The sequence below is a fragment of the Phaseolus vulgaris genome, chromosome 5 (assembly GCF_000499845.2).
Source record: "Phaseolus vulgaris cultivar G19833 chromosome 5, P. vulgaris v2.0, whole genome shotgun sequence".
Taxonomy (NCBI): domain Eukaryota; kingdom Viridiplantae; phylum Streptophyta; class Magnoliopsida; order Fabales; family Fabaceae; genus Phaseolus; species Phaseolus vulgaris.
This window is the reverse complement of record NC_023755.2, coordinates 22,824,638-22,896,726: the sequence shown is the minus strand read 5'-3', so window position 1 is coordinate 22,896,726 and position 72,089 is coordinate 22,824,638. Positions and strand designations below refer to the sequence as shown.

Sequence of the window (72,089 nt, the reverse complement as noted above, 5' to 3'; positions counted from 1 at the left end):
ACAATGAGTAAAGACGTGGGTGTCTGTGTTTTCTGTGTGTACCTTTCACGACGCGGAGTGCACCTTTATCTTGGTCGCGCCCCTCTCAGATGGTGACACGTGGAGGCATGCAACTCACATCTAACCGTACACGTGCCACTACCTGAAGGGCTCTAGCGCATCTCTTTGTGCGCCTAAGTTATTCCCTTGCGGGGTAACTTAGCGCGTTTCTTCCATCTGGGTGAATCGCACACTCCCAGGAGAACGCCAGGTGTGGCTGGACTGGGCACACTCACCAAACATTGCTCTCTGCATAAACGATTTCCCCTTCACGATGTCATGCACGTAATGGGTTAAGAGAGTCACCAATCACTGACTGGTTTACTAACTCCCTCAGGCCACTCTCGTGCACGATTCTACCGACGAGCAGCTCCTCTTTCTCTGAGATATGATCTTGCAAAGTCCATGCGTAACACTCTCGTTGGGAATCTCAGTCCCAGTTTAACTACGTGTAACACGAAACCCCGATGACCATGCACCCGATCACTGATCGGTGCTCTATTGCTTCTCGCGTTCTCCCCCGGGTGTTTATCTTGGAACTGATCTGTCGGTGGCCACTCGGTTACTGACCACCGATCACCGTATTGGGTGATCTCCTCCCTGATTTCTCTGCACGTGATCCACGTGCCACCCTGCGAGTGGTCCACGTGGTTATCTACTGCTGACGTCATCGACTACCGATGACCGATCGGATCACAATCACATGAAGATCAAGACATTCAAGACAATAAAATCAATCAAAGAACTCAAATTAGTTTGCCATGATTACTGCAGAATTATGCAGAAAAAAGTGCCTAATATAAGAAAAATCCAATTTATTTATGCAAATATTTTGTAGGTAACAGTCAAAATCCGTAGGTAAATTAGCATTACCTACGGATTTTGTTCCATAGGTAATATGGGCGTAAGTAAGTTACCTACAGACAATATGTCCGTAAGTAACAAAAACAGTAGTTATCCACCAACTTCATTCCGTAAGTAATACCCATCAACTCCATTCCGTAGGTAATGTGTCCACAGGTAATTCAATATACCTTATTTTAAAAATTTAATTATTATTTGAATTTATTTTGTTATTCTCAATTAATATTTACAAATATTATTTTATGCCAATTTTTATAATTATTATTGACAATTATTATATATGTAACGACAATTATAATTAAAGTTAGAACTAAACTACAATTGGTGGGACTCAAAGCCAAGTCCCTTGAGAAATATCCAAAGAAACTTTAATCATTAAATATTATTAATTATTAAATATTATTAGTATTATTAAATATTTTTAGTATTTTTAAATATTTTATTAAATATTATTATTATTATTAAATATTATTAATATTATTAAATATTATTAATATTATTAAATATTATTAATATTATTAAATATTATTAATATTATTAAATATTATTAAATATTATTAATATTATTAAATATTATTAATATTATTAAATATTATTAATATTATTAAATATTATTAATATTATTAAATATTATTAATATTATTAAATATTATTAATATTATTAAATATTATAAATATTATTAAATATTATTAATTTTATTAAATATTATTCATATTATTAAATATTCTTAATATTATTATTTATTATTAAATATTCTTAAATATTATTAATATTATTAAATATTCTTAAATATTCTTAAATATTCTTAATATTATTAAATATTATAAATAGTGTTAATATTATTAATATTATAAATAATATTAATTTTATGAATATTTTTATTAATAGTATTTATATTATTAATGTTATTATTACTAATATTATTAATTTTTTTATATTATTAATATCATTAATATTACTAATACTATTATTATTATTATTATTAATATTTTTCATATTATTCATATAATACTAATTATATTATTTATATTATTATATTAATATTATTAATTTTATAATATTAATAATATGTATACTTATTAATTATGATTATTATTATTTATGAATATTAATTAGGATTTTATAATTATTCATATTATAATAGTATTTTTAATATTATGTATATAATTATTATGATAATAGTTGGTAAGTAATAGAGATCCGTGGATGATAGTTCGTAAATAATAGAGATTTGTGAGTAATAATTAGTAGATAATAGAGATTCGTGAATAAAAGTTGATAGGTAATAAGATCCGTGGATAATAGTTGGTAAGTAATGCTGAATTTATCCTACGGCTTCAGATTCGTAGATAAATATCCATAAATAATATTAATTTTTTTTAATAGTGTAAAAAATGCCAAAATACTGCTCCCGAGGGTTCCATGTTTGAACTCTAGTGCTGCCACACAGGAACATGAGTCCTTCATCATCCCAACATGACTCCTTATATATTGAATTAGTATCTTTGCTAATAAAAAAACTAAATCAAAAGTAACTCATTTTAAAAAAAATAATTATAATATATAAATAATAAATTATTCTTAACATCAATAAAAAAAATCTTAAATCATTTCAAAGAAAAATAGTTCTCTCAACAATGATCGAGAAAATCCTAATTATTGAGAAATAATATAAACCTATTTATTAAAAAAATAACTATAAGTGATATTAGTTTGAATATAACACCAACTTACATCAATAAAAAATAATCTAAGTCAACATTAATCAGAAAAAAAAATGTTTGAACAAATCAATTTCTTACAATTCAAGTGAATTTTAATATTCTCTAATTTTAAGTAATTTAATTTCTTTTAAATTTTAGAATTTTAATTTTTAAAATTTCTTATCTAAATATATATTTTATCATGAAATATTTCAATTTTCTTAAGTGATTTAAAAATTTACTAGGGTTGAAAAGGTTTGGCTATCCATTAATTACTTAAAAAATTATGATATAAAATTCATGATCAAGGAGTACCCACAGTCTCACATTAGTGATTATACCTTATTTTATAATCAATTCTTAATTCTCAGCAAGAGAGAAATAAGTGTGAAAGATTATTGATTTACAAAGGATAACTATAAGGAGTTATAATGAAAGATAATTTTGGTATATTAACAAGAAACAATTAAATTTTGTTGGCATTTTCATAATGTGACGGATTTCTGACAGAATTTATATTTTTCGTCAATTATAACCCAAATTTAGCAATGGAATAATCACTAGCTAGTCAATGTTATTTAGAGAGAATATTTCCTTATAAATTTGTATTTTTCTTATAGTGAAAGTTTGACTAGTCTCAGCTAATTCAATCATAAGATTGAAATATCAAATTTGTTAGCAAAAGTTGACGTTTATGGGAATGTAAGTAAGAGAGTTTCTAGTACTGTTTCTTTTAATTGAATTTGACTAACAAATGATAACACCCTTAAAGAAAATGAATCTTTTTAGCATTTAGAATCATACTAATTTAAGAGGAAGAAGATTAAAGAAAGTGGGGGCACAATTTTGATTAATCACGTAGTTCGTGGAGTCAATACTAATGAAAGAAAGTTAAATGGGAAGCAAGAGATAAAGCTTAACAAAAGTTAATATGGAGAATCCTACAAATAGAAAATCAAATAGGAAGTGAAAAATAATTCCATTAATTAGACATGATGAAAAGATAAATGTTATAAGTAGTTCTTAACATTAGAGTGTAATTTGATATCTCCACTTACACTACTAATGATATAAATTTATTCTAATATCATACTCTTTATCTCAAAACATTTTACTTTATGTAAAATGGTTTAAAAGTTACCGACTATAGTTATTTTCTCTTCAGTGCTTTATATTAATTACTAATTACTTAACTATGCTCGGGTCCGCTTGGCTTGACATCGGTCCGGGCATGCTTGGCTCTACATTGTCCAGGTCCCAATCGACTCGACATAGATTCAGGCCCGCTCCACTCAACATCGATTCGAGCCCGTTCGACTCGACATTGACTTGAGCCCGGGAGACTCGACATTGGCTCGGGCTGGCTCCACTCAGTATCAGCTCGGGCCCAATCGACTCAACATCGGCCTGAGCCCGGGAGACTCGACATCGGTTCGGGCCTGTTCGGCTCGACATTCGCCAGGGCCCAATTGACATGATATCGACTCGGGTCCGCTCCACTCGACATCGACCTAGGCCCGTTTGGCTTGACATCGACCCGAGCCCGGAAGACTCGACAATGGCTCAGGCTCGGTCGACTCGACATTAACTCGGGCCCAATCGACTCAACATCGACTCGGGCCCGGGAGACTCGACATTGACCCGGGCCCGTTCGGCTCAACATCGGCCCGGGCCCGGGAGACTCGACAATGGCTTGGGCCCGCTCGGCTCGACATTGGCCCAGGTCCAATAGACTGGACATCGACCAGTGCCCGCTCCACTCGACATTGGCCATGGCCAAGAGACTCGACTTTGGCCCTGGCCTAGGAGACTCGACATTGGCCCAGGCTTGTTCAGCTCGACATCGGCCCGGGCCCGTTCGGCTTGACATCGGCCCGGGCTTGCTCAGCTCGACATTGGTCTGGCTCGTTCGGCTCGACATCGACGTGGACCCGACGACTCGACATTAGCCCAGGCTTGCCTGACTCGATATCGGCCTAGGCCAGCTCGCTTGACATCGACCCGGTCCAGCTCGACTCAACATCGACTCGGGCCAGCTTGGCTCAACATCGACTCGGGAATGCTCGACTCGACAATGGCTCGGGCGCGCTCGGCTCAAATTGACTCGGGTCCGCTCTACTCAATATGGGCCCAAGACTGCTCGGTTAGACATCGACCCCGGCCCGCTCGGCTCGACATCGGCTGGATTGTCTTGGCTTAACTTGGATCGGGCCAAGTCAAAATCTATCCCATAATGTAATTTGGATAATCCAAAAAGTATCCAATCTATATCTAATCCATATCCAATTAAATGAATTGGATTTAAAATAAAAAAATATGGATTTAAATTTAAAATAAATCCATTTAAAATAGAAATAGATAATTATGGATTGAATTTTGTAATCTGGAATTTTTTTTGTCCACCCTTACGTTCCCATATATCTGCTTGTCCTCAAGTTTCAAGTTTAGGAGTTTATGTACGGTCATATCTTTCTCGCATTAGTATTGGAATGATATCGCTTTATATCTATGTGTTTGATATTCGTCTACAACCGCTATTAAAGTTGTTTATTCAAGGATTCATAATCACAAGGTGCAGAATGTAGTCACTTAGTGCACCACAAATATAAGGACGTGGAACGACACCAAGAAAGACAGGGTTTTGGCTTCTTTACCTCCGTTGCTCTCCAAGGCATGATCCTAGAAAATGAGAAGGGAAGTTAATCTTTGAAACTTGAGGTGAACTACATGCACTCATATAAAATTATTAAATATAAAATAATTTTAAGATACAAATTAACTAGACATTATATTGATTAGGTTAGATACTATTTTACAAACTAAAAAATTATTAATATTTAAAGAAGTTTCTATTATTAATAAAAAATTATAAAGTAGTTTCTATAATATTAATTATTAAGATTTTAGTTACTTACTACTTTAGATTCTAAATTAGTGTTTGATTAAACTAGTGACTAATTTTATCATTTTAGAGATTAATAAATCAGTTTCTTTAACCTTTGGCTGATAAAGTCAAATTGAAGCTAGCATCTTGGTGTGGAAATTTTATTTTGACTGCTGATATTTTGAAGAAAGGCATAACTACAATTAATTGGGCTAAGATTTGTTCTCCTTTTGAGAATGGAGGTTTGAAGATTATTAACCTTCATCATGAAAATAACGTGTATTTGTTGAATCAAGTGTGTTCAAGCTTTGAAGAATCCAAACCCTTTGAAGTTTGATGGAAGACTGGTTGTGCTTGCAGTTGCAGAGGTGTTTTAGAATAGGATCTGGGATAGATTTTCTGTGTAAATCCACTCTTGATTGAATCCAAAGCTTAAGCATTCTTAAACCTTTTAATTGAAAGTGTTTTTCAAACTAAGTGAAAAACAACTTGTTGTTTTGTCGAAACAACCGATTGTTTTATACTTAGGTGTTTTTAGAAAGGTTGAAAACTGTTTTTGATGGTTGACTTTGATGGAGATCAAGCTCAACTGGACATGGAGGCCAATCATCAAGAGCAAGAAGAGGTTGAGGCTCAAATGGAGGACGCTCATGGAGTTCAAAGCCCACCTCAAAGGCTTACAAGGAGCATGTTCAAGGCTTTAGGAGCTAATGGACGTTTGTTTTCTCTTTTTGTAATTTCTTTGTTTGAAGGTGCTTAGAGGGAAACATAAGAAACCTCTTTTGTCAAAGCATCTTTAGGTCTTTAGTTTAGGAGTCTTAGGGGGGTGTGCGTTTAGTAGAGAGGTGTAGGAGTAATAGGGAGGTGCCAAAGTGAGAGAGGAAGTCACACCTTCCTCATGCTTGGCGCCACTTTCATGAATTTGGGGAGAATTTTGAATTTAATTAGCTTTGCATTTCAGCACCTCTAGGCTATAAATAAAGGTGCTTAGCTTGTATAATTCAAATTGGAAATTTGTATTAATGAAACTCTACTCAATTTTAGAGAGAATTGGAGAGCTTTGTGCCTTCCTCACTTAGTCTTATCTTGAGAGTTCTTTGGTTACCTCAAGTGGCGGCTTTGCAAACTCATCTTGGAGTCTCCATCCTCTAAGTGGCGTGATCATCCAACCATTCCTCCATCTTCATTAGCTTTCTCTTCTCCTTCCTTCCTTCTCTTTTTATGTTCATGTCTTAGCTTGCTTCCTTGCTTTTTCAGTTCGGTTTTCTAGCTCCTATTGCTTTTTGCTTCGGTCCTTTAATTTCTGCCGATTCATCTTTGTTTCTTCTTCTTTTCTAAGCTTAATTGTTCGGTGCAATTCTGTTTTTATGCATTTTGTTCGGTGCTTTTGCCTTTTCACTCATTTTGTTCGGTTCAATTTGACAATACATGGAACTTCCACGAGTTTGGGTTTTGGTACTAGTCTTGGTGAGTTCTTGATCATAGAACCCTGATCCAATTCTATCATAAAGTGCCTATCTCATATCCAACTCAAGATGATTCCTAAGAATGTCAAGAATCATTCATATTGTGCTATTGGAATCACATCAGACTTGCTGTCAAAACAAAACAACCGATTAATTCGAGTATTCAACCGATTGTTTGTTTTGGGACCATAACATAAAACTGTTTTGTGCTTTGACTGAGCATTAAATGATTTTATAACTAATTACGCTCCAGTTTTAAATGCTTTGACCAGTATTTGAAAGCAATAAATAGTTTGTTATGTTTATGTAACAAACAAGAACTAAGTTTTAATAACAGAAAAACAGATTTGAGTTTTTCACTGCAATTTCATTATAGTAACAAACAGCACGCCGATTGGCACAAGGCACCTCCCGAGGAGTTGAAGTCGATCTATAGCCCTTGGCCGTTTCATACTTGGGGAATCGACATCCTGGGACCATTCCCGCTGGCGATCAGGCAGATGAAGTACTTGGTGGTGGCGATTGAGTATTTCACCAAGTGGATCGAAGTAGAACCAGTGGCCCAGATCACCGCACACAAGATCGAAGGCTTTGTATGGAAGAACATCGTGTGCCGGTTTGGAGTGCCTAAGCGCCTGGTGTCGGATAATGGGACTCAGTTTGCAAGCCACCTGCTGAAGAAGCTTTGTGAAGGGGTTGGAATTCAGCAAGTGTTTGCATCCGTCGAGCACCCTCAGACGAATGGCCAGGTGGAGTCAGCTAATCGGGTGTTGTTGAGAGGTTTGAAGAGAAGGCTTGAGAAAGCCAAGGGAAGTTGGGCTGAGGAGGTGCCCCGTATAGTCTGGGCGTACCACACCACCGAGCAGTCAGGAACCCATGAGACCCCGTTTAGCTTGGTCTATGGGTGCGACGCCATGATTCCGGTGGAGATCCAAGAGAGCTCGTCGAGATTCCAGAACTTTGTAGAGGAAGACTCGAATGAAGAGAGAAGGCTGAACCTGGATCTGCTGGATGAAGTCAGGGAAGAGGCGAGGCTCAAGGCTGAGGCGGTGAAGAGGAGGATCGAGCGAAGGTACAACTCTAAGGTGATGCCAAGGCAGCTTAGAGAAGGCGATCTGGTGATGAGGAAGGCCCATCAGTATGAGATGGAGAATAAACTATCACCCAAGTGGACTGGACCGTTTAGAATAACCGAGGCGCTCGGGAACGGGGCCTACCGCTTAGAGACGCTGGAAGGAGGAGCGATCCCTCGTACCTGGAACGCCACACACCTGAAGTTGTACTATAGTTAAGAGCTTTGTAAGTAAAGACAAACACAAATGTTATATTACAATGTCTCTGTTAAAACAGTTTCAAGGGGGCACTCTTTTTTCCCTAAGGAGGGTTTTTAATGAGGCCACCCAATAAAAGAAGAGTTTTCGGAGTATAAGGTGTTTTCAGATTGCATGTGTGCTATTTTCGAAAGTTTTGAAGGAAGACCTTGTCATTTGTACATGATTTAAGGCAAGAAAAGATATATCGCGTGCTTTCTAAAAAGTTTTAAGTCCTCATCGTTTTTCGGCGATTGGAGGCACCAGTTAAGTTTTAAAGTCCTCATCGTCTTTCGGCGATCGGAGGCATCAGACGAAAGACCTCAACGCCCTCGCGCGTTTTGAGGCAAGTTAAAGACCTCCTCGCCGTCGAGCGAGTGCAGGCGAGAAAGAGGAAAAGTCCTCCGTGTTTCTGGGAGCGAGAAGATGTAACTCCTGGGGCAATGTCGAGGCAAGTTAAAAGACCTCCTCGCCGTTGAGCGAGTGCAAACGAGAAAGAGAAAGGTCCTCAGTGCATCCAGGGGGGAGGAGATGTACGCCCTGGGCAAGTTGAGGCACCATATAAAGTCCTTATCGCCGTTGTGCGAACTAAGGCCCATTAAAGACCTCCTCGCCGTCGAGCGAGTGCAGGCGAGAGAAAGAAAAGGTCCTCAGTGCATCCAGGGGGGAGGAGATGTACACCCTGGGCAAGTTGAGGCACCAGACAAAGTCCTTCTCGCCGTCGAGCGAGTTAAGGCCATTTAAAGTCCTTCTCGCCGATGAGCGAGTTCAGGCGAGTAAAAGTCCTTCTCGCCGATGAGCGAGTTCAGGCGAGTTAAAAGACCTTCTCGCTTACGTGCGAGCATAGGCAAGATAAAATCCTTCTCGTCGCGAACGAGTTCAGGTATGGCGGAGAGGGTGGAAAAAGCTTGAAAGGTGGCTAAGGTAGGTTCGAAGAGAACGCCTAGCCAGCCGGTCTTTTGCTTTGAAGTTCAGGAGGGCAAAGGAAGATTCCAAAGGGCGCTTCTACCCCAGATAAAGAAACGATTGCCAAAGCATGAGGCTAGCAAAAGCTGATGTCACCAAGGGGTCTTGGCGATCGGGAAAGGTTCAAACGACGGCAAGAAGGTTGAAAGACTTGTTTAATAAAGCAGGTCGAGTGGGACGTTGTTCGAGCCAATGATTAAGTTACAGTTCGTTGCTTGAAGGGTATTCCTGTAATGAGGTTAGTTGCCTTAAGAGTACAAGTTGTTTAAAGTGATTTGTGCTTAAGTTTGAATTGGCTCGAGGCAGTTACGTCAAAAGTCGCGTTGGCAAAATCACTAAGTTAAATCCGACAAAGTTAAACATACAAAGAAGGCTAAAGCGCTCAAAAGGAGTCAGGGGAGAAAATATCAAAGTTTTTGCGATTGAAATAAGTAACTGTTCAAAACACATATGCACGAATTTTTGTTACAAGGTATATACAAGCAAAGTTATAAAGTAGCAGATGGGGTGGAGTTGGTTGAGCCTTCGGCGGGAACGACCTTTCCATCTACTACTTCGTTGTTTAACGACACCATGCTGAGGTCGAGATCAGGGAATAGGCATGCGAATTGCTCCCGAGCGACTTCGAATCCAGCAACCAGAACCTGAGCGGAGTTTAGTTTAAGTTCTTCAAATTGCCCTTGAAGTTCTTCAACCTGTTTCTTAAGCTCCTTGTTCTGCTGCTCCTGCTCTTCAACCTGTTTTCGGAGTTGTTCGTTGGTCTCTTGAGCATGGAGAAGGTCGTCAGTAACCTTCTTGGATTCAGTTTGAGCTTGGGCCAACTCAGCAGCCATCTTCTCTTTCTCCTTGTTTGCCTCGGCGAGATCAGCCATGGCGTCGTCCCTCGCTTTTTCTACTTGCCCAAGTAGCTTCTCGCGGTCAATCGACCTCTGCTCCAGTTTTTGCACCCTGGCGGCGTCAGCTTGAATGTGAGCCTCCAGGTCGCTCGCCTTGGTGCGCAGAGGCACGATTTTGCTTTCTAGCTCAACTTTCTCTTGGGCAAGTTCATGGACTTTGCGGCGAAGGTCAGCAGCTTCCTTGCGCGCCAGCCTAAGCTCGGTACTCAGGGCATCCTCTACACGGGAGTGTTCCATTTCCGCGAGCGTCAGGCTGAATGACACCTTCTCCACCTCAACCTTCATAGTGCTATTTTCGGTCTTGAGGTTGTAGAGATCGTCTTGAAGCCGCCTGGTGGAGCTCTCCACAGCCCTCGTTATGATTGATGGGATATCCTCTGCTATGGTTTTGAGTTTGGCAGTCAGAGGTTCCCACATCCTTGTGACTTCAAGGGAAAGGTTTGATGCTTGGAGAGGCGCCAGGGGGGCTTGTTGAGGGTTCTCGCCGCCACCTTCCTTAGCAGGATTTTCAGCGTTTGCTTCCTGGCGTGGCGACGCAACCGGGGACTCGGTGATTAGAATTGGAGAGGTGTGAGCAACCTCATCCCCGGTTGGAACGTTCTCTGCAGCTGAAGCGTTTGAAGGGGGGCCCCCTCCAGCTGAGATATGAGGCGTAGAGGCACTTGGGGGGTCCTCCAGAAAATTTGGCTCTTGAGCCTCAGCTGCTGGTGGCGCGGTGGCCAGTGGAATCGCCTGGACTGGTGATGAAGGGGCTTGTGGTGTTGGCGATGAGGGAGGAGGAGCAGGTGTCGATGGTGGTGTTGAAGCTGGAAGAGGGGGTGGGGCAGGTGGTGAAGGTGGTGCCACCCTTTTCCTCTTTGTAACGAGGCCATCCTCAGTGACCTCGTCGTCCTCTTCCTCTTCCTCTTGGACGACTTGGGGGGCTTTTCGTTTAGGCCTCTTGAGGACCAGTTTCTTGCGCTGAGTGGGTTCCTTGGGCGGTGATCGCCCATGAACGATAGCCTTCTCGACCGCCGAGTTGGGAACCGTCTGGGAACCGGTCGCCAACCCGTGGTTTCGAGCGAGCGCCTTTAAGTCGGCGAGCATGTTTTTACCCAACATATTGTCTGCATGAAACGAAAATGCATGAGTTAGCTCAGAGAAGAAAACGACAAGTGTATAAGGTAATAAAACAGCAAAACAGGTAGTATATGCGGAAAAGGTAAAACCAAAGTCTTGTGCGTATCACACAAGACGCCCAGAAGCAATATCAGAAGTAGTATCAAAGCAACAGTTTGGATGTCCTAACCTATTTGGAATTCTAGCTGGTCCTCAAAGAATTCGAAGGAGATTAGGGTGGGGGTCAGGAATGTTATGTTAGCATCTGCCACCCTCTTCCAGAATAGGCAGAGGTCTCGGTCCAAAGCTCCCATGCTATCAGGACTTCTGGGCCTCCTGAAGCAGCTCTTGGACTCCTTTTTCCCCTTGTCCACCCAGTACAAGGGGAAACCGTCGAGAAGGGAAGTGTCTTTATCGTTTGCGCGCACTTGGATGAACTTCCCCTTCCAGTCCTTGTATGATTGCTGGAAGATGGTAAAAATGGATCTCCCAACAATTGCATTCAGGCTGACCCACAGGCGGTCTCCTGGGTGCTTGGCCTAAAAAAGAAACAAAAACACGTCCACCGACGCGGGCAGCCCCAGGTGGTCGCACGTTATTTGGAAGGCTCGAACGAACGCCCAGCTGTTGGGGTGGAGCTGGGCGGCAGCAATATTGAGCTCGGTTAAAAGTTCTTGAAGAATGTTGTGTAAACAAAGCAAAAGGGCCCGTCGGCGCTTACTTTGTCATCAGCGCATACTGGCAGAGCGGCGGGGCAAGGCAGCACAATCATCCTCTCATCGTGCTCCTTGTGAAACGATTGGTAGGCCTCGTCCCCCTTTGTCAACCGCAAAACTGCTCCCGCAGTGTTCACCGACGAGGTCTCCTTCAGAAGGGTTGGGGTGGCCCAAGGATATAGTGTTTTGAAGTCTGGCAGAGGCACGGGGGCTCCTCCAGCGTTAGGTGGAGTCGCCTGGGCCAGAGCAGTTTGGGAAGATGCAGGCCTCTCAGCCTGCGAAGAGGAAGCGCCACGAACTTGGGTTGGGTCGTGCGCTTGTGAAGAAGGGTTTCGTGCTGATGGAGGGGGGTTCGGGGTGATCTTTGTGCGAGTCATGATAGCAACTGCAAAGGAAGAAGAAAGAAAAAACGATCAGGGGATTACAGAGGCTGACTCGGTCATGGAAGGAGGGTGAAACGACGAACGAATGTGAGTTCGTTGCGACGATCGACAAAGCCCTAAGTTACGCAGAAGAGAAATGGAGAAACGACCCACAGCGTATGCACCAGGCAGTTACAGGATGATGCAAATCGGTGAAAATGCAAGGAAACCCAGCAGATGAAGGAAAGTAATTACCTTTCAATGATCAGGAAGACGAGGGAGGAAGATGGAAATCTGGAACGTTGAAGAGCGTCGAGAGTTTCGCAGAGGGAAGTTAGAGCGTTTTGCAAGCACGAAGAAAGTGATGGAACAGTGGAACGTAATGGGTTTAAGGGTTTTCGAAATGGTTTTGGGAAGCGCTAACGGCAGATGAAGATAGCCGTTGATGAAAGCCACGTGTCGAACGATGAGCGAAGGGTTTGGTGGAGCGTCAGAGCAGCAGAAAGTACTATCGCTTGGAATTCTGCGCCAGTGCCACGTAGACCGGTGTTAACGAAGGCTTTTTCAGTCTTTTCGCTACACAAGTCTTCGCTTAAGACTGGGGGGGCTTGTGTACCGCCCTGGTGGTCGGGTATGATGACGTGGCACCCTGCTACAGTGTAGGCGTGTTGACAAGGCGCCAGGTTGGCAGTTAGGAAGGAAGTCGGGGGGCACGCGTAGTCGCCAGTTGCTAAGCTGGCGTGTTCCGACTTCCAGTTTACCAGAATAGGCGATCGCCAGGTTAAAGATCAAGTCGCCAGAAGAAGACCCAGGCGACCAAGCAGTCGGAGATCGCCAGAACAAGCACATCGCCGAAGATGAAGGAGAAGCAGATTATGAAGGCGGCCGGCGAGACCACAGGGAAGGTGTATGAAGGCCCTAACTCGCCAGTTCCAGTAGAGATCGCACTCCTAAGTTAGCTATGCACTGGGCAGTACCATGCATAGGTAACTTAGCCAAAATGAGAGTAGAAGCAGCGCCAAGTCAGGGAGCCTCCAGATGATGGCACGTGTACAGTTGGATGCGAGCCACGTGTCCAAATCTGTAACTGCCAGGAGAGAGAAAACCACCAGGTATATAAGAGTTCTTAACAGATTTTCTGAGGTACGCACGTTCAGTTCATACACTTTACGCTTGCGAGTGACAGAGCTGTTTGTGAGAGAGAGTTTGCACGGTTCTAGTTCTTAGTATTTGGTGATACCGTCACTGACTTGAGCGTCGGAGTGCGATCGGCCGCAGCGGCGCCGTGTCGTTTCTTTGCAGGTTCTTGAAGTAGATCTAGGGAGGAACGAGGGTGATAAGCGGTGCGCACGTCGATCCTTTGACGAGGCATTCTCCAGCGCTCCGGTCAACAGGCAGGATCAGTCGTGAACAATTCTTCCAAGTCTGCAACGTGCTTGTTTTTTTCTGGCGAGGTCACGACCATGTCATCGACGTACGCTTGCACGTTCCTTCCCAGCATTGGTGCAAGTACTCGATCCATCAACATCTGGTACGTGGCTCCCGCATTCTTCAACCCAAACAACATCACCTTATAACAATAGCACGATCTCTCCGTCATGAAGGCTGTCTTCTCTTCATCCATGGGATGCATCTTGATCTGATTATACCCCGAGAAGGCATCCAGGAAGCTCAACAACTTACACCCTGCAGCACTATCTACCAGGGCGTCTATGCTTGGTAAAGGGTATGAATCCTTTGGGCAAGCCTTGTTCAGGTCAGTGAAATCGACGCACATGCGCCATTTCCCATTACTCTTCTTCACCAGCACGACATTTGCCAGCCATTCAGGGTACTGGACCTCCCTGATGTGGCCTGCAGCGAGGAGTTTCTGTGTTTCGTCCCTGATCGCCTGCCTCCTCTCCTCGTTGAACTTTCTTCTTCTTTGTCGTACTGGTCTCACCAAGTTGTCCATCGCCAGATGATGGCACAAGAAGTCGGGATCGATCCCGGGCATGTCCGAAGCGGACCATGCAAACGCGTCCAGATGCCGCTCAATCACCTTGGCGATCTGGTCCTGGAGCTCAACCTCCAGGGATCTTCCCAGCTTGAAGATCTTTCCCCCGATCTCTCTCTCGAGCCACATCTGTAAATGTTGTCCTTAATTCTATGTACCCCCTGACCTCCACCTGGTCACCAGCGAAACCATACAAACACCCTCCATAGGGCCTCAGTTGGTCAAGGGGCAGCTCCAACTGCGTGAAAGTCGGCCAGAACATCACGTCTGCCGAGCTTCCTTGGTCCACCAGCACCCTGTGGACCTTTCTTGCTGCTGTTATCAACGAAATTACTATGGGATCGTTGTCATGAGGCACAACATCCCGGAGATCTTGCTTGGTGAATGTAATATCCACTTCCGGCGAGTGGTCTTCAAACATGTCCACCGTCATCACAGACCTCGCGTACCTCTTCCTCTGTGATGCGGTGCATCCACCTCCTGAGAAACCCCCTACAATGGTGTGGATTTCTCCGTGCGTAGGCATCTCGTGCTGCTGAGCCTCAGCACCTGCTGGTTGGGAGCTCGACGCGCCCCCCGTCCTTCTGTCCAACAAATAGTCATTTAGGAACCCGCTCTTAACCAGATCGTCGAGCTGGTATCCTAATGCTAAGCACGAGTCGACTGTATGGCCAAAGCCCTGGTGAAACTCACACCAGGCGTCTGGCTTTGGTCCCAGCACCTTGGCGCCCACCTTTTCTGGCGCCTTCAACCTAGCGGATATATTGGGAATGGCGATCAGATCCGCCAATCCCATGACAAACTTGTGCTTAGGCGGGCGATTGTATTCCCGGCGTGCTGGTTGCTGGCGTCCTTGGCCCCTGCCCTTGTTCTTCCTTGGGTCATAAGGATGGCGAGTCCTCTGATCCCTTCTGGCCGCCGCTGTCTCCAGCACCCTCTGTGGCTGGATCCTGGTCTGGGCGCGTGGCCTAGTGGGGGCCACGCTTCCTCTCTTCTCGGCGACTTCGCTCTCGTCGGCGATGTGGGCCACCGCAAGTCGCCTAACCTCAGCAAACGTGGCGGGGTGTGCCCTGATCAACGCCTCGCAGAATGGTCCCGGCAGCACGCCTTTCTTAAATGCATAGACCAGCATTTCTTCGTCTTGGGCCGGCGATCTGACCATCTGCACCCCAAAGCGATTTAGGTAGTCCCTGAGGGACTCTCCCTGGTACTGCCTTATATCAAACAGGTCGTAAGACACCTTGGGCGGTGCCTTATTCACGATGTACTGCTCGACGAAAATCTTCGAGAACTGTTGGAAACTGGTTATGTGACCGTTAGGCAGGCTCACAAACCATTCCAGCGCCGTTCCCTGGAGCGTGCTCACAAACATCTTGCAATACACGGCGTCTGATCCCCCTGACAGCATCATCTGCGTATGGAACGTGGTGAGATGAGCTTCAGGATCCTCCACGCCGGTGAAAACAGCCTTAACCGGAACCACGCTCGCAGGAATAGGCGTGTCAGTAATCGCCTGATCGAAAGGCATAGGAAAAACACGAGGTGGCGACGACGGCGCGACCTCTTCAGCAATAGAACGCCCTTGCTGCTCCTAAAGAGCTTGACGCAGCTCCTCAGTCACCTTGTTGAGCTCATCATTCTGGCCCGAGAGGCGGCCAGGTCCTCGTGCATTCTCGCCTGTTCTATGCGCGAGGCTTCCACAGTTGCCTGCAACGAGCGCATAATCTCTACCATCTGCGCCATGGTCATGGCGACGGCGCCTTCAGCAGCGACGGGCAAGTGAAACATTAGTAAGATGGAGCTTACTAATGTATGGCTTGAATGTGATTCTGCCTTGTTTTGTGTTGCATTTACTGCTAGGACTAATGTTTCATGCATGTTTCATAATTGATCGAATACTTGTCTTAATTACTGTGGCAAAATCAGGTTTAGGGTTACTCATATTTTTCGTGAAGAGGATGTGTGTGCTGATAAGTTGGTTAATTTAGGATTTATTCCTAGAGAATCATTTCATTGATATAATAGACTTCTATCTAGTCTGTTCTTAGAATTCTTTATGAATATGTATAAACTACCTATGTATCGTTTTTGTTAACATATGAGTTTTGGTCTAATTCCCCATATTTTTTTTTGTATTTGTTTAATAATATTTTTTCATGTGATGGCAGTTGATTGTTGTTACTTGAGGTGTCAGCCTAGTTGAGATGTCAAGCTACATAGTAATGCCTAACATGAAAGTTTTTACTAAAAAAAAATTTGTTTCTAATATCAATTTTTTATATATAGAAAATTCGCTGAAAACTTATTACTAGAACCATTTTATTTTATATTTACTATATATGTTTGATGACATTTTATAAAATGTTTTTTTAACACGATGAGCCATATAATTAGTTTGAATACCTGTTTGATAATTTTTAAATATCTTTCATGAGTAAATCTTAACATCTTGACATTTCTAAATATATCAATTGTCGCCTTTATTCTAAAGTCATTAAGTCCTGAAATGGTTATGGAATATCCCTAATTCCTTAGGTCTTCTTTCTTGTATTCATCATATCAAATGTATGGTTATTTCTAATAAAGAGGGTGAATCAAAATGGATGATGGATGATTTTGGCATGTTTAAGATAAAAGTTGTTTCTGATTTATAGTTCAAGTTCTCTTTCATAGGAGAAAAAATTGGTCTATTGTCATTTCACTTGCCAAATCCTTAGTTCTTTGGAAGTTGTTGCATAACCATTTATTGTTTGACATAAATTTTCAAGGAAGAGGTATTAGATTATGTTCCTAATGTAGTCTTTGCTATACTCAATAAGGAAAATTTGATAATTTTTTTTAGTTGTATTTGCTGAGAAATTTTGGTCATGGTTAGTTTTTCCTAACTGCGAAAATAGGAAATAGCGTAAGAAAGGATATTCGAAGTGTGTTTTAATTACTTTTTATACTTTTTCGCAAATATGGTCATGATGAAATCTCAAACAATGGTTTTATGTTTACAAATGATCAGTTAGTAACTTTTGTGTCTAATGCTTTGTTTGCTTCTATTGATACCCTATAGGTGTGGATTGATGAGAGGGGACCTTCATTGTTTGGATCAAGTAATTTGAAAGGAGAGAGCACAGACGAATAACCGAATAGATATAATTTTTTTGTCTTCTCTTATATGCAATGATTAGAGTGTGTGATAACGTAGAATAAAGACAATTTACTGCAATATCCTTAATTTTTAAACTATGCATATATGTGATATGATGAGCCTTTGAGAGACTGCATCCAAGAGGAAAATCGATTTTACAAGCTTTGTACTAGAGGGAGAATCGATTTAAGATTGTTTTTGTCATGAAAATCGATTCTCATGGTAATTGCATAAAAACCAAAATTGATTTTATTTTTCATATATAGAGAAGAGAAAGCAGAAATCGATTGTCCTTATTCATTACCATCTCTGCACACCTCCATCTTTTTCTCTTCCTCCCCCCAAAACGCAATTGTTGGGAGCACATCACATGTTCGCACAAAATATTAATAATTAATAATAATAATAAATATTATAATAAGGATGATCTTCTTTCTTTTTATTAAGAGTGATGGTAGTCCTTTGGTCAAATTGATTAAACATGCTGTGATAAAATTTTCTATTTGGATGATATGGCATATGAGGAATTATGCTAGATTTCAGGATAAGATTGGTGTTTCTAGGATTATTTCGGTAATTATAGATTTAACTTGTCTTGTAGGATATTCGTTTAAAGCTACAATGAAGAATGATATGTTAGATTTCAATGTCATTAAATTGTTTGGTATTAATAATCGTACTGGTAAACTTCTTCGTCCTCTTCATGTTAAATGGGAGTTCCCTTCACCAGGATGGGTTAAAATTAACATTGATGGGGCTACTCAAGGATATTTTCGTCTTGCTACTTGTTTAGTGATCCTGCCTGTTGACCAGAACGCTGGAACCTGCCTCGTCAAAGGATCGACGTGTGCACCGCTTCAAACTTCCGTCCTTCTTCAAGATCCACCTCAAGAACCTGCAAAAGGACAGAGCGGCGCCGCTGCGGCCGATCGCACTCCAACGCCCAAGTCAGTGACCGAACCACCAAATACTAAGAGCAAGAACACTCAAGAAATCTCAAAGGAACCGTGCAATGTTCTCTCTCACAGTAAGCTCTAGAACTCGCAAGCGTAAAGAGTATAATCTGAACGTGCGTACCTCAGATGTTCGTTGAGAACTCTTATATACCTGGTTACTTTCTCTCTCCTGGCAGTTACAGACCTGGACACGTGGCTCGCATCCAATCGTACACGTGCCATCATCTGGAGCCTCCTTGACTTGGGCGCTGCTTCTGACTCCCTTTTTGGCTAAGTTATTTATGCATGGTATTGCCCAGTGCATAGCTAACTTGGGAGCGCGATCTCTACTGGAATTGGCGAGTTAGGGTGCTCTCCTACACCTTCCCTGTGGTCTCGCCGGCCGCCTTCATAATCTACACCACCTTCATCTTCGGCGATGTGCTTGCTCTGGCGATCTCCAATCACTTGGTCGCCTGAATTTATCATCTGGCGACTTCATCTTCAACTGGGCGATCGCCTGTCCTGGTATGCTACACGAACCCCCCGACTTCCTTCCCTTCTGCAAATCTGGCGCCTTGTCAACACGCCTACACTGTGGCTTGATGCCACGTCATCACTTCCGACTACCAGGGCGGTACATTTAGGTATTTTCCGTGAGAGTATGAGGGACTTTATTAGTGGGTTCTATGCGTTTCTTGACATTCAGACTGCTTTGGTTGCTGAGTTTTATGGAGTTATATATGTTGAAGATGGATGGAGCTTCTTATTTGCTGTCCTAGTGTGTGTTTGATGAAGAAAATTGCAAGTTTGCTTTGAAGGTTGTAGTGATGTAATTATGTGATCTTGTATATAAGTTAGAGTGAGTTTAAGGTAGCATTTTCGCTTCGTGACCTACCTTATAAGGCTAATCAAGGTGGTAAGATCAAGCACAAGAAGTGATTCAATGTTTTCCTAAAAACTACTTTAAGTTTTCTCAAAATCAGGTTACTGCAAAAAAATAAATTTGTTGATTTGTAAAACAAGAGATTTATTTCTGAAATGTTGTAATGTTTTCAAAATTCTATTAGGGCACCAAATAGTTTGTTGCAACCCGTTATTTCTATTAAGATGAGCTGGAAGTATTTTCAGAAAATCAATTTGTTTAGTTTTGGTTTAACCTATTCTTTCTATAACAACTTTTTGACTTTTTTTTGAAAAGTTGTTATAAACTGTTTTCCATATAAAGAGAGTCACATCTCACATGAAAAAGGGTTTTGTGCAATCACGTTTTAAACAGAGATCAAAAGCTTTTAGTGAGTGTAAAAAGGATTTGAATGAGTTTTTGAAAGATTTTCTAAAAGAACTTCAAGAGTGTTTGTTCTTTGTGTGCCTTGATCTTGGTGGAGGTGTTGTCACTGTTGTGCTGCAATCTGGCTACTGGTTTTCAGTTTCTTGCATTTTCTTTCAGGTGTTTTCCTTCCTTGATTCATTCTTGTCTAAAGGTGATTGTGTAAGACACTTCTTAATAGGGTTTCTTAAAGTGCAAGTAGTGCTGAAATAGGGTTTTTCATCTTTGAGTGCCTTGTTCTTGTAGGGTTCAAGAACTGCAAGGTGATGTAATTGTGTTGAACAGTTTTTATTGAATTTCACCTTAGTGTGAGGTGAAACTGGATGTAGCTCTTTATGAGTGAATCATTATAAATTGTATTGTCATCATTCTTCTCAATCCCTACACTATTTTCTACTTAATTGGATAATCTGTCAGGAAATAAATCTGTTCTTTTAAAATTGAATGTGTTATTTCTAGGCTTGTTCATACTGTTCTTCTTTGTTCTGGAAAAATCTTTTAATCACAAGAAGCTTTCTGAATCTGTGTGTTGACTGGTTTAGGAACAAACAATTTCTTTGAAATAATTTTGTTAAAGATTCACTATCTTTAAACAATTGTATCAAAAGATCTTGTGTTGATCTCTTGATGTAAATCTTGTTCTTAGTGCTACTGTAAGAAATAACTCACCTTGTTCTGGAAAATTTCTCTGTTTAATCTCAATGCTAATCTGAACTAGTTTCTGGTTTTGATAAAGTATGTTGAAAAATAAATTTATTTCTTTCAAAATCAATTTGTTCTTTTTCTTCAAAATTACTGTTAATCAGTCTGTGTTTGCGAAAATTTTATAACTTCAATTGACCCCCCCTCTTTAACTTAGACTCTAGCAGGCCTGATATTATGTTGTTGTATGTTTATGTGCCAGATATCAATCTGATCCAAAGGAATCACATTACAATGCAGCCAAGAGAATCCTGAAATACTTTCAAGGAACCAAAGATGTTGGACTATGGTATCCAAACAATGTTTCCCTAAATTTAACTGGTTGTTCAAATTCGGATTTTGCAGGTTGCAAGATTGACAGGAAAAGCACAAGTGGAACTTTGATGGAGATCAAGTAGAAAAGGATTTCATTAATGGAGGAAGAGGCCATCCACCCAAACATTTAAAGTTCTTCCTTCTAGTCTTCTAAAAAATAAAGAAGAATTAAATAAAGAGAGGACCAAGCCCAAAGCCAACAAGAAGACTACAAGCATTCAAAGAATGGACTCCAGTTAATATCTCTCTTTGTAATTTCTTTTGTATAAATTTGTAAATAAAATAGAAATAGCTTTAGGAAGGTGCTAATAGGGAAACCAAAAAGACACCTCTTTTGTAAAATACCTTAGCCGCTAGTTTGTAGGAAAAAGCTAGAAGAAGTGATTCTTCTTAATTCCTTCTCTTTAGGCGCTAGTTTGGGAAGGGACTAGAAGAATGACCTTTCAAGCTTCTTCTCTTTTGTACATTTGTGACCAGTCCTCTCTATTATAAAAGGGGTGCTTGGGTCTTTGAAATAAGAAGTTAAGATTGATTTTTGAGAGTGAAGAACCTCTACCAAATTGGTGAGTGAGTGAGAGAGACTTGTGTCTTCTTCTCTTCTAGTCTTATCTTGAGGGAATTCTTGGACTCTCAAGTGGCGGTAACACTCATCTTAAAGCCAACCATCCTTCAAGTGGCGTGCACATTTCCAAGAGCTCCAACCACATAAGTTTCCTATTCCTATTCATCTTCTTCTTCCATTTCCATTCCAAAACAAACTCTAAAACATGTCTTTGTTGTTTCTTGTTGCTTCAATCGGTAGAACTTGTGTAGTTTCTGTTTTTGTTCAGTAGTTTACCTTGGGTTGCTATTCTTGTGGTTCTAATTGTGTTTCTTGAACTTTTAATTGGTGCATCTGTGTTGTTCTTTGTTTCATTCGGTTCATATGTCCAAAATTGGGTTTCTATGTGAGTTTGGCTTGGTTCTTATGTTTTGGTGAGTTCTTGAACGAATAAGAACGTTGATCCAATTCTTAAAAATTGCCTAATCATATTCCAACTCTTATTGAATCCATAACATGTTCATATCACATCCATATCATGTTCATGGGTTCACATCAAACTTGCCACATGCTTGGATCAAGTCTAATCTCTTGGCATTGCTAGAAACAAGCTTGTGTTGCTCTTTCTATAACAGAGGCAGAATACATAGTTGGAAGTTGCTGGGCTCAAACACTTTGGCTAAGGCAACAACTAAGTGACTTTGAAATTTTCTGAAATAAAATACCTATCTGTTAGAATGTATGGCTTTAAACTAAAGGGGGGTGAATGGTTTAAAGAGGGTTTTCACAAACTTTTTAGTCTAGAATGAAATTCTTTTAAGAAAACTTGATTCAGAATTCAGTTTGCAAAAAACACAAAGCAATTTAGCATAGCACCAGAAAACAATCGGTTGTTTCGCAGAAACAATCGGTTGTTTCGCAGAAACAATCGCTTGTTTATACCAGTTCACAAATATAAACTGAAATTAAAGAGTTCAAGAGATAAAGAGATTGTACACACAGGTTTATACTGGTTCACTCTTAAACCAGGAGCTACATCCAGTCTTCCTAGAAACCACTGGGGAATTCACTAAGCAATCAACCCTAGATTACTTACAACACCACCAAAGAAGTGACCTTGATCCCCTCAAGACACACACTTCCTTTGGCTCAGCACAAACACTACCAAGAATGCTGATCTTGACAACCTCAAGAGCACACAACACTTCTCAGCTTCACACACAAAGTTTTCTCAAAGTACAAAAGGATTACACTTGTTACAGAAAGATCTGAAATCAATACACGATGAAAATCCTATTCCACACTCTCTTGATCAAAGCAATCTCAAAAGCAAACTTCAATTCTTCAAAAGCCAAATCAGTGACAAACTCAAATCTATTTTACTATGATTAAATCTTGGTTGTTTGTTACAAAAACATAACAAACTATTTATTGCCTTCAAAGGCTGGTCAAAGCATTTAAGACTGAAGTGTATTCAGTTATAAAATATTTAAAGCTCAGTCAAAGCACAAAACAATTTTCTGTTATGGTCCCAAAACAAACAATCGGTTCAATACTCGAATCAATCGGTTGTTTTGGTTCGACAGCAAGTCAACCATCAAAAACAGTTTTCAACCTTTCTAAAAACACCTAAGTATAAAACAATTGGTTGTTTCGACAAAACAACAGGTTGTTTTTCACTTAGTTTGATAAACATTTTCAATTAAAAGGTTTTAGAATGCTTAAGCTTTTGATTCAATCAAGAGTGGATTTACACAGATAATTTACCCCAGATACTATTCTAAAACACCTCAGCAACAGCAAGCACAACCAGCCTTCCATCAAACTTCAAAGGGTTTGGATTCTTCAAAGCTTGAACACACTTGATTCAACAATCTCCCCCTATTTGATGAAGACAAATCCCTGGTTGCTTGTGTTGGACTTGATTGAATCTGAAGCAGTTCCTTCAAGACAAAGTTTAAGCAAAGCAAAATATCTCTAATAGAGAATTAGAGCAAAAACAGAAACAATAGCATGGCAGAAATAAGGCGTACTTAAACACTCATACACAATCATAGAGTTTGCAGAAAATAAAAGATAATAAAAGACAACACAACATAAAATCTCCCCCTATTTGTCTTCACAAATAGACAAAAAGAAGATATAAAAAGATAATTGTTCCAGATTATACAGAAATAGAGAACAGAAGCACTTAAACTGATACAAAGCGAAAAACAATCGGTTGTTTCGTGAATTCAACTGATTGTTTTTCCTTTAATCATCCTTGCCATACTGGAGTTCAAAAATCTGATTCTGAACAATTTCTATCTGTTCATCCAAGGTCATAAACCGTGTATCCATGTTGTTGAATCTGTTGTCTATTCTCTGGAAGTTGCTTACACACAAATCATGAAGATTCCTTTGATTCTCGGCAAAACCATCAAGCCTATTTACCATGTATCTTTCAAAAGAAGACATGGATGGCATTTCATCTCCTTGATTTCCTACACTGGTTCCAACACCTAGATTGGTTTCAGGTTGTTCTTCATCGTGAAAATCCATCTCAGCAGCTTGATCTTCTTCATCAAAATCAGCAGCTGCAACACTTGATGAAGCACCATGATCACCATCTTTGCTCACCCATTTCCCATATATTTTGGTGAATCCCATCTTGCTAAGAGAGCCATTGTTCATCTCTTGTGTTGACTTAACCAACTCAAATGACTCATCCTCAATATTCACTTCAAAATAGAGCAAGAATTTAAAGATTAAAACAACATATGGATAGTGTTAATCACTTAACCTTATGGCTTTTTGCATGTGTTCTTTAATGATGTGGATCCAGTTGATTTTGATCTTCTTCATGATGCAGTAGATGTATACAAGGTCTTCTTCTGTTAGGACAGAATGGTTGCTCCCCCTAGGAGTAAGAATCCAAGTTACAATAAGAGCAAACACCCTTTCATCTAGCTTTAAGCCTCCAACCGAACAAGTTCTCACTTGGGCATTTTGATTCTTCAAGCAACTCTTGTAGTATTGGACTTTGTTAAAATCCTCCACTACTCCAAGATTTCCCTTATTGATTCTTAGACCAAAATATTTCAGACCAGCAACAGCAGTCCACACATCATAAGTGATCTCCATGTCAACTCCCTTCACATGAGAAATAAGATTGTTTCCCTCAAACTTGAGATTGGTGTAGAATACCCGGATCAAATCAGGGTATATGTTTCTCTTCATATCCAAGAACCTTCTTAGAGATTGATCTTTGAGCAGCTTCCTCACATTGTCCAGCTTTTGGCTTTTCAGCCAATCAAAGGAAACAACTTTGGGGTTGTTGATCACCTTTGTGCTAGTTTCAAACCTATACCTTTCAATGAGCTCATTGTCTCCACAAAACCAACCCTCTAATCTCCCTCCAGATCTCACAGCTCTGGTTTTGGCCCTCTTTGATGTAGGAGGAGTTGATTCCATGACAGTAGAAAAAGGGGCAAAGAAGACACACACAAGGAGAGCAAGAGATGTTGCAAGAGATGGCCCAATTGATTGTTCTTGTGAGAGAGAACAACTGCAACAGAATTTAAAGAAACACAGAACCAAATAACACTCATTGATGTGAGTGGGTTTCAGTCTTTAGAGAGAAAAGACTTGACCAAGACCTGCACAGAAAACGTCAGAAAGCAAAAAATCACATGGTCATCACATGTGATCTTTGACTAGTCATAAAGGCTCTTAAATTTTCAAAATTTTGGAATATATTCCTTTCTGACATAGTGTAACTTCCTCCAGAACGTGATCAACTTTCAACATTGCTTTATTGACTAAGGATTCTTTCATAATTGAGATCTGCAATAGATAGAATTCAAAAAAGAATTAAATCCATTTGAGGAAACAATCAGTTGTTTCGAGGAAACAATCGGTTGTTTTTCTGCAACAACAAAACAGATTTTGAATTTTAAGAATTTGCAGGTAGGATTCAATGTAGATGAAATAGCATTTAACCAGAGATATTAAGCATGAATATGAATTTAAAAAGAATTAAAGATAAAGATAAGGAAGGTTTTATCCTTTATGATGTTCCTTCAATGAGTCATATGACTTTGATCAAGAAGCCTCTTTTGACTATTGAGAACCTTGGACTGATACATAACATTGATTCGGCTTCAATGTTAAACTTTTCCTTCCAAGAACCTGATTAGATGACTCAGTTCCTCATATTCTTCTAGATTCCCTGCACGAACATGAATTCAAGCAACAAGGTTTGGTCCCCTTACAAATGTAGGTCCATTTGGTTTATTTTTATCATTTGAAACCTCACAACCTTTGGGAATCCATTTCATAAAGCCTCTGGGAACAAAATTTTTTCTTATTTTGCAAAATCTAACAGCATGGCCTTTCTTCATGCAATAAAAGCCTGTAACAACCGGTTGTTTCGACTTAACAATCGGTTGTTTTACTGGCTGTTTTGAAAAATTCTTTGAAAACTTATCTTGCTTGTTTTGTGGATTAAAACCTAATCCAGCTCTTCCAAAAACACAGTTTTGAGATGCCAAGACATTCTCAAAGTTGGATTTTCCTTTTGAAAGCTTATCCCCAGTACTAACAAGATAATGCACTTTCTTTTCAAGATTTTCACAATTTTCACAAATGAGAGTGTCACACTTGCAAGAAGAGTTTTTGCAATGAGTTTCTAGATTTTCAAAATCACTTTTTTATTTTTCTAGCTCTTCTTCAAGTGCCTTAACTCTCTTTTCAAGCCAGCTGTTAAGCTCTTTCAATCGGTTGTTTGAAAGAATCGATCTATTAGCTTCATCATGTGTTTCTTGAAAAGCTTCAAGAAATTCACTATAATTTTCAACATTTAGAGAAGCACTTGAACTTACATCACTTGAGCTGCATGACTCATCATCTCCTTCTGCAATCAAGCATATGTTTGCCTTTTCTTCTTCACTTGATGATGAGCTTGATGAGGAGACTTCATTCTCATCCCAAGCTATGTAGGCCATTTTTGACTTTCCCTTCTTTTCTTTGTAGCTTGAATTCTTCTCCTTGCTTTCTTTATTTGGGCAATCTGCCTTTATGTGCCCTTGCTCACCACAACCAAAACAAGTATAGTTATTGGAATTAAAATCATTGGATTTTTTGTTTCCATACCTTTCTTTGTTGATGTCTTTGTTGCGGTTCCTTTTCATGAATTTGCTAAACTTTCTAGATAGAAAACTAAGGTTCTCTTCATCACTTTCATCACTGGATTCTTGTTTGTTTTTGTGCTTGACAACTTTTAAGGCAATACTCCTTACATGCTTGTCTTCACTTTCTTGAACATTGAGTCTATTCATCTCCAACTCATGTTCCCTAAGCTTGCCAAACAAAGAAGCCATACGCAATGATGTTACATCTTTTGATTCAAATATAGTAGTTACCTTAGGTTGCCAAGACCTATCAAGACATTTGAGGATCTTGATGTTTAGCTCTTCTTTTTCAAAGGGTTTTTCAAGGCTCATGAGGTGATTGATGATGTGAGTGAATCTCTTCTGAACTTCAGCAATAGTCTCACCCTTGATCATTCTGAACATTTCATACTCTTGGATTAGAGTATGCTTTCTGGCTCTTTTCACCTCATTAGTACCTTCATGAGTTACCTCCAAGGTGTCCCACATTTCCTTTGCTGATTTGCATTGAGAGACCCTGAAAAATTCATCTGAATTCAAGGCAGAAGTTATTATGTTTTTAGCAATGCAATCAAATTTGGCCTTCTTGGTTTCAGAATCAGTCTATTGAGACCAAGGTTTTTCAATGGAAGATCCATTTTTTTCAAATTTTGGAACAAAGGGTCCATTTTCAATTGCATCCCAAATACCTTTGTCAAGTGATTCCAAAAAGATTTTCATTCTGACTTTCCAAAATTGGTAGTCAAACCACAAAACAGAGGTGGTCTGTTGATTGAAGCACCTTCCCCAAAAGGTAATCTATCAGCCATATAAAAACAGTTTTAGGATCACACTTGAATAAATTTCAAGAACCAAGCTCTTGATGCCAATTGTTAGAATGTATGGCTTTAAACTAGAGCGGGGTGAATGGTTTAAATAGGGTTTTCGCAAACTTTTTATTCTAGAATGAAATTCTTTTAAGAAAACTTGATTCAAAATTTATTTTTCCAAAAACACAAAGCAATTTAGCACAACACCAGAAAAACAATCGGTTGTTTCGCAGAAACAATCGGTTGTTTATACCAGTTCACAAATATAAACTGAAATTAAAGAGTTCAAGAGACAGAGAGATTATACACATAGGTTTATACTGGTTCACTCTTAAACCAAGAGCTACATCTAGTCTTCCTAGAAACCACTGGGGAATCCACTAAGCAATCAACCCTAGATTACTTACAACACCACCAAAGAAGTGACCTTGATCCCCTCAAGACACACACTTCCTTTGGCTCAGCACAAACACTACCAAGAATGTTGATCTTGACAACCTCAAGAGCACACAACACTTCTCAGCTTCACACATTGAGTTTTCTCAAAGTACAAAAGGATTACACTTGTTACAGAAAGATCTGAAATCAATACAAGATGAAAATCCTATTCCACACTCTCTTGATCAAAGCAATCTCAAAATCAAACTTCAATGATTAAATCTTGGTTGTTTGTTACAAAAACATAACAAACTATTTATTGCTTTCAAAGACTGGTCAAAACATTTAAGACTATAGCGTATTCAGTTACAAAACATTTAAAGCTCAGTCAAAATACAAAACAGTTTTCTGTTATGGTCCCAAAACAAACAATCGGTTGAATACTCGAATCAATCGGTTGTTTTGGTTTGACAACAAGTCAACCATCAAAAACAGTTTTCAACCTTTCTAAAAAATAAGTATAAAACAATCGGTTGTTTCGACAAAACAACAAGTTGTTTTTCACTTAGTTTGAAAAACATTTTCAATTAAAAGGTTTAAGAATGCTTAAGCTTTGGATTCAATCAAGAGTGGATTTACACAGATAATCTACCCCAGATCCTACTCTAAAACACCTCAGCAACAGCAAGCACAACCAGCCTTCCATCAAATTTCAAAAGGTTTGGATTCTTCAAAGCTTGAACACACTTGATTCAACACTATCAACTGTGATAACACTAGTGCCATAAATCTGTCTAAGAATCCAATTATGCATTCAAGAAATAAACATATTGAAATTAAACATCATTTTCTAAGAGAACATATAACTAATGGAACATGTGATATCAAATTCAAGGCAAGCAACAACCAGGCTGAGTATGAAGCCCTCATAGCTGGGATGCTCCTGGTTAAGGAGATGGGGGCACGAAGTTTACTAGTGAAAAGTGATTCCTAGTTAGTTACGGGCCAGGTTACCGTAGAGTACCAGGCTAAGGACCCCCAGATGGCTGCATACCTGGGGTACGTCCAAGTCTTGAGGAAGGCGTTCGCGGTGTTTAAGTTGATACACGTCCTAAGGGAGCAGAATGCCCGTGCTGACCTACTCGCCAAGTTGGCCAGCTCAGGCAAGGGGGGAAGGCAGAGGACGGTAATACAGAAGACCCTCAAGACACCACGGACGTTTGTTGCTGATAACATGGTAGGCATCCATCAGATTAGTACGGATAGGGAAAGGGCGAGGAGTTATCGGTTGCTAACTCAAGAAACACTGAGGACACCCAGTGTAAGTACCTATCCAGTCTTGGTGGGAGAGTAGGATCCCTTGCAGGTGTGCTCGGTGGAAGAAGGGGACACATGGATGACACCTTCCAGACGCTACCTGGCGGATGCGATACTTCCAGTGGAGCCCGAGGAGGGCAAGAAGATAAAAAGAAATTCTACCAAGTACACCCTCCTAGATGGGAAACTGTTCAGACACGGCTTCACTCACCCGATCCTGGTATGTGTGAGTGGAGAGCAATGTACACGTATAATGGCAGAACTACATGAGGGGATTTGTGGTAGTCATGTAGGAGGACGCTCTTTGGCATCGAAGGTTGTCCGGGTAGGTTATTATTGGCCCACGATGAGACAAGATTGCATAAGACACGCCAAGCGGTGTAGGTAGTGTCAACATCATGCTGATTGGCATAAGGCGCCTCCATAAGAGCTGAGGTCGATTTACAGCCTGTGGCCCTTTTACACGTGGGGAATCGACATTTTGGGGCCTTTCCCTTTGGCGATAAGGCAGATGAAGTATCTGGTAGTGGCCACCGAATACTTCACAAAGTGGATCGAGGCTGAGCCAGTAGCACAGATTACAGCCCACAAGGTGCAACAGTTTGTGTGGAAGAATATAGTATGTCGCTTTGGCGTACCAAGGCGCCTCGTCTCTGACAATGGGACGCAGTTCGCAAGCCAGCAGTTGGGTAAGCTATGGGGATAAAGCAGGTGTTCGCATCAGTTGAACACCCCTAGACAAACGGGCAGGTGGAGTCAGCCAATATAGTCCTGCTCAGAGGTTTGAAAAGAAGGCTTGAGAAAGCTAAAGGGACTTGGGCGGACGAGGTTCCTAGAATAGTGTGGGCTTACCACACCACGCCCCAGTCCACCACGGGAGAAACACCTGTTAGCCTGGTGTATGGGTCGGACGCGATGATCCCAGTAGAGATTCAGGAGAGCTCACCACGCTTTCAGAGTTTCGTGGCTGAAGAGTCCAATGAAAAAAGAAGGGTGAACTTGGATCTGCTGGATGAAGTGAGAGAAGAGACTAGGATCAAAGCTGAGGGAGTAAAGAGAAGGGTGGAGCATAAGCATAGTTCTAAGCTGAAACCCAAACAGTTCCAAGTTGTTGACCTAGTAATGCAGAAAGCTCACCCGTACCAGTTGGAGAACAAGATGTCCCCCAAGTGGACTGGCCCTTTTAAGGTGACAGAAGTCCTGGGAAACGGGGCGTACAGGCTTGAGACTTTGGAAGGAGGCCCCATTCCTCGGACCTGGAATGCGGCCAACCTCAAGTTTTATTTCGTTAAAAACTCTTGCATTGTATACAGTTTAAAGGGACACTCTTTTTCACTTAAGAGGGTTTTTTAATGAGGTCACCCAATAAAAATTACGTTTTCAAGAATTCCTAAGTTTTCTAATACAATGCAGGGGAGAAATCCCTAGCTCTAGTGTTTAGACACCTCGAGAGGGAGTGGCAGTAGCCTTTTGGACACCTCCTCCTCGAGTGTGGGTGCCAGACACGGACAGTACGGTTCAATAAGAAACGAACCCGTTGTCTTGATGTTTAGACACTTCGAGGACGAATGGTCGCTCCCTCTAGGACGCCTCCCCCTCGAACGTCGGCACCAAGCGTGACTAGCAAAATTCGATTGGTGATGAACTGGTCGCCTTGGTGTTTAGACACCTCGAGAAGGAGTGGCAGTAGCCTTCGGGACGCCTCCTCCTCGAGCGTGGGCACCAAGTGGACTAGTCGTCTAGGTGTTTAGACACCTCGAGAGGGAGTGGCAGTAGCCTTCGGGACGCCTCCTCCTCAAGCGTGGGCACCAAGTGCGCCAGTCGCCTAGGTGTTTAGACACCTCGAGAGGGAGTGGCAGTAGCCTTCGTGACGCCTCCTCCTCGAGCATGGGCACCAGATATGAACAGTAGCTTCGACCAGATAAGTCCTCCTTCGCCTTTGAGCAAAGATGAGGCCAGAAACGCGCCTTAGGGGTAGACACCTCAAGGCCACAAAGTGCAAGTAAGTTCCAAAGCAAAAGGATCCTAGTCTAGAGCAAGAGGTAAAGACAAGGGCAGTCAAAGGAGCGCGCCTATTCGTTACTTTCGCAAGTCGTTAAACAAGTTAAAGGAAGAGGGCAAAATAGCGTGCTACCTAAGGTTCAAAGTCCTAGGGAATTGTAAGAGTACAGTATGAAGTTAGCATCAGAAGCGTTGTTAATAAAGGAGGCAAGCAGAAATGAGAAAAGCTGTTAAGTTAAAAGTGCAAAGTTACATTCAAATTATAAAATTGTCCTTAAGAGTACAACTTTCAAGCCTAGAAGCTAAGTAGCATTCGGTGGGGGACACCTTGGCACGACTTGTCCTTCGACGACGTGGTTCGCTGTAGCAAAGGGCGAAGTTTCCATCTCAAGGTGTTTGCAAACAACCTAAGCCAGAGCATCTTCAAACCCGGCGGCATAGGCGTCCGCAGGGTCGTCGATAAGTTCTGTCTCAGCCTTCTTGAAGCCCTCGGCTTGGGCAGCCATCTCTTTCTCAGCTTTGACAAGGGCTTCAACTTTCTCTGAAAGCTCTTGTTTGGTCCCCTCAAAGATTTTGACCTGCTCAGCTAGTTGACCCTTGATTTTTTCGAGGGCCTCAGTTTTTTCAGCAAGTTCCTCTTTGGTTTTCACCAGGTCTTCAGTCTTCTCAACCAGCTCAGCTTCAACCTTACCCAGGTGCACCTCCCGGGTAATAAAGCGCTCTTAAAGACTGGCCATCTTGGCTTTATTGGCCTCAACAACTTCTTTGAGTTCCACCAGTTCAGCACGTAGTGGCAACACTTTGGTCAGAAGAGTGGTATACTTCTGACCTTCGTCATGAAGCTTTTTGTTGGCCTCCAACTCAACCTTTCGAAGGACACCCAGCTCCTGGGTCAGTGCAGCTTCCTAGATAAAGAAACGTTGAGCCTGTTTGGCCATTTGCTCTTTCAACTGAGCCAGTTCGTCTGACAAGGCCTGTTGCTCCTTGGCCTTCACCTCAGCTTGGTGGGTAGAGGAGTTGGCACGAGCAAAAAATCCACCAAGGCTGAGGGTCATGCTCTCTTGTAGCGCCTCATCAGTAGAGTTCCCCATGGCCTCTTGTTGATAACCTATCAGGATTTGTTGGAGAACCAGGGGAAGCTCAGGAGCAGGTGCAGGAGCAGGCTCAGGAATAGTCTCGGCACCTTCCCCAAGAGCAAGAAAGTTTGGAGGTGAGGAGGCGCTTGGAGGGTTATCCCTGAATGAAGCAGGACGCTTGTCAGATGAGGAATGAGAGGTGGCTACCATCGTGGTTTTCCTCCTCTTGAAAGCAGGGCCCTCCACGGAGTCCTCCTCATCATCAAAAGTGATGACCACCACCCTTTTATTTTTCTCTAGGGGGGCTGGAGATGGAGAAACCCTGATTGTGGCCAGAGGAATAGCCGCAATTGGGGCTGGAGAAGTAGGGGCTGGTGCAGTATGTGGTGAGGTAGGGGTTGATGCAGTATGTGGTGAGGTAGGGGCAAGTGTGGCATATGTAGAGGCAGGGGTTGGAGTTGCTTATGGCGAAGCAGGGGTTGGAGTGGTCTGAGTGGTAGGAGAGGCAGGCGGGGCAGGGTGTGCAGAGGTACCCGCCTTGCCAGTTGTGGCATTGTCGGGAACAGACAAGACTCCAGCTAGTCTTGCCCGCTTCTCAGCGTTCAGCACCATACTTGCACCGAAAAGGAAGAGTTTAGAATCAAGTAAACAAGAGAAATCTGAGAATAAATACAAGTATGAGTTAACAAGTAACAAAAGAGGCATTAGCAGAGTAATGCATGAAGAAGGTTAAGAAAGGATTTTTATACCAATGTAGCCAACAAGCCCAGTTGGGCTATACTCGTTTTTGATGAGTTCAGCAGTGTTGAAGATCACCCCCAAACTAGCCAAGACCTGGCATACCTCACGATCAGCTGAAGAAAGCTCATCTAAGGTCTTGTCCTTTTTGAATTTGAGTTTCCCCACCCAGTACAATGGGAAGCCATCCAGAGCAGTGCGGTCCTGCTCAGAGTAGCATACTTTGAAGAATTTGTCGTTGAATCCTTAGTAGGATTGCTGATATAGCGTGAGGATTACCCTCCCTATTATCCCGCTAAAGCTAACCCAAAGATTCTTCCTTGGGCTTTTGGCCTCAAAGAAGTGCAGGAAGACATCTACTGAGGGGGCGTGGTCGAAAAAGTTGCAAAGAATGGAGAACGCAAAGATGAAGGCCCAGTTATTGGGATGCAGCTGAGCTTGGGCAACGTTGATTCCCATTAGGAGCTCCCTCTCAAAGCTATTAAAGGGGAGGCACTGCCTAATGCGTTTGAATACAGTTTGGTAGAAAAAGAAGAAGGGTCCCCCGTCGTTGGAGCGGTTATCGACGCAAACGGGTTCACCAACTGTACAAGGGCGAACGGAGATGTAGGTGTCGTGTTCCCTCCCGAACGCCCTTCTTTTGAAGTCAGGTTCACTATCTAAGTGAGCCCTCCAATCAACAAGGGAGGTTAGAGAGGAGGTTTCAGCTAGAAGATCATCAAGAGCCCAGGGGTACAGAGGTCTATAGTTGATGCTAAGAGGAGGAGGATTGGCAGTCACTTTCTTTCGCGCCATGATGAAAAGAAGCTAAGGAAACAAAGAAAGGAAGAAGCAAAGGTTCAGCAAAGGGAAAAACTACGGTGTGAAACGAGAAAGCTCAGAAAAACCCTATTTTAGTGAAAAACCCAGAAAACAGGGGAATGAAGAAGATGTAGAGGAAGATTCGAAATGAAGAAATGTAAACAAATTCAGACAGTTTTTAATGCGCGAAATCAGAAATAAAGACCAATCAGTGGTGAAAAATCATACCTTTAGTGATGGCTGAGCGAAAGTTTCAGTTTTTGTATGAAGGAATCCGAGAAGCTCGAGGAAGAAGATGAAGGGTGTAAGAGAGTTTGCAAGTGATAGAACAGTGCCTGAAGCGCGCGTTTTTGAAAAGGTTTAACGTAAACTTGAGAAGCGCAAGGGACTTTAAGTCCTAACCACATGATTGAGCCACGTGTGCATTGATTACAGCATGAACAAGAAGGCGTCACTTCAGTGCACTGTGCACAGGAGGCCATGTAGGTCGGTAGCGCGAGGCCTTAGTCTCTTCGCTGAACAAGTTAACAGCTCGAGACTGGGGGCTTATGTACCGGACGGTCCTCGGGCATTGACCAGGGTCAACGCCGTGGGACCCGGAGGTAGGGTGCACTAGAGGATACATCAGGACGAGAAGGAGTCTTGATTGGGTTTCGAGTTAAAGTGGCCGAGGGGGAGGCGGCACACGGTTAGGGCGTAGAGGCTTCGGGCGTTGATCAAAGTCAATGCCGTGGGCCAGAAGGTGGGGTCCACCATAAGATTCTCGGAGCGGCACGACAAATCAAACAAGAAAGATAGATAAAAAAGGTGGTTTCTAAGCCACACCCCCAGTTACCATTAGGGACAAACCCAGCTTACGTGAGATCCATGCATGGGGTGTAGGGACGCGACAATACGCACCACCGTTAGAAAACCACTGGGACCGAAACGACCTGTAAAGGTCATGTCCCAGAGGGTGTTCTACATGCATGGCACGTGAGTAAGGCAGGGAAATCCCAGGGCGGATGGCTCACAGATTGGGTGCATGAGTTGGCATCCAAGCAGTCACCCCCGCGTCAGTTTCACTACAACGAGGCAGTCTTACACACTAGATGGCCCTAAGTCTGGGCGTTAGTGTCGCTAAGACGCGCCTACAGAATGTCTAATTCACAGCGAATAGAAGGGTAAGAACACCAAAGGTATATAAGGATGACAATAGACATAACCAAGGTACGTTTTGACATTTTCAGAGAACACTCTATACTTTCGTTAGTGCAAGTTACGCATTCCCGAGAGAGAAACAGAGTGAGTGAGAACACACAGTGATCTAAGAGTGTGAGTTTTGGTGTTCATTGCCCATAGACTGACTTGACCGTCCGAGTGCAAACTCTTTTCAACCACAAGCAAAAACAATAGCTTTTCAAAACCCTTTTCAACCATTGCAGAAAACAACCGATTGAAAAATCGAAACAATTAGTTGTTTCTTACTTCTACTGTATGAGAAAGGATCATTCTATTAGGTTTTGTAAAATTAGGAAATTTTATGTTCCTAAAGGTGTTATGAAGTGGATTCCTAAGATTTCTAAGGTTCCTACTAACATCATTGGACCCAAATTTATAAGGGGACCAAATCTTGCTTCTTAACCTTTTCTTGTAGGTATCCATGAAAACCAAGAATTATATTAGGTGTAAAGAATGAGTCTGAAGGGAAAAATCTTTAAATTCAGTTCTTATGCCTGCATTTTTCAAATGTGTACATTTAGCAGGGTTCTTTAAATGTCAAAAGACATCCTTGGCACATACATAGTGGTTGGTCAAAAGAGAAACTTCAAGAATAAAGAGAGTATGTATGTTTTCATTTCTCAAATTATGTAAGTGTACCTTGTGACCGTATGGACATCTCAAAGTCTTCTTTTTAGGTGAATCTATTGGGGTTCTCTATGCAAAGGTATGAACAAATTGCATGCTTCATTTTTCATCAATTTCAAAGGTAATTTTTGGTTATGAAAAATGTTCTCTTTGTTGTCACAGTAAAATAATCGATTGTTTTTTCGAAGCAACTGATTGTTTTGCCTCTGCCACCTCTGTATAATGTTGCCAAATTTGCTTATGCATGGTTAAACCTTTTTTTTTAAATCTTGCTTTTGGACAAATATACATTGAGTGTGCCTCATAATCTAATAATAAAAGAATATATCCAGTTGTTTCATTGAAAGCTTTATATCATTTTCTATTTTTGAAATGTCAACATTGTTTGTACTGTTGGAATACTGTATTATCATTCTCATTTATGCTTTGTACAACCCTTCTCATTGTCTGTTTGTGAGAACAAATAGGGGAGAATTTTATGCTTGATTTGGTTGTATAGATAACTTTAAAACTGATGCATTATGTTGTTGCTGCTTTACACATGAAAGCACTTGAACACTTCACTTTTTCTGGTTTTTCTACTAATGTTGTATATGAAAAACTATGGTGCTTTATTCTTATTTATCTGCTGCTGCTATAACTTTGTGCACACACTCAGTAGCATTAATTTTGCATTGATTTACACACTGCTTTTACTGGTCTTTATGATTATGGCTTATGCAAAAAACTAGTTTGTGTGTCTTGTTATCCTGCTGCTATACTTGCTTTGTATATGCATAAATTCTGTTTTGCAGGACCTTTCAAGTACACGTGCTATGATGAAGACTAATCAAAGTGATGTTTATTAGTATGGTTCAAGAGCATACACCTTACTCAAATTCTTGACAAGTCAAAATTTATGACCCATGTAATGTAAATTGTATATGTTCATCCTATGCTTTTGTCTTCATAAGACCAAGTGAACTTCTAAACATGTTGAGGTAATGCAAAGGTATGAATGTATTTCATTATGCATTTCCCATCACTTTGAAAGATGATTTGCTTTGAAAAAACTTTTTTTTTTTGTTGTCTCAGAAAAACAACTGATTGTTTTACCTTTGGCACATTCGAATAAAGTTGTTAAGATTTCTTATGCATGATTACAATTATTTCTTTTCTAAAACCCATTATGGGTCAAATATGCATTCTTTGAGCCTCTGAATGATAATAAAGGGATATATTCTTTGTTTTCCTTGAAATTCAAAGCTTTCTATGTATGACAATGACATTGGTGGTCAAGGGTTAATGAATATTTGTATATGTGATTACATTTAAAGTCTTCATCTTGCTTGGGTTTATTATGTTGTCTGCTTGCGGGATATTGGGTTGTGTGTGTTGGAAGAGTTTCCCAAGGATAAGTGGTTTTGTTATAGTTACTGCAATCAAATATATGTGGCTCTACAAAATTCAGTTTCTGCTTGAGCAAATATCATACCAGTTTCCTAGATAAAACTATATTTTGTTGATGGTTCAAAAGATTTGGGTGTAATTGGTTGGGGATGTGCTTTTATCCCAGTTGAGTTGCCTCTGTTGACATCAAGTTATGAGGATGGCATATGTTGTGTGGAGAATGTGATTTAGATTGTGAGACCAACTTGAAGATAAACGTTTTTTAAGTACTCCATGGGAAGTGCTGGATGAAGAAAAGATAGGGAGAGAAATTGTGGTCTCCTTGTTGAAATTTCTGGGGTTTGTGGTACTTTAATTCTGTTGTTGCCACAGCTTTGATACACCATAGATTTTTGCTGCAATTCTTTTATGGTATCACAGGTTTGTTGTTGCAATGGTGCTGCTACACACACTGGTATTTTGGTTTTTCTTATTAAGAAATGAGTTGGATATTCTTAATTCTCAATTTCCTTCTTAGTTCTGTTTGTATCCCTTACACTCTATTAGTGAAAACAAATAGGGGGAGAAGTGGCTTTAGGGTTTTAATCATCTAATTCCTGCACTTATTATGTTTCATATCTACTTAGTTAGATTATAAACTACTAAACTCTGAATATTTTAACCGGTTAATCCTGTTTTTTAACGGGTTGTTTTTTCTGCTGTAGCATGTATGTGTGTGTAATTGGTTTTCACACTGATTTGGTTGATCTTCCTCTTTGGAAATCACCTAGTGGAAATAGGTTTTGTATTACTTGATATATCTGCAATAGATTACCTCATGTACCTACATCTTTTTATGATTGCAGGTTGTGCCAAATTCTAAACAGAACTTCCCAAAGCAACCCAGGGATTTGTCTTCATCAAATAGGGGGAGAATGTTGAAAATGAAGCTTTGATGCCTCCAAATCCATGAAGACAGCTTGAAGACTTTGTTGCTGTGTTTAGGGCTTAGTTCTAGGTAGTTTAGAATTTGCTAGATCCACTCTTAATCAAATTCACAACTGAATCAATCTGGTTTTAAAAAGAAAAATGTTTTTCAAAGCTAAGTGAAAAACAACCTATTGATTTTTGTTTTAATCGGTTGTTTTTCCCTCAGCCTGTGTGAAGGGTTTTTTAACTGTTTTGGTTTTGGTTGGCTTAACTGTCAAACCAATTCAACTGGTTAAATCGACATTTCAACCGGTTGATTTTTGAATTTCTTAATAGTTTTTCATAAATTTGTTATATCTATTTTCAGTTATTTACAAACTGTTTTGGCTCATGTTTAACTGATTAAAACGGCTAGTTTGAAGAGCTATAAGCTAGGATTACCCTTCCTATTTCAAGTGAGAAAAAATTGATTTATAAACATTTTGTGAAAGTTTGGATGCAAGAAAGCAAGATTGCCTTGGGTTGTGCTTTGGTTAAAAAGTGGATTAGGAGCAACTGTGATTTCCTGTAATCAGGTGTAATCTATTCCATATTCTTTTGCATTTTTTTTTTCAATTTCAATACTTGTAATCTGTGTATCTGTACAGTCAGAGGGTTGTTTTGATTGTGTGTGTAAGAAGTTAATGAGTGGTGTGTGTTCTTGAGAGGTTCAAGATCATCACTTTTGGTGTGTGTAGCTTGTAATCTAGGGTTGATTACATAGTGAATTCTCAGTGGTTTCTGAGGACTGGATGTAGCTCTTGGTTAAGAGTGAACCAGAATAAACATTTTGTGTGAATCTCTCTATCCTTACACTCTTTAAAGTGCTTTAACTTTGTTTTATAAAGTGATGATAAAAACAACCCATTGTTTCGTAAAAACAAAAAGTTGATTTTCTGCATCAGGCTTAAAAATAGTTTTATATTTGGTTGGACAGATTTTCCATTGATTAATTCTTCATATTTTTTCACTCTACCTTCAATACTTGCGAAAATCTTTCAAAAACAATTCACCCCCTCTTGTTTTAGCCCTATAATTCTAACAGTTACTAGTGTATGATTTGAATATGATTCTACCTTGGTTTGTGTTGCATTTACTACTATGACTAATATATCGTAGATGCTTTGTAATCGATGTAATACTTCTCTTAATTATTGTGGCAAAATCAAGTTTAGATTTACTCATATTTTTCTTGAAGAGAATGCGTGTGCTGATAATCATGCTTAAAATATATCTTTTATAAAATAATAATAATAAATATTAATAATTAATAATAATAAATATATATAATTATTGATAATAAACATTTAAATTTATATAATAATAATAATAATAATAATAATAATATTGATTATAAAAAGATAATATAGTAATTTTATTTTATAAATGTACCGACCAGGTCATCGGGTATGATGACGTGGACAAGAGAGAGGTAGGTAGTCAAGAAGTCAACGTAGTCGCCGTATGTAGAAGCGGCGTTCTGCAGTATAAACAATCGGTGTTATCGCCGATAGGTGTCACCGCCAAGATGGATCATCGCCCATCGCCTAAGTAAGACATCGCCTAAGCAAGACATTGCCTGGAGAGTCAACCCGCATGACGTAAGCATCTCACAGAGAGGGGGCCCACACGAGGGAATAACCCTAGGGCAGCGGCACTGTGGGTCCCTATGCACAGAATAAAGGATCAAGTCAAAAGGGCACGTGGTAATGCCCACATACTCATTAAAGGTATCCAGGGAAGGCTGCATGCATGACACGAGTCCAATTAGGGCACTCGAACAGTATGATGGCGCGATAAATACAGCGCTCAAGTTAGAGCCCAAGTGGCCATAAGGTTATACATTGCACTCCAGATAAGGGAAGTCCATGGGCCAGATACGCTAAGATCCTAAAGATAGCGGCGCAAGGACCTTCTCCAAGGAACCCTAGATAATAGCAGGCAACGCAGAGGTAAACCCTAGTTTTCACTTATATATAGGGTGCAAATAAGCCCTAGAGAGGTACGTTTTTCCAGTCCACAGTTACACGAGTTTAACCTAGTTCCCAGATAGACATACAGAGAAAAGACCCTAATTGTCCTTGACGGCGCATCCGCTGAGAGCACAAGACAATTAGGGCAACACAGTTAAACCAAACAGTTTCAGTCATTGAGATAATTACACAGTTTCTAGTTACTTTGGTGTTTCTCACTAGCTGACTTGATCGTCGGAGTGCAAACGGCCGCGAGGGCGCCCCTTTGTTCTTCTTTTTTCAGGTACTGACAAACGAAGCAAAACGAAGGTGCCCTAGCTCGTTGGAACAAGCCACGCATAAAGACGACCCAGGTCAACCGGCCGGAACAATAAATATCTTTTTTATTTAAAATATATTAACTTCTTTATAATAACAATTATTTTTAATAATATTATTATATATAATATATAAATTATTTTTGTTACTATTATCATTATTGATATAATTATATATATACAACATATAAAATTAATATATTAAATACATAAATTGATGTATTAAAAATATTTAATTATACTATTGATAACAACATATAATTATAAATAATAAAAATAATAAAATAAAATTATAATATCAACAAAATATATATAATTATATAAAATAACAAAAGTACATAATAATAATAATTATTTTCATAAATTTTAATATATTTAATAATATCATTATAATACAATACAAAATTATTTTGTATTATACTTTTTAAAATTTTGAATATTTTAATTATTTATTTTTATGTTACAATTTTCAATTTTTACATATATAACTCTAATTTTTCATTCAAAATACTAACGATTATGGATATTATATATTTCAAAAGTTTAATTAACTCAAATATATAAAAAATACCATAATTCATGATTTAAATATTTTTTAATAATGAGGATAAATTTGTAAACTTACATTTTATACCTTTAAAGTACTTTCTAAATTTTCTTTCAACTATGACATCACTTATAAATTTCAATAAACTATTCTCACAAATGTATTCTATCATTCCACAATCCAAACAACGTAACACTTCCACTCTAATCCTCACAAATCCATTCATATTCTCCTCCTCAATCTCCTCCTTAATCCAAACACAACATAACGGAGTTCAAAAGATGAACTTACTAGTTTCAAAGTGTTTCAATTACGTATTCTCACAATAATTCTCGTTCCCGCAAATGTAAAAATATAAGAAGTATACTATTGAGTTTCACTAGCAAACTAATGTTGCAAAGTATAATATGAGTATTATTTGGGCTTGTAGCCACTCTTAGCTAACTCCTTAAGTATTATTTCGGCTCGTATTCACTCTTGGCTAACCCCTTGAGTATTATTTCAGCTCATAGTCATTCTCAGCTAACCCATTAAGTATTGTTTGTGATGGAGGAGTGCCTTCATCCGTAGCTTTTCTTTGGTGGAATTGGCGGAAGCATTCATGGAAGAGGATGAGCAAGGAACTCACGTAGAGTTGTGGACTCCTTGAAGGTGCATGCTAGGTGTGAAAAGTGAGTGGTGAGGCCATCTCACCTGGCAAAGGTGAATAATGAAGATTAAAATGTCTATCCTAGAGAGGTAGGAGACAAGGAGAAAAATTGGCACAATTTTGGCAGCAATTTGCTCTAGAATAATCTTGCTATTTCATGACCCAAGCACCTCCGTTTATAGCAATGGAGAGCTGGAACTTGAAGAGCCAAATACAAATGAAAGGAAAGTTAAACTAAATGTGATGCATTTGGCGCCTAATTTGAGACTTAGCACATGGAGCATGTGATGGAAAACTTTTAAGAACATGGAACATGTGCTCTCTTCTCCAAGGCTTAATCATAACCGGTCTTGGTTAATTTAGGTGTTCAAAGAACCCTAATTTAACCAATGTTGGTTTTTAGGTACCAAATTTCACCTAAAAATAATTACATGTAAATTTCCTATTCTACTTTAACAAAATTAAATCCTACTTCTACACTAGAGTTTATGGCATTTTAAACATGTACAAGAAGGTTTCTCTGCCATCAGTAGCAGTATTCCAATCTTCTTGATCCTTCTTGGCCATGGCTCTAGTGGTAGGCCCGAATCTTCTCTTTGTTGGGCTTGCACTTGGACTTGTCCTTGGGCCTCTTCCATCAGTTTGGGCTTGTAGTGAGTCCTAACTAACCCCTTGAGTATTTTTTGAGCTCGTGGTCACTCCTGGCTAACCTCGTTCAAGTATGATTTCTACAAGACACTTCTCATTTAATCAAGTATTCTTTTACATGTCACTCCTAACTCTACCAAGTTTTTTTTTACAAGCCACCCCTAGCTAAACCAAGTATTTTTTTTACAAATCACCCTTGGCTAAACTAAGTATTCTTTTGCAAATCACTTGTAGCTCAGACAAGTATTCATTGAACAACTGGTGACTTTTTTTTACGGCAAGTGTACCATGTTAGAAGTAATCATTTGTCCCCAAAAATGAAAATCGAACCCACAAGGAATAGTTGAATTATCAAGTATAAGATTCACTAAATAGAAGTAATAAGTACAAGTTTGTAGGATGTTTGATGTATATGATTGCAAAAATGTAAATAAATCATGGTAAACAGTTGTTTATTCAATTGAGAAAATTGATATTGGGTTCATCCTTCTTACTCTTTTGTATTTTGAAAAGAAATATTACATTGTAAATTATAAAACAATTGTCTCTCTTTATCTCTTTTTGAATAAGCATTAGGATATGGTAAATCTTTTAAAGGAACACCTCTCTCCTTATTTTCACTATTTTTCTCTCTTTTTTCCTTTTCGTCCCCAATCCTATTCTTCTCTCTCTTCATCTTATCTCTCTCTATCTCAGCCTCATCTTTTCTTTCTTTTTCAGAAACTAATTTACCAACATCCCCTTCTCTTGCTATTTTACCACTTTCAATTGTAATTATATTGCATTGTTACTCTAGGTTGGTCTGTGAGTTGGCTGAAAACTGATCACTCTGTCTCTCTGCTAATTGTTTGGCAATTTGTCCTAGATTCATTTCTAAATTTCTTATTGCTGCTATATTATTCTCTTGACGGACCAAAGCAACTTTCACAAATTTTTCCAAGGTATCTTCAAATTTGTTCAAACTTTCAAGAACAATTATAGGAGTTGTTGTTGTAGTTGGAAAGAACCTTGCTTGTTAGATGGGCCACTATCTTGTGTCCACCCAAAATTTTGATTCTGATTTCTTTTCCAACCTTGAGAACAATTATTATTGTTGGAGAACCACCTTGCCTTCCCTAATTGCCCTTGTAATTTACTTATGCTTTAGATGAATTATTTAGTAAGAACAATCATCATTGGGATGATCACCTCCGCAAAAATCACACCTTATTGGTTGACTTTGACTCTGAAAAGATTGCACAACTTGTAATTGTTCTGGAAATTTATCCATTTGTGCAGTTAATACTTCAAATTGTTGTGTCAGGATTTTATTCTGAGCCAGAAGTGCATCTGAAGTCCTCAAGTCTAACAACCTTTTCTTCTGAATTCCTTGTCTATCATGCTGGGCTTGATAATCTATGTCAAAGCATCAATAATCTTTGTCGCCTATTCCACATCAACAACAATCATTGTGCCACCAGCTGCAACATCTAAGAGCATCTTGGTATCAAATCTAAGACCATTATGAAAAAAGCTCAATTGAGCAATGTATTCAAACACATGATTTAGGCATTTTCTCGACATCATTTTAAATCTCTCTCATGTCTCATGGAAGGCTTCATCTTCTCCTTGTCTGAACATAGAAATCCCATACTTTGCTTTAATGTAGTGAGATAATGGAAAAAAGTCTTTGTAGATATTTTTCCTCTACATCCTTCCAACTATTGAGACTTTAATTTGGATGTGATTGAAGTCATTCTTTAGCCTTTCCTACCAATGAAAAACGAAACAAACACATATAAAAAATTTCAATACCCTCTGATTGAAAGCCTATAGTTCCCACCAATTCATAAAATGTAGACAAATGTGTATATGGGTCCTCATGATCCATTGCTGTAAATTGACGGGTATTATTAAGACTAAGGAAAGCAAGTTTCATCTCCAACGCATTGACAATAACAGGTATTGCAATACTAGAAAAATGCGTTGGCCCCTACTACATGGCATATTCTCCTAATGTTATTCTAAGAGGTGGTACTTGCTCTTTCGCCAGTTGTTTCCCTCCTAAAAAATTTTAATAGGAAAGGAAGAAGTGGTCGAGGATTCTTCTTTAGTGTCTCCTTGTCTTTCTTTTCTCTTTGTCTCTCTGTTTCTTTTAGTTAATTTTTCAATCTCTAATTCAAATAATAATTGGTCTTTGGAAACTTGACCTCTTAATATCATATAAGACAACTCACTCAAGTGTTAGCACAAGGATTCTTCTTTAGTGTCTCCTTGTCTTTCTTTTCTCTTTGTCTCTCTGTTTCTTTTAGTTAATTTTTCAATCTCTAATTCAAATAATAATTGGTCTTTGGAAACTTGACCTCTTAATATCATATAAGACAACTCACTCAAGTGTTAGCACAAGGATTCATTCACAATACAAAAATGATTTTTTTTAAGTAAAATTGAAAACAAATAAACTAAATTCAAAATAAATCTGAAAATAAAAAAAATTAAAATATCCATAATATTTTGGATTTTGTACTTAAAAATTAAATTATTCCCCAGCAACAACGCCAAAAACTTGATGATATTTTTACGGCAAGTGTACCATGGCAGAAGTAATAATTTGTCCCTAAGGATGAATATCGAATCCATAAGGAATAGTTAAATTAACAAGTACAAGATTCACTAAATAGAAGACAATAAGTAAATGCGTAGGATATTTGTTGTATGATTGCAAAAAATGTAAATAAAGCAAAATAAAGAGTTGTTGATTGAATTGAGAAAATTGGGATTGAGATTCGTCCTTCTTACTCTTTTGTATTTTTAAAAGCATAATAATATTTTATCATTTCATTGATATTTTATCATTTCATTATGAAAAATGCTCAATTGAGTATTGTCTTCAAACCCATGATTTGGGCATTTTCTCAACATCCTTTTAAATATCTCTCATGAATCATAGAAGACTTCATCTGCTCCTTGTCTAAACATAGAAATCTGAGGCTCTGCTTTGATGTAGCGAGATAATGGAAAAAATCTTTGTAGAAATTTTTCCTCTACATCCTTCTAGCTTGTGAGACTCTAATTTGGATGTGATTTGAGTCATTCTTTAGCCTTTCCTGCCAATGAAAAAGGAAAGAAATGCGTATAAAAATCTTCAATACCCTCTGATTGAAAGCCTATAGTTCCCACCAATTCATAAAATGTAGACAAATGTGTATATGGATCCTCATGGTCCATTGCTGTAAATTGATGGGTACTGATAGGAAAGCAGGTTTCATCTCCGAGGCCTTGGTGGTAGCAGGTATTGCAATACTAGAAAAATGTTTTGGCCTCTACTGCATGGCATAATCAATAAGTGTTCTCCTAGGAGGTGGTACTTGTTCTTCTGCCAGTTGTTTTCCTCTTGAAAAATATTAATGGGAAGGGAAGAAGTGGTGGAGGATTCTTCTCTAATATCTCCTACTCTTTCTTTTCTCTTTGTCTCTCTATTTCTTCTAGCTGTTATTTCAATCTCATTCAAATAATAATTGGTCTTTGGGAACTTGACCTCTTAATATCATATAAGACAACTCACTCAAGGGTTAGCACAAGAATTCGTTAGCAATACAAAAATGAACTATTTTAAAAAGAATAAAAATAAAAACAAATAAAATAAATTGAAAATAAATTTGAAAATAAAATAAAATAAATCTGCAATTAAAATTAGATAAAACAAAATTAAAATAGTAAAAGAAAAACAAAAACAATAAACATATTCACAATATTTAGGAATTTGTACTAAAAAGTTAAACTGTTCCCGTCAACGGTGTCAAAAACTTGATGACTTTTTTTACGGCAAGTGTACTGTGTCAGAAGTAATATTTTGTTCCTAAGGAAAGATATCGAATCCATAAGGAACAATTTAATTATCAAGTATAAGATTCACTAAATAGAAGACAATAAGTAAAAGTTTGTAGGATATTTGTTGTATGATTGAAAAAATGTAACTAAGCACAATAAAGAGTTTTTTATTCAATTGAGAAAATTGGGATTGAGATTCATCCTTCTTACTCTTTTTTATTTTGAAAAGCATAATAATATTTTTTATCATTTCATTGATATTGATGCCTGAATAATATTCATTTATATTGATATCTCACATATAAAATTATTAAGATAGTCTCCTAAATATCGGTTCCTCGCATATTTGTAAAAACACATTATCCTTACGATTAGATGTTGATAGCAATTAACATTTCAAAACTATTCCTAGCATTCAAATATATTAACCATTATCATTTAGGTCTGAAACATAAAAGTACTTTTCAGTCAAATATAGGGATCTAAATCATGGTAAACAAGCCTTATGAATAAAATTACAATACCAATCATCAATCAAGAACAAAATATTTTATTTAAATATCACACCTCAATACATAAGATTTTGAACAGATTACTCTCAATCACAAAGGGTAGAATTAGCCACTCATGTTGGCCATTATAAGCATGGAAAGCAACAAAAGAAGATCTAGGATGTTTCTTCTTCACGACTTCCTCCTCTAGAGTTTTCTATCACCTCTTATTCTTCCAATTATGTCTAGGGTTGTGCCTCATGCCTTGTATTTAACCTAGTTGGTCTTGAGTTGAGTGACTTCTCGCCTCAGCGTGACAGGGCGAGTTAGATGATAAAATGCCCAACCTCTTTAGATGGTCTCACCTGAGCGAGATTAAGCTTACTTGGGCAAGTTCCTCTGGAAAACTTATGCCTTAGGCGAGTCTGGGCGAGTGTTGGAGCATTCCAGTTTTCCCTTTTTTATCTTGTATATTCTCCTTTAACCCTTTCATATCCATTTTCTCCTAAAATCCTTCAATTAACACAAATTTTGGGAATAAATCATTCTTATTCATATTATAATCACAAAATATGTAAAAATGTTTTAATTCATAAATTATGGGTTAAATTATAGCTATTTTATAAATAAATATCCATAAGTGTCTTTATTTTAATATGAAATATTACTGAAATATGATACTTATCAACAACAACTACTATTGGTTAATAACTGAGTATTATTTTCCGAATATCCACTATTGGCTAAGATACAAAGATTGTTTGAATAGTGATAGAAAGATCATAAGGTTTCTCATTAAAGAGAATTATCGTCTATTGATGTATATAAGATTAGGGCTCTCTCTTCTAGTTGTTAAGTGATGACTATTTTATGACAACTGTGTTGGGTCACAAGGAAGAGTTCTAAAATATCGAGTATAACATTCACTAAATATAAGAAATTGTATAAAAGTTTGTTTGAAAGGTTGTTTGTATCATGAATTTGTAAGAAATTAAATAAAAGCAAAGTAAATGATTTGGATTAGTCAATTGGGAAAATTGGGATTGTGGTTCATCCTTCTCACTCGTTTGTATTTTCAATGAATAAAAAAATATAACATTCCATCTTGATTGACATTGATGCACATATAAAAACCATTCATATCGATTCCCCACATACAAAATTATTAAGATGTTTCCTAAATATTGATTCCTTGCATATTTATAAAAACCATTATCATTATGAACAAATGTTATAAAGAAATTAGCATTTCAAATCAATTCCTAACATTCAAATATATTAAGCATTATCATTTAGGTCAAATGCTAAAAAGTGTTTTTCAATCAAATCTAAGGATCAAAATCATGAATAAAGATTCAAACTTTAATAATAAAATGACAATCTCAATCATCAATCAATAACATAATATTATAAATAATTATCACCTCAATATATAAGAGTTTGAACAGATTACTCTCAATCCCAAAGGAAAAAATTAGTCACTCATATCGGCCATTACAAGCACGGAAAGCACGAAAAGAAGATCTAGGGTGTTTCTCCTTAACGGTTCCCTGATTCTCAATATCCTCCTAATGATGTCTAGAGTTATGTGTCAAACCTTCTATTTAACCTAATTGGGTTTGAGTTAAGTAGCATCTCGCTTCAGCAAAATATTGCTTGCTTAAGCGAGATATTGCTTGTTTAAGTGAGTTTGACGAGAAAAAGCCCAACTTCACTGGAGTGAACTCGCTTAAGCGAGTCTTAGGCGAGTTCTTCTTGAGTGATCTTGCTTGGGCGAGTTTGCGTGAGTTTTCAATGTTCCAACTTTGTCATTTCATCTTGTCTTTTACTTGTCCATTCTCCTTTAGCCCTTTTATCTCCATTTTTCCCTAGAATCCTAAAATTAACTCAAATTTGGGAATAAATCGTTCACATTCATCTTATAATCCAAAAATATGTAAAAAGTTTCAAATTCCTATATTAAGGGTTGAATTATAACTATTTTATCAATTAAAATCCATAAGTGACTATCTTTTTGTATGAAATTTTACTGAATTATGACATTTATCATTAAGTCAGTAGACGAACCAATTCCCATCATACGATCTCATGATATGAATGTTTATATGTTTGATTAAAACAAACACTATAAGGTGTATTGTGATATGACAAAGCTCACTTATGTGCAGTACAAGATAAGACTAAACGAGCAAGACTCACTAGACGATACAACAATATAAAATGTTGTTGGAGGAAACAATGATACACACTAATTAGACGATCTAGTCTTCATGTTCCATAATTAAATGGATAAAATATTCAAGAGAACTTAGAATAGAAAGAGCGATGCGTAGATTAGACCATCATATGTAAAAGTTGTTGGTTCTATTAATGTCTAAGTTCAAGAGGGGAGGGGTGAATTGAACATATAAAATTTTCGCAAACACAAATTGTTTTCAGTATATCATAGGTAAAAGAACATATTGATTTTAGAATGAACAGATTGATTCTTCAAAACAGACTAACACAAACAGAACTGCACCAGATTGGGATTAAGATCAAATAGTGAAGGATAGCTAAATCAGATTGATTCACTTTTAACAGTTTTGAAGAACACACACTATACCAAAAGAACAATCGAATTTATTCAACACAAAGCTTTAAAGGCAATGAATCTTTAACATGAATTTTATGAAGAAAACTGTTAGTTCTTAATTCAATTACAAACTTATATTCAAAAGCTTTGTTTATGATTAGAGAACTTTTCCAGATTAAGAAGAACAGTTTTTATTAAGCCCAGAATTAACAGATTTGATTTCAAATGAACAGATTTCGTTCTTGACAGAATTAAGCAAAAACCATAAACAAGTGCAGGGATGAGAAGAAAAGTACAAGCAAGCTTTTCTATTGGTTCACTCATAAATAGCTACATCCAGTTTCACCTTACCCCAAGGTGGAATCCACTAAAACCAATTTCAATCACTTACAAAGACACCAGTTCTTGAACACTACAAGAACAATACAACCAATGCTGAAAAACCCTATTTCAACACACCTTGCACTCCAAGAAACCCTATCAAGGAGTGACTAACACTTACACCTTTACAAACAAGAATAAGGAAAGATAACACCTGAAAAGAAGATGCAAGAACTCAAAACCAGTAGTTCAATTTGCTGCAGAACTGCACCAACACCTTCACCAAGATCAAAGTTTTCCTAGAAAAAGCACACTTGAAGATCCCTTTGGAAAACCTTTCAAAAAACTCTTTTCAATCCTTCTTCTCCCATAGAAAGTGTTTAATCTCTGTCAAAAACATGATTGCTCAACACCATTTCATGTGAGAGAAGCTTTTCTTTATATCGAAAACAGTTTCTAACTACTTTTCAAAAAACAGTTGAAAAGCTGTTATGAAAACAACAGATTCAGTTTAAAACTTGATCCGGTCGGTCATCGGTAGTCGATGACGTCAGCAGCAGATAACCACGTGGACCACTCGCAGGGTGCACGTGGATCAGGTGGCAGAGAAATCAGGGAGGAGATCACCCCGAACGGTGATCGGTGGTCAGTAACCGAGTGGCCACCGACAGACAGTTCCAAGATAAACACCTGGGGGGAGAACGCGAGAAGCAATAGAGCACCGATCAGTCATCGGGTGCATGGTCATCGGGGTTTCGTGTTACACGCAGTTAAACTGGGACTGAGATTCCCAGCGAGAGCGTTACGCATGGACCTCGCATGATCATATCTCAGAGAAAGAGGAGCTGCTCGCCGGTAGAATCGTGCACGAGAGTGGCCTGAGGGAGTTAGTAAACCAGTCAGTGATTGGTGACTCTCTTAACCCATTACGTGCATGACATCGTGAAAGGGAAATCGTTAAGGCAGAGAGCAATGCTTGGTGAGTGTGCCTAGTCCAGCCACACCTGGCGTTCTCCTGGGAGTGTGCGATTCACCCAGATGGAAGAAACGCGCTAAGTTACTCCGCAAGGGAATAACTTAGGCGCACAAAGAGATGCGCTAGAGCCCTTCAGGTAGTGGCACGTGTACGGTTAGATGCGAGTTGCATGCCTCCACGTGTCACCATCTGAGAGGGGCGCGACCAAGATAAAGGTGCACTCCGCGTCGTGAAAGGTAGACAGAAAACACAGGCACCCACGTTTTTACTCATTGTGGTACGTTTTCGCACAATAGCGTAACAGAATTCTGACACACGCAGACAATAGCGTAACAGAATTCTGTTAGGCACAGACACAGAGAGAGAGAAAAAGGAGAATCAGAAAGAGATTGAGTGACATTATTTTTGTTGGTGGTTCTGTGACCTAACTTGAGCGTCGGAGTGCAAACGGCCGCTAGAGGCGCCGTCTGTGTGTTTTGCAGGTTGCGTTTAAAGTTCCCGGAGAAGGTTCTAAGAGCATTCTTGCAGATAGCACAGTTGCATAGGCGGGGTAAGGAAGCGACAAAGCAATTCCTCCATGCTAGAGTTGGCGACAGGATCAAAACTAAACAGATTTATTTTAGGAAAACTGCCAACTCAGCTAACTGAAATAACTGACTGAGTTGTACCTTTGGTGCCCTAACCAAATTTTGAAAATCCTTTTAGTAAACCAAAAATAAACCTATTCGTTTACAGAGAAACAGATTTATTTTTGTGCAGTATCCTTATTTTTGAGAAAACTCTAAAAAGCTTTTTGAAAAACCTTTAACCACTTCAAGTGTTTGATCTAACCTTGACTAGGCATCTAGGACAGGTCATGTAGCAAAAGGCAACCTTACACATACACAAGCCTAAATACAAGATCATCTAAACCCATTACAAACTTCAAAGCAAACTAGCTATTTTCTACATCAAACACACACTAAAACTAGGTAGAGAAGAAGCTTCATCCATCTTCAACAATTTCCCCCTGTTTGATGGAGACAAATCCCCTTTGCACTGTATAACTTTGAAGAAAGATCATGATCAAGGACCTGTATAACACTAGATACCAGAAAAAGCACAAGAGCTTTTAGATGTTCAAACAGAATGTAACAGATTCAAGTATTGATGTACCTCCCTGCAGATTTAATATCTGAATCACATCAGCAACTTATATGAATTATTCCTCAACTACAAAACTTGTATCAAGGTATTCTTCTCCCCTTTTGGATTCATCAAACAGAATGGGAGCACAAGATAAAAGAAACACACCATAGCCATACTTAATTGTTCGAAATAAAAACAGCATAAAGTTCCATTACAAACTAGAAAACAAACCTAACCAGTGCAGAAAAATTGGAAACCAAATTGTTCAACAGGACATAACAGAAGTAGATTTGAGAAGGATCACATGTGCTTATAGTGTAGCTCAGCTAGCTGCTCCTGGACTCCTTCAATCTGGTAGTCTAAGTGTTGAAACCTTGCTTGAGTCATTTCAAAATATGTCTTTTGATCATCTGTGAGTGTGTCCAGCCTGTCCAGCACCTGTCTTTCAAACATTGATAGAGGTTCACCTCTGTATTCAGGTGCTTGGTATGCAACCAGTGCATTGTAATTTGTGGCAGGAACATCTTCATTTACAAAAGAATGACCAAGTGATTTGTCCATGTGATGCACATGTTCTTCTTCTCTATTTATCTCAGCATCCTCTTCCTCTCCATCTTCATGATGAGCAGCTTCTTGCTCATCTCTATGAGCAACATTTCTTCTGAAAACCCAGCCATCTTCCTCCTTGTGAAAACCCATTTTCATGAGAGTGGAGTTGTCTATTTCACTTGTTGCTTTGATAGTATCATTTCTTTCATTTGTGGTATCCACTTCAAAGTAATCAATTAGTTTGGACACAAATATTGCAAATGGAAATCGATAATTAGGGAGCCTTATGGATTTCAGCATGTGCTCTACCATAGTACTCACCCAATTTACCTTAAGCTGATTCTGTACCGTCCCGTACCCGGGCGTTGACAAAGTAAAGGTCAAAGTCAACGTAAGGCGTCGCCTAGGTGAAGGTGACGCCAAATACAGGCCTCGCCAAGAGAAAGCGTCGCCAAGGTAAGGCGTCGCCTAGCAGGGCGTCGCCGAGATAGGGCGCCACCCAACAGGGTGTCGCCAAGATGGAATGGCATAAGGGCAAGGTGACCACAGCGCTGCTCCCCGATACCCATGGGTAGGAAAGACCATGGAGGGGGCGACGCCGTGGGAAGGCCCCAAACCCTGGATAACCAGGGAACAGTAATAAAGAGAAGAGAAAGGTGGCTTCAAGGCCATAGAAATAGCGCCAGTATAGAGCAACCTGCCTCTTGAAGTGCCCCTGCCGTCCAGAAACGCCCTTGGGATAGATGCGACCCAGGAGAGGGGTCACGCCCGGGGGCAGCCAGGCACATGGCATGAGAGGAAGGTAGATACGCTCTCACAGTGAGTGACTAGAGGCTTGGGGGCATGAGTTGGCACCCAAAAAGTCACCCCTTGCGCAGTTGCACTCCCAGGTAAGAGGACTCACGCAAGGAAACACCCTCAGATAGGGTAACGGTGCTGTGAGGCCCTCCACGTGTACAGCAGCCAAGTCAGGATGGAAACGCCACGCTGCCAGGTGTGAGGTAATTAAGGTTGTTTAACACATTTTCCGTTTCGAGCGTTTAAGGTACTGTAAATGCTCCCGCACGTTTCGAACGTCTTAAATGCGCTGAGCGTTTTATAATTAAATGCGCTTTAAGGCGCTTTGAAGACGGGAAGAGCTTAAATAGCGCCTTGAATGTTGGGAACGGGGTTCGAACTTTTGGCAAATTTTCCAGAGACACTCTAGTTGCTTGCTTGAGCCTTGAGGTTACGCACAAGGGACTAGGGAAAGATTGTTTGCCAGAACGAGAATATACACACAATACACAGTCCATTTTTAAGAGCTTCAGAGTGCCATACGCGGTGCTCAGAGACGGAGGTGCATAGTTTGGTGTTTGTTGTTGGCTGACTTGAGCGTCAGAGTGCAAACGGCCGCTAGGGCGCCCTTTTGTCCTCTTTTTGCAGGAATCCACAGGTAACCAGTGGGAAGGAGTCCCTAGCTGACGATTGAGGTCGCGCACGAAGACGTCCCAGTCAACCGGATGGAACAGATTCATTATGCAGTACAGCAGTATCAAGTCTTCCTCATGAAGAACAATATGATTACTTCCTTTAGGAGTGAGTTGCCAAGCAATGATATGAGCTAAGAGTCTTCGAATTAAAGTCAAGCTACCTGCATGAAGCCTAGCCACTGGTTCAGTAGGATTCCTCACACAACTTCTGTAAAACTGCAGCTTGTTGAATCCTTGAATTCCAGTAGTGTTCCCTTTGCTCACTTTCAGCCTTGAGTACTTGATTCCTCCAACACTGCTCCATATTTCCCTAATGATTTTCAGCTTTACTCCTTTCACATAGGACACAAGATTCTTACCATCTTGTTCAAGATTGCTATAGAACACCTTCACTAGGTCTGGATATACATTTTTAGTCATCTCCAAAAAACTTTTCAGTTTTTGATGCTTGAGAAGAGTTCTTGCTTCTGTCAGATTTTCTTCTCTCAGCCATGAGAATTCCAGCACCTTAGGTACATTGGTTTACTTCATGCTTGTCTCATGAATGAACCTTGTCATGGCTTTAGAATCTCCAGCAAACCAATTTTCCTGGATGCCTTGGCTGCTGTTAGATTGCTCCTTTGACTTCTTCTTTCTGTGTGAAGAGGATGCCATTGCAAGTCAATTGTTCTCAGCACCTATTCACAAATGAATAGTTTCAACTAGAAAGAGAGTTAGTATGCAGTTTATATGAACAATAATAACATAACCAAAACTCATAGAAAATCAAATTTTAACCTGGACAGCTTATAGCAAAAATGAGAGATTGGTGAAAAGTAATTGATATAGATTAGATTTATATAGAGTTCAGTTCAGATTCTAAGGATCACGAGTTTAAAAAAAAATAAATCAATTCAAACAGATACAATAGATATTTTATTCTTGTGTGGTACAGCAGATGCAGATTTCGAATGATGCAAGAAAATGTTGGAAACATATTTCAGCTTAGCAAATCAAATCTGTTGCACAATCAAAATATTAAATCAGTTAGGATATCCACACATGACTATCATAAACCTGCTGGTCAATAACCATAAAAGCAGCCAATGGTCAAGAAGAGAGAGAAAAAGCAATTGTTTCTCTTTCCTAGTCACAATTGTGATTCTGAAACAGAAAAAGAACACGTTAAAGTATGAAATAACAGATTGAAATTGTTACTGCAGGGGACAATTTAAGCTAATGATACCCAATTCATTTAAAAGAAAATAAAACCTATCTTTAGCAAGAGGTTTAGTAAAGAGATCAGCCAATTGAAATTCAGTGCCAATGAATTTAATATCACAAGTTCCATTAGCTATATGCTCTCTTAGGAAATGATGTCTAATTTCAATATGTTTAGTTCTTGAATGCATGACAGGATTCTTAGACAGATTTATAGCACTAGTGTTATCACTATTTATAGGTATCTTGTTTAAGAGAATCCCAAAGTCACTTAGTTGCTGCCTTAGCCATAATGTTTGTGCACAACAACTTCCAGCTGCTATGTATTCTGCTTTTGCTGTAGAAAGTGCAACACAAGCTTGTTTCTTGCAATGCAATGAGATTAGACTTGACTCTAGCATGTGACAAGTTTCACTGGTGCTCTTCCTATCAACCTTGCAACCTGCAAAGTCAGAATCTGAAAAACCAGTCAAGCTTAAGGAAACATTGTTTGGATACCATAGTCCAACATCTTTAGTCCCTTGCAACTATTTCAGAATCCTCTTAGCTGCATTGTAATGTGATTCCTTTGGATCAGATTGATATCTAGCACATAAGCATACATCAAACATAGTATCAGGCCTACTAGCAGTTAAGTATAGTAAAGAACCAATTAAACCCCTGTATTTTGATTGATCCACATATTTTCCTGCACAATCCTGATCCAGCTGGCAGCTTGTTGAAATAGGAGTGTTGATTGCTTTGCATTGATCCATATCAAACTTCTTAAGCAACTCCTTGCAGTATTTTGTCTGATTTATGAAGATTCCATCCTTGAGTTGTTTTACTTGTAGTCCAAGGAAGAAATTCATTTCTCCTAACATTGACATCTCAAATTCACTTTTCATTGCAGCAAAAAAGCTTCACACATTTCTTCATTTGTGGATCCAAAGATGATATCATCCACATAAACTTGCACAAGTATAATGTCTTCTCTTTTCTTCTTTATGAACAGAGTTTTATCAGAATTGCCACGGTTATATCCTTGAGAAAGCAAAAACTCACTTAGCCTCTCATACCACTGTCTAGGTGCCTGTTTTAATCCATATAATGCCTTCTTGAGCTTGTACACATGTTCTGGATTTTTATAGTCTTCAAACCCTGGAGGCTGAGATACAAATACCTCTTCATTAATGTAACCATTCAATAATGCACTCTTAACATCCATTTGAAACAACTTGAATCCTTGTATGCTGGAAAATGCTAAGAGTAATCTGACTGCTTCAAGACGAGCCAGGTGCATAGGTTTCACCAAAATCTATTCCCTCTTCTTGTTTATAATCTTTAGTAACCAGCCTTGCTTTATTTCTGGTGATAGCTCCATGTTCATCCATCTTGTTCTTGTACACCCTTTTGGTTCTTATGATATTCATCTCAAGTGTTCTTGGAACTAAGGACCACACTTCATTGTATTCAAATTGGTTCAGTTCTTCCTGCATTGTTGCTATCCAGCTGCAGTCTTGTAGAGCTTCTTCCAAATTTTTAGGCTCCAGTTGTGAGACAAATGCCATTGTCTTGCAGAAATTGTTAAGTGAATTTCTAGTTGAGACCCTTTCTCAATTTTCCCAATCACATTGTCAAGTGTGAGATCCCTTGGAGTCTTCAACTCTTTAGGCAATCCTCCATTCACAATAGATTCTTTGACAGTATTTGGATTAGTTGCATCAAGATCACTAGATTGACTCTTTTGCAAAATGGTTCTTAAATCATCCACACCAGGTTCATCCAGAACAGATTTAGGCACAGTACAATCTGTTTCATCAAATACAACATGTATAGATTCTTCCACAGCAAGCAATCTTTTGTTATACACTCTATAAGCATGTCCATTTATAGCATATCCAATATGTATTCCTTCATCAGATTTAGGATCAAATTTCCCAGATTATCTTTACCATTATTAAGAATTAAACATTTGCAACCAAAGACCCTAAGATGACTAATGCTAGGCTTCCTACCTTTATACAATTCATAGGGAGTTTTCTTAAGAATAGGTCTAATCAAGGTTCTGTTAAGCACATAAGAGGCAGTGTATACTGCATCTGCCAAAAAATATTTAGGTAAATCAGATTCATTTAACATGGTCCTAGCTAATTCCTCTAATGATCTATTCTTTCTTTCAACTACACCATTTTGTTGGGGTGTCCTAGGAGCAGAATAGTTATGTATGATCCCATGTTTATCACAAAACCTATCAAACTTTGCATTTTGAAATTCCCCCCCACGATCACTACGAATCTGTTTTATGCTATTTTCATTTTCATTATGCAGAACCTTAGCTAGTTTCTTAAAGGCTTTACATGCATCATTTTTAGAAGCAAGAAACAAGGTCCATGTATATCTTGAGAAATCATCAACAATTACCAAGGCATAGTAATTTCCAGCTAAACTAGCAGTCCTAGATGGCCCAAACAAGTCCATATGCAAAACATCTAAAACATTATTTGTAGAAACCACATCTTTTGATTTAAAGGAAGTTCTAATCTGTTTGCCCGTTACACAAGCATCACACAATCTGTTATTTTGAAACTTTATATTTGGTAAACCAGACACAAGATCTTTAGACTTCAACTTATTCAAGTGATTAGTATGGATATGAGCTAATCTCCTGTGCCACAACCAAGATTCATCACTTTTTGATAACAAGCATTCATTTTCAGAGTTCCTATTCATGATATCTAAGAGATAGATGTTATTTACCCTTCTACCTGTGAACAACACCTTACCATAAGTTTCACTTGATATTGTACATGTGTTCGTTTCAAAATTGACCTTGTAGCCCTTGTCACACAATTGGCTAATGCTTAGGAGACTATGCTTTAATCCCTCCACATATAGGACATTCTCAATTGTGGTTGACTCTGTAGTACCAACATCTCCAAGAATTCTTCCTCTATTATTATCTCCATATGTGACGTGTCCTTCAGCTTTAAGTTTCAGATTTGTGAATTGAGTAACATCACCAGTCATGTGCTTGAAGCACCCGCTATCCAAGTACCACTGATTTTTCCTACTATTTTTCTGCAAAACAAAACAGATTTAACACATATGATACCCCTTTCTAGTTTAGGCTCCAACATGATTAATACCCTTCCATAGGAAGCCATTTGGCTAACCCTTTGGGAACAAGGTACCTTCTAGCTTTACATGTTATAGAGATATGTCCATTTTTCATACAGTAAAAGCAAGATGCAGTATGCATAGTATTTGAACTGCTAAAAGAAGAAAAACCTGTTTTGGAAGGAACAAAAAAATTGGATAGCTTTTTAACATTGTTCTTCATTCCAGGATTGTATCCTAGACCATTCTTATTAAAAACAGCATTTTGTGAACCCAACAGTGTTTCAGGATTTTCTCTTCCTTTGGTGAAACTTGATAGTGTTTTTAGCAGATATTCAACCTGTTTTTCCAGTTTCTTACAATTTTCACAAGTTTTTATTGATGCATGCAGACATGTTAATTCAAGGCTAACCAAGTCAGTTTTAGCTTTGTGTAATTCTTCTTCAAGGGCCTTAACTTTAGGTTCTAGTACCCTATTTACTTTGTTCAGTTTGTTACATATGACAACCAATCTATTTGCTTCATCATGTGTTTCCTTAAAGGCAATTAATAGCTGATCATAATTTTCAGAATCAGTTGAATAGTCACTTACTGAATCAGATGCTGATCCTTCATCATTCACCATAAAGCACAAATTTGCTTCTTCACTTCCAGTTGAAGAGTCACTTGTTGAGGATACATCATTCTCTTCCTAAGAGATATAAGCTCTCTTTCCTTTGCCTCTTTCACTCTTCTTACTTGCTGATTTTTCTTTGTTTTGATTGTTTGGGCAATCAACCTTTATATGACCTGGCTTGCCACAACCAAAGCAAGTATAACTAGAAGAATTTGAGTAATTGGGTTTAGAATACCTTTTTCTTTGTTGAGTTCTGTCTCGGTTCTTCCTTTTAAGAAACCTGCTGAATTTCCTGGTGAGCAGACTCAAGGTCTCATCATGTTCAGAATTCTTCTCTTCCTCACTTGTATCATGTTCCATGGTAGTCTTTAAGGCAATTCCTTTGGCTCTTTTCTCCACTGTTTCTTGTTCTTTCAATCTTTTGAGTTTTAACTCATGTTCAATCAATTTTCCAAAGAGTGCAGTAGTATATCTCTGGATTCAAAGATTGTTGTTACCTTAGGCTGCCAGCTTCTATCAAGGCATTTCAGCACCTTTATGTTGAGCTCTTCCTTATCAGAGACCTTACCAAGACCAGTGAGATGATTCACAATATGTGTAAACCGTTTCTGCACATCTGCAATGCTTTCTTTTGATTGCATTCTAAACAACTCATATTCTTGAATGAGTGAATGCTTCCTCGAACGTTTCACATCATCTGTGCCCTCATGGGTTACCTCCAGTACTTCCCACATCTCTTTAGCTGAGTTGCATTGGGACACTCTAAAGAATTCATCCATATTCAGTGCAGAGGTGATGATGTTCTTGGCTAAGGAGTCATATTGAGCCTTCTTCCTTTCAGTTTCACTCCATTCAGACCAAGGCTTCTTCACAGTTTCTTCTTTGACAACCTGCATAGGTATAAAAGGTCCACTGACCACTGCATCCCAAATACCCATGTCAATAGATTCCACGAAGATCTTCATCCTAATTTTCTAGAAAGCATAATCCACACCACCAAACATAGGAGGTCTATTTATAGATGCACCTTCAGCAAAAGGCATTTTAAACTCAGGCATTATGCATACACTTGAGCAAAATACAAGCCCTAGCTCTTGATACCAATTGTTGGATCTATTAATGTCTAAGTTCAAGAGGGGAGGGGTGAATTGAACATATAAAATTTTCGCAAACACAAACTGTTTTCAGTATATCATAGGTAAAAGAACAGATTGATTTTAGAATGAACAGATTAATTCTTCAAAACAGACTAACACAAACAGAACTGCACCAGATTGGGATTAAGATCAAATAGTGAAGGATAGTGATCATGCCTGCTGACCAGAACGCAAGAGCCTTGCCTCGTCAAACCTGGATCGACTTCTGCGCCGTGTTAGCCTCCGTCCTTCACCGCGATCCACCTCAAGAACCTGCAAAAGACAGAACGGCGCCGTTGCGGCCGATCACGCTCCGACGCCCAAGTCAGCAACTGAACCACCAAATACTAAGAGAAAACTCAAGAACTCTAAGGAACCGTGCACAAATTCTCTCTCAGCGTACTCAAGACTCGCAAGTGTAAAGAAACAATCTAAACGTGCGTACCTCAGAAGTTCGTTAGAAACTCTTATATACCTGGGCACTTTCTCTCTCTTGGCAGTTACACATCTGGACACGTGGCTCGCATCCAGCTGTACACATGCCATCATCTGGAGCATCCTTGACTTGGGCGCTACTTCTTACTCTTCAGGTTTTTTGGCTAAGTTACTTATGCATGATACAACTCAGTGCATAGCTGCCTTGGAGCGTGATCTCTTCTCGGGTGGCGAGTTCGGGTGCCTTCGTACACACCTTCCCTGTGGTCTCACCGGCCGCCTTCATGATCTGCCCTACCTGCTTCACCGTGTATGTTCAAGTAAGCTGTCTCCCGACCTCATCCTCTGGCCAGCTGGGAAATGACTATCTGCCTTCATCTTCGGCGATGTCCTTGTTTCGGCGATCTCTAATTACTTGGTCGCCTGGGTTCACATCTGGCGACTTCATCTTCAACCCGGTGACCGCCGGTTTAGGTATGTTGGAGATCGGAGCACATCAACTTAATAACTGGCGACTACACGAACCCCCCGACTTCCTTCCCTTCTGCCAGCCAGGTGTCCCATCCAACACGCCTATATAATAGCTCGAGGCCACGTCATCACTTCCGACTACCAGGGCGGTACACAAGCCCCCAGTCTTAAGCGAAGACTTGTCCAGCGAAAAGACTAAAAGAAGTCACGTCACTACCGATCTACGTGGCGCTGGCGCAGAATTACAAACGTTCGTACTTTCTGCTTTCATGACGCTCCACCAAACATTCTCCCAATCGCTCGACACGTCGCTTCATCAACGTTCATCTTTAGTTGTCGTTTACGCTTCCAAAAATCATTTGAAAAACCCTTAAACCCATTTCACTTCTACTGTTCCATCACCTCTTTGCCTTCCCAAACGCTCTGAGTTTCTTCTGCAAAAACCCACGACGCTCTTCAACCTTCTGAATCCTCAACTTCCTTCAGCTCTCTTCTGATCATCGAAAGGTACTCCCTTTACTTCTTCTGTTGATTTTTCCTGCATTTTAACCGATTCGCATCATCCATTAACTGCCTGGTGCATACGCTGTGGGTTGTTTCTTCTGCTTCTCCCTTCTCATAACTTAGGGCTTCGTCTCCATTACAACGAACTTTCGTTCGTTCGTTTTTCATCCTTCTTTCACAATCGAGTCAGCCTCTGCAACCTTCGTTCACCTTTCCCTTTCCTTTTCCTTTGCAGTTTTCGCGATGGCTCGCTCTAAGATCACCCCGAATCCTTCTCCCTCGTCACGAAACCCTCCATCTCAAGCTCATAACCCACCGCGAGCACCTGGTGCTTCCTCCTCCCAGGCTGAGAGGCCTGCAACCTCTCATCCCGACCTTGCTCAGGCAACTCCACCCATCGTCGGTGGTGCCTCCATTCCTTCCCCAGACTACAAGAAGTTATACCCATGGGCCACCTCGACTTTGCTGAAGGTGACTTCTTCAGTAAACTCTCCCCTGACGGTGCTTCGATTGAAGAAAGGGGACGAGCCCAACCTTTCATTCCACAAGGAGCATGACGACAAGCTGATGGTGCTACCTTGCCCCCCCGACGTGCCAGTTTGTGCAGACGACAAAGGGAACAACGACGAGTTGTTCTGCTTTGTGTATACCACCTTATTCAATAAGGTGAAACTTAGGTTTCCCTTTACTCGTTTAGAAAGGGAGCTATTAACCGAGCTCGACATCGCCGCCGCCCAGCTTCATCCCAACAGCTGGGCATTCGTGCGGGCGTTTCAGATTATATGCGCGCACTTGGGACTACCGGCCTCGGTAGACGTGTTCCTCTTCTTGTTCGAGGCCAAGAACTCTGGGGATCGCCTTTGGGTGAGCCTGAACGGGATTGCTGGGAGGTCGATCCTCTCTATCTTCCAGCAGTCCTACAAGGATTGGAAAGGCAAATTTGTCCAAGTGCGCCAAAACAACCAGGACGCTTCGCTGCTCGACGGCTTTCCCTTGCACTGGGTAAACAAGGGAAACAAAGACTCCAAGGGAAGCTTCAGGAAGCCAAGAAGCCCCGACCACATGGGCGCTTTGGACAAGGACCTGTGCCTCTTCTGGAAGAGCGTGGAAGCCGCGAACATTACCTTTCTTACTTCCTTAATCATCTCCTTTGAGTTCTTCGAGGGCCAACTCGAGGCTCGCATAGGTTAGAGCTTACCTTAACATCTAAGTCATTGCCCTGTGCTGTACCTCTGTTAACTATTGCTGGGCGTCTTGTCTGTTGTGCACAAGACTTGGTTTTTATTTTCTGCATCACTTGTTTGCCTCATTTGCCTATCTACTCATGTGTTTATCTTTCTCTTTGAGCTGACCTGTATACCTTTGTATTATGCAGATCTCATGTTGGGCAAAGGAAAACTGGCTGAATTGAGGGCGCTCGCCCGGGCCCATGCGTTGGCGTCGGGCTCCCAGACTGTGCCCAACTCAGTGGTGGAGATCGCCGCTGCCCAGGGTTGATCGCCCCCTAAAGGCCCAGCTCCTTCAGAGGCCCTGCCCGCCCAACAACGCAAAAAACTCATCCTTAGGAAGCCAAAGAGGAAAACCCCTCAGGTGGTCCATGAGGATGAAGAAGAAGACGATGAGGCAACTGAGGATGGCCTCATCACCAAGAGAAGAAGGGTGGCGCCTTCTTCACCACCTGCTCCACCTCCTCCTCCAACATCAACACCGTCCTCACCACCAGCTCCCACTCCGATACCGACTTCTCCGCCAGCTGCAACACCGCCGGTTCAAGCAGTTCCTTTGGCGGCTGCACTTCCCGTGGTTGAGGCTACTGAGCCCAACTTCATGGAGAACCCCCCGAGCGCCTCCACGCCATTTGTATCCGCTGGAGGGGGTCCTCCTTCAACAGCCTCAATTGCGGAAGCTGCACCAGGCGGGGATGAAGGGGCTCACAACTCACCCATCATCATCACCGAGTCCCCCTCGTCACCACCACGCCAAGAAGCTGCAGCTCACCAACCAATTCAAGAAGTTGGTGGCGAGAACCAGCAACAGGCTCCCCAGTGCTTCCACGAGCAAACCTTTCTCTTGTGGTCAAAGGGGTGTGGGAACCCTTCTCAGCAAAACTCAAGATGATGGCAGAGGATTTCCCCTCCATCATATCAAAAGCTGTGGAGAGTTCCAGCAAGAAACTCCAGGATGACATCTCCGTGCTCCAGGAGGAGAATCGCCTAATAAGGATCGAGGCGGAGAAGTTGTCCTGCAACCTTATGCTGGCGGAGATCGACCATTCGCGGGTGGAGGACGCTATGAACATCGAGCTGCGGGTGGCGCGCAAGGAAGCCACCGATCTACGCCATAGGGTGCACCTCTTAGCTCAAGAGAAAATTGAGCTAGAAAGCAAGCTGGTCCCCTATCGTCTCAAGGTGGCTGACTTGGAGGCGTCGATTAAAGCAGATGCCGCCAAGGTAGAAAGCCTTGAGAAGAGGTCCGTAGATCGGGAGGTCCTCTTGGGGAAAACCGAAAAAGAGAGGGATGACACCATGGCTAAGCTCGCAGAGGCCAAAAAGGAAAACGAAGGGATCGCCGCAGAGCTGGTCCAAGCGCAGACGGAGAACAAGAGGGTTATTGAAGACCTTCTTCAAGCTTGGGAGAGGGCTGAAGAAATAAAACAGCAGAACGAGGGGCTCAAGAAGCAGATTGAAGAACTCGAGCTGAGCTCTGCCCAAATCCTCGCTGCTGGGTTTGACGCCGCCCTGGAGCAGTTCGCCTGTCAATACCCTGACCTGGACCTTACCATGGTGTCATTAAACAACGAAGTGGTGGATGGGAAGATCATGCCTTCTGAAGACTAGCTGATTCCCTCCATTCACTCATTCATCTGTTTTCTTTTGCACAACCTTCTTGTAATAACTTTCCTCCTCTGTATATGTAATTTGAACTGATGCCACTGTGTTATGAAATTTTCTGCTTTTTCTTTCAATCCCTCTGTTGGCCTTGTTTTTCCTTGTAAAAAATCACTTAAACGGAATTGACTTAGCAATTTTGCGAGCGCGACTGTTCTCTAGCTGCTTCGAACTACCAACTCTCGAACGATAGTCTTCTGACAACTCGTGGACTTTAAGATAATGAACCTCAGCGCGGAACCACTTTCCAAACAACGAATTTCAACCCAACTAATAGTTTAAAATATAGCTCACCCGATCTGCCTTATCAAAACGAGCCTTAACTCTTTCTATTGCTTGAATTTCTTCTAACCGCCAGAGATTCTTGCCGATACCAGCTTCCTCTTGCCTTCATAGCTTGGCCATCGTTCCCTCATCTGGGGGTAAAGGCGCCTTTCGGATCCTTCTCTATCTTCCCTGACTTTCAGAGCAGTAAGCTGGATAGCCAAGTGTTCTCTTCGAACCTACCTTAGCTATCCTTTAAACTTCTTCCACCCTCCACACCGCACCTGAACTCGTTCGAGACGAGAAGGATTTTATCTTGCCTGAACTCGCTCATCAGCGAGAAGGTCTTTAACTCGCCTGAACTCGCTCATCGGTGAGAAGGTCTTTAACTCGTGCCTCTACATTGCCCCAGGGGCTACATCTTCTCTCCCCTAGAAACACTGAGGACTTTTCACTGGTGCCTCTACATTGCCCCAGAGGTTACATCTCCTCTCCCCTGGAAGCACTGAGGACTTTTTGCTGGTGCCTCTACATTGCCCCAGAGGCTACATCTTCTCCCCTCTGGAAGCACTGAGGACTTTTTGCTCTAACTCGCCTACACTCGCTCGACGGCGAGGAGGTCTTTATCTTTTCTCGCCTCAGGACGCGCGAGGGCGTTGAGGCCTTTTAACTGGTGCCTCCGATCACCTAAAGACGACGAGGACTTTAAACATTAACTGATGCCGCCAATCGCCGAAAAACGATGGGGACTTAGAAACTTTTTAGAAAGCATGCAACATTACTTCAAAACTTGCCCTAAATCACGTTCGAGTGACAAGGTTTTTTCTTCAAAACTTTCGCAATTTCTTCAAAACTTTCGCAATAACGACAAGCATGCAATCTAAACAACTTTAAACTTCGAAAACTCTTCTTTTATTGGGTGGCCTCATTAAAAACCCTCCTTAGGGAAAAAAGAGTGCCCCCTTCAAACTGTTTTAACAGAAAGCTTGCAAACTCTACGTGTTTGTTTTTACTTACAAAGCTTTTAACTGTAATATAACTTGAGGTGCGTGGCGTTCCAAGTGCGAGGAATCGCCCCTCCTCCCAACGTTTCTAAGTGGTAGGCGTCGTTCCCGAGCGCCTCGGTTATCCTGAACGGTCCCGTCCACTTAGGCGACAGCTTGTTCTCCATCTCGTACTGGTGGGCCTTCCTCATCACCTGGTCGCCTTCTCTGAACTGCCTTGGCATCACCTTCGAGTTATACCTTCGTTCAATCCTTCTCTTCACCGCCTCAGCCTTCACTCTCGCCTCCTCCCTGACTTCATCCAGCACATCCAGATTCAGCCTTCTTTCCTCATTCGAGTCTTCCGATACAAAGCTCTGGAATCTCGACGAGCTCTCCTGGATTTCTACTGGAATCATTGCGTCGCATCCATAGACCAGGCTGAACGGGGTCTCATGGGTTCCTGACTGCTCGGTGGTGTGGTACGCCCAGACTATACGGGGTACCTCCTCAGCCCAACTTCCTTTGGCTTTCTCTAGCCTTCTCTTCAAACCTCTTAGCAATACCCGATTGGCCGACTCTACTTGGCCATTCGTTTGAGGGTGCTCGACAGATGCAAATACTTGTTGAATTCCCACCCCTTCGCACAGCTTCTTCAACAGGTGACTTGCAAACTGAGTCCCATTATCTGACACCAGGCGCTTAGGCACACCAAACCGGCACACGATGTTCTTCCACACAAAGCTCTCGATCTTGTGCGCGGTGATCTGGGCCACTGGTTCTGCTTCGATCCACTTGGTAAAATATTCAATCGCCACTACCAAGTACTTCATCTGCCTGATCGCCAATGGAAAAGGTCCCAGAATGTCGATCCCCCATGTATGAAACGGCCAAGGGCTGTAAATCGACTTCAACTCCTCAGGAGGCGCCTTGTGCCAATCGGCGTGCTGCTGACATTGCTTGCAACACTGCGCGTACTTCTTGTAGTCTTCTCTCATTGTTGGCCAGTAGTATCCTGCATGAAGAGTCCTTGCAGCCAAAGCTCGACCTCCAACGTGGCTTCCGCAAATCCCTTCATGGAGCTCGGCCATGATTCTTGTACATTTTTCTCCGTGCACACATTCCAGGAGTGGGTGTGTGAACCCAAACCTATACAGCTCGCCATCAATCATCGTGAACTTGCTGGAGTTCTTCTTTATCTTCCTGGCCTCCGTCGGATCCAGCGGGAGAAGGCCATCCGCCAGGCATCGCTTGTACTGTGTTACCCAGGTGTCTGGCTCATGGGTCGCGCAGACCTGCGTCATGTTCACCTTCTCTCCCCGACATGCTCTTATTCTTGGCGACCTCAAGGTCTCTTGAGTCAAAGACCTGTGACTCCTCGCCGCTTTCTCCATCGATTTGCTTATCTGAAGAACCAGGTGATCTGCCGCAAATGCTCTGGGTGTCTTCAGAGTTTCTTGGATCACCGTCCTCTGCCTACCCCCCTTGCCCGAACTGGCGAGCTTGGCTAGCAAGTCAGCTCGGGCATTCTGTTCTCGGGGCACATGCACCACTTCAAAGGAGACAAAGGAACTCTTCAACTCATGGACATACTTTAGGTAAGCCGCCATTTGTAGATCTTTAGCCTGGAACTCGCCTGTTACTTGTCCCGTGACTAACAGCGAGTCACTCTTAGCCATCAGCACCCTAGCTCCCATCTCCTTGGCCAGCAAGATTCCGGCGATCAGCGCCTCATACTCTGCTTGGTTGTTGCTGGCTTTGAAGGCAAACCTCAGGGACTGTTCAATCAGCACTCCGTTTGGCCCTTCCAAGATGACTCCAGTACCGCTACCCTGCTGGTTCGACGATCCGTCCACCGAAAGCATCCAACGAAAGTCATCCCCCTCAACTCGTGCTGCTTCTGACGAGAGCTCGACCACGAAATCTGCGAAAATCTGCCCCTTAATCGGACCTCGGGGCTCATACTTAATATCAAACTCCGACAGCTCTACTGCCCACTTCACCATTCTCCCAGCGGCGTCGGGCTTCTTCAGGACCTTCTGGATGGGCAAGTCGGTCATCACCAGTATCGTGAAGCTGTGGAAGTAGTGGCGTAACCTTCTCGCTGAAAAAACCACTGCCAGTGCAGCTTCCTCCAAGGCCTGATATCTTACTTCGGGGCCTTGCAGCACCTTGCTGACAAAATAAATAGGCTTTTGAGCCTGATCTTGGTCTTGGGCGAGCACCGCACTCACCGCCCTCTCAGTTACAGCGAAATACAATCTGAGAGGGGTTCCCACCAGCGATTTGCACAAAATCGGCGGGCTCGCCAGATACTCTTTAAGCTTGACGAAGGCTTCTTCACACTCCTTCGTCCAGGCAAATCTGTTATTCCGCCTTAAACACTGGAAATACGGGTGGCCCTTCTCTCCGCTAGCCGACACGAAACGAGACAGGGCGGCCATCCGACCCGTGAGCTGCTGCACCTCCTTCACGGTTGTCGGGCTCCTCATCGCCAAGATGGCGGCACACTTATCAGGGTTGGCTTCTATTCCTCTCTCAGTTAAGAGGAACCCCAAGAACTTCCCAGCCTCCACGCCAAAGATGCACTTCTCGGGATTCAGCTTTAACCTGAACTTGGTGATCGTAGTAAACAATTCCTCCAAGTCCGCAACGTGCTTGCTCTTCTCTGGCGAGGTCACGACCATGTCATCTACGTAGGCTTGCACATTCCTTCCCAGCATTGGTGCAAGTACCCGATCCATCAACCTTTGGTACGTGGCCCCCGCGTTCTTCAGCCCAAATGGCATCACCTTGTAGTAGTAGCACGATCTCTCGGTCATGAAGGCGGTCTTCTCTTCATCCCTAGGATGCATCTTTCTCTGGTTGTACCCCGAGAAGGCATCCAGGAAGCTCAACAACTTACACCCCGCAGCATTGTCGACCAGGGCATCTATACTCGGCAAAGGATATGAATCCTTTGGGCAGGCCTTGTTCAGATAAGTGAAGTCGACGTACATGCGCCACTTCCCATTGCTCTTCTTTACTAGCACGACGTTGGCCAGCCACTCAGGGTACTGCACCTCCTTGATATGGCCTGCAGCGAGGAGCTTCTGGGTTTCGTCTCTAATCGCCTGCCTCCTCTCCTCGTTGAACTTCCTTCTCCTCTGTCCTACCGGTCTGACCTGGTCGTCCATCGCCAAATGATGGCACAAGAAGTCGGGATCGATCCCGGGCATGTCCGAAGCGGACCATGCGAACGCATCCAGATGCCGCTCTATCACCTTGGCGATCTGGTCCTGGAGCTCAGCCTCCAGAGATCTTCCCAGCATGAAGATTTTTCCCCCGATCTCCCTTTCGAGCCACTGCTCGACGGGTTTTGGTCTGGTTTCTCTAGCGATCACCGCTCTGGCGATTCCCAGCTCCCTCGCTTCCTCAGGGCGATTCCTCACCTCTTCTTCCTCTAGACCGGCGTTCTCCTCCCCCAACTCAGCATCCACCATCACCACGTCGCTTCCGGCGGTCTCCTCTATTACCGTCGGCCTGGGCTTCACTCCGGGAGGCGGGGTGGTTGTCACATAACTCACGGACCTCTTGTTCTTCAGGCTATTCTCATAGCACTTCTTTGCTTCTTTCTGGTCGGATTTGATGGTGATCACCACCCCCTCCATAGATGGCAGTTTCACCTTCATGTGCCGGGTCGAAGGTATAGCGCCTATTCTGTTGAGCGTGGGTCTTCCCAACAGAATGTTGTATGCTGAAGGAGCGTTCACGACAAGGTAGTTGATTTTCTCTGTTCTCGAGCCCGCCTCATCCGTAAACGTAGTCCTCAACTCAATGTACCCCCTGACCTCCACCTGGTCGCCAGCGAAACCATACAAACACCCTCCATAGGGCCTCAGCTGGTCAATGGGTAGCTCCAACTGCGTGAAAGTCGGCCAGAACATCACGTCTGCCGAGCTTCCTTGGTCCACCAGAACCCTGTGGACCTTCCTTTGTGCTGTGATTAGCGAGATGACTATGGGGTCGTTGTCATGAGGCACAACGTCCCGAAGATCTTGCTTTGTGAACGTAATGTCCACATCCGGCGAGTGGTCCTCGAACATGTCCACCGTCATCATAGACCTCGCATACTTCTTCCTCTGTGACGCGGTGCATCCACCACCCGAGAAACCTCCTGCAATGGTGTGGATCTCTCCGTGAGTGGGCATCTCGTGCTGCTGAGCCTCACCACCTGCGGGCTGGGAGCTCGACGCGCCCCCCGTCCTTCTATCCAGCAAGTAGTCGTTTAGGAACCCGCTCTTGACCAGGTCGTCGAGCTGGTATCCTAAAGCCAAACATGAGTCCACGATGTGGCCAAAGCCCTGGTGGAACTCACATCAGGAGTCTGGCTTTGGTCCCAACACCTTATCGCCCACCTTCTTGGGCGCCTTTAGCCTAGCTGATATATTGGGAATGGCGATCAGATCCTAGCTTTGGTGGGCGATTGTACTCCCGATGTGCAGGTTGAGGGCGCCCTGGGCCCCTGCCCTTGTTCTTCCTCGGATCATAAGGATGGCGAGTCCTCTGATCCCTCTTGGTCGCCGCTGTCTCCAGCACCCTCTGTGGCTGGATCCTGGTCTGGGCACGGGGCCTCGCGGGGGCCACGCTTCCCCTCTTCTCGGCGACCTCACTTTCATCGGCGATGTGGGCCACCGCAAGTCACCGAACCTCAGCAAACGTGGCGGGGTGAGCCCTAATCAACGCCTCACAGAAGGGTCCTGGCAGCACGCCCTTCTTGAACGCATAGACCAGCATCTCTTCGTCTTTGGCCGGCGAGCGGACCATCTGCGCCCCAAAACGATTCAAGTAGTCCCTGAGGGACTCTCCCTGGTACTGCCTTATGTCGAACAGATCATAAGACACCCTAGGCGGCGCCTTGTTCACTATATACTGCTCGACGAAGATCTTCGAAAACTGTTGGAAGTTGGTTATGTGACCTGTAGGCAGGCTCACAAACCATTCCAGCGCCGTTCCCTGGAGTGTGCTCACAAACATCTCGCAGTACACGGCATCCGATCCCCCTAATAGCATCATCTGTGTGTGGAACGTGGTGAGATGTGCCTCAGGATCCTCCACGCCGGTAAAAACAGCCTTCACAGGTACCACACTCGCAGGGATTGGCGAGTCTGTAATCGGCTGAGCGAAAGGCATAGGGAAAACGCGGGGCGGCGTTGACGACGCAACCTCTTCAGCGACTGGACGCCCTCGCTGCTCCTGAAGAGCTTGACGCAGTTCCTCAGTCACTCTGCTAAGCTCTTCATTCCTGGCCCGAGAGGCGACCAGGTCCTCGTGCATTCTTGCCTGCTCTACACGCGAGGCTTCCACATTCGCCTGCAGCGAACGCATGATTTCCACCATCTGCGCCATAGTCATGGCGCCTTCAGCAGAACAGGCGCAACTGGACACGAACGGTTGTTTCTCATTTTTCTCATGAAAACTTAACAGATCACAAAGAGTGATGAACAACACCTTCTTCAGGAACGACTGATTCAGCAATCAATCGGTCTGAACCTTCGTGGACTCCGAAGAACCTCAAGAACGTGGACTCAAACCGCAGAAACCTCCACAGAAACTCGCGACTTCAACATAAAACCACCGCTTCTCAACGAGCTCCCGATGCACCAGCTAGAAACGCGAACGAACAGGAAAAACACCGCACAACCGATTATAAACCGCGCGAACAACATGAAACTCCAAGAAAACCGAACGAAAGCTCAAACGAACGGTAGAAAACCTCCCGGCACCGAACAAACCCAAACGAACGGTAGAAACTTCGAAAACGCCGAACAAAACTCGAACGAACGGCGGAGAATGGTTGCACCAGCACACAACCACACAGAAACTGCAGAAATTTCCAAGAACTCACGTTGTGGATGATGGGAACAGGTTTTACACGGTCCCACGGTGGGCGCCTGATGATCCTGCCTCCTGACCAGAACGCAAGAGCCTTGCCTTGTCAAACCTGGATCGACTTTTGCGCCGTGTTAGCCTTCGTCCTTCACCGCGATCCACCTCAAGAACCTGCAAAAGACAGAACGGCGCCGCTGTGGCCGATCACGCTCCGACGCCCAAGTCAGCAACTGAATCACCAAATACTAAGAGAAAACTCAAGAACTCTAAGGAACCGTGCACAAATTCTCTCTCAGCGTACTCAAGACTCGCAAGTGTAAAGCAACAATCTAAACGTGCGTACCTCAGAAGTTCGTTAGAAACTCTTATATACCTGGGCACTTTCTCTCTCCTGGCAGTTACACATCTGGACACGTGGCTCGCATCCAGCTGTACACGTGCCATCATCTGGAGCATCCTTGACTTGGGCGCTACTTCTTACTCTTCAGGTTTTTTGACTAAGTTACTTATGCATGATACAACTCAGTGCATAGCTGCCTTGGAGCGTGATCTCTTCTCGGGTGGCGAGTTCGGGTGCCTTCGTACACACCTTCCCTATGGTCTCGCCGGCCGCCTTCATGATCTGCCCTACCTGCTTCACCGTGTATGTTCAAGTAAGCTGTCTCCCGACCTCATCCTCTGGCCAGCTGGGAAATGACTATTGTACCGTCCCGTATCCGGGCGTTGACTAAGTCAAGGTCAAAGTCAACGTCTGGAGAGTCAAAGTCAACACCAGGCGTCGCCTAAGTGGAGAGATGCCAAGAGAAAGCGTCGCCAAGGCAAGGCGTCGCCGATACCCAAACAGTGCTAAAGCAAGGCAATCACGGTGTGGTTCCCCGATACCCATGGGTAGGAAAGACAATGCAGGGAGCGACGCCGTGGGGAGGCCTCAGGTCCCGATAACCCAGGGCAGTGATAAAGAGAAGGAAAAGGTGGCTTCAAGGCCATAGTAATAGTACCAGTGTAGGGCAGCCTGACTCGTGACGTGCTCTTGCCGGCCCAGAGACGCCTGTGGGACAGATACGACTCAAGAGGAAGGTCACGCCCAGGGCAACCGGGTGCAGGGTACGAGAGGAAGGTAGATACGCTCTCAAAGTAAGTGACCAGATAATTGGGGGCATGAGTTGGCGCCCAAAAAGTCACCCCTAGCGCAGTAGCACTCCCAGGTAGGAGGACTCACACGTAGAAACGTCCCCAGATGGGCAGAAGCGCCCCCAGATGGGGTCACGGCGTCGTGAGGCCCTCCACGTGTACAACAGTCATGTCAGAATGGAAACACCCTTTGGTCAGGTGCCAGGTAATTAAAGTCCTTCAACACAGTTTCCCTTTCGAGCATTCAGGTGTTATAATGGCTCCCAAGCGTTTCAACGTCTTAAATGCGCTACGTTTTCTAATTAAATACGCTAATT

At 41.4% G+C, this 72,089-nt stretch overlaps 2 protein-coding genes and 2 non-coding genes across 4 annotated transcripts; 3 read left to right on the top strand and 1 right to left on the bottom strand.

Annotated features, from left to right (window-relative positions):
* The first annotated feature begins 29,832 nt into the window (after positions 1–29,832).
* Positions 29,833–30,270, top strand: LOC137834142 (uncharacterized). The gene has a single exon (XM_068642206.1). It carries the CDS (start codon positions 29,833–29,835, stop codon positions 30,268–30,270), a length of 438 nt encoding a protein of 145 aa, XP_068498307.1.
* Positions 30,271–43,386: 13,116 nt separating this feature from the next.
* Positions 43,387–43,491, top strand: LOC137836267 (small nucleolar RNA R71). The gene has a single exon (XR_011085233.1). It is a non-coding gene; the product is annotated as a small nucleolar RNA R71 (small nucleolar RNA).
* Positions 43,492–44,724: 1,233 nt separating this feature from the next.
* LOC137836253 (small nucleolar RNA R71) lies at positions 44,725–44,824 on the top strand. Its single transcript, XR_011085232.1, has one exon. It is a non-coding gene; the product is annotated as a small nucleolar RNA R71 (small nucleolar RNA).
* Positions 44,825–54,901: 10,077 nt separating this feature from the next.
* Positions 54,902–55,261, bottom strand: LOC137834141 (uncharacterized mitochondrial protein AtMg00810-like). The gene has a single exon (XM_068642205.1). It carries the CDS (start codon positions 55,259–55,261, stop codon positions 54,902–54,904), a length of 360 nt encoding a protein of 119 aa, XP_068498306.1.
* Positions 55,262–72,089: the final 16,828 nt, after the last annotated feature.

Coding starts and splice junctions, on each gene's coding strand:
- LOC137834142 (XM_068642206.1), top strand. CDS start 29,833: ATGATCCCAGTAGAGATTCAGGAGAGCTCACCACGCTTTCAGAGTTTC.
- LOC137834141 (XM_068642205.1), bottom strand. CDS start 55,261: ATGAAAAGTGAATTTGAGATGTCAATGTTAGGAGAAATGAATTTCTTC.